Consider the following 72,089-nt stretch of genomic DNA (forward strand, 5'->3'; position numbering starts at 1 on the left):
TGTCTCTTTCGGCTTGCACAAGTAACTTGTGCAACTCTTCAAGAGATACGTCCTTGTCTTGCATGTTAAAATTCACCCGGAATTGAACATACGCTTTGACTTTGGATAAGGAGTGTAGAATCCTATCTACAATGAGCTCTTTGGGGATTTCAACTTTTTGAATCTTCAAAGTCTCGACTAGCTCCAACAATTTGAGCACGTTAGGGCTAACCTTTTAGCCCTCCTTGAAATCGAGATCAAAGAATGTCGAGGCCGCCTCATATTGAACGATCCTCGGAGTTTGTGAAAACATTGTCACAAGTTTGGAATAAATTTCATTAGCGGTGCCCATTTTAAAGGCTCTCCTTTGGAGATCCGCCTCCATCGCAAAAATCAACACATTTTTCATTGCGGCGGACTCTTTGTGGTAAGCCTCATATGCTTCCCTATTGGCGGCACTCGACCTAGCATTAGGTTCGGGTGGAGAGGCCTCGGTGAGGTAACGAAGCTTGTCGTTACCTTCGGCGGCTAATTTTAGTTGGGCATCCCAATCGGAGAAATTTGACCCATTCTTTTCAAGTTTACAACGATCCATGAAGGATCGGAGCCATTAAGCATTAGTGAGAGGTGTGGCGTTGGTGTTTGGCGCGGCCATTTGTTATGAGAAATAAAAGTGGTCTACAAAACAAAATAGAAGGAATAAAACATTTGTCGTTTTCAAAAATAATAACACTCGTAAAAATTTTAATTTAAACAAGTTTTATAACATTTATCTAGTGACCTCTACCCAACTTGATAAATGATTCCAAGACCCAAATTCATATTAACTTGGGCACGGTGTGACCGATGAATCCCTTATCAATATAACTCGGTGGATTAACGCTTTAATCGATTCTACTTTTAGAACTCTTGGTCGATAAAATTACATTAATATTTATCTTTAGCCCGGAACACATGCAACTACGGTCACGAATACTTCCGTTGAGCTCAATCCAAATTTCGAATAAATGTGTCCATGATCCAAACCCACATTAACTTGGGCACGGTGTAGCCGATAAATCCCTTATCAACATGAGTTCGGTGGATAGACATTTATCACCCACTTCCCCTACGTAACAAGGTTTGTACCCCGGTGTGGCCGAGTGCACTCCCTCACGAAATAGGTTTTCATGGTTTCTACTTTTTGGTAAGGCTAAGTCTCAATTGTTTATTTTTAGTGAGAGGTCATGTCAATTTATTATCTATCACGTTTTAAGTGAACTAAAGCGGTGAACTACGATAATTGTAATTGACACGGTCGATAAACTCGATTTAAAATGCATGTTTAGTTATGGCGATTTAGCAATGCATGCAACATATAAATAAAATGCAAAGCATAAATAAAATCCTAGTATGGCCTTCCTAGAATAGTAAATCTAATAAACTATTACAAATTCGGAAAACAACTCCTTTGGTCCCTTGAACTTCAGTCTTGGCACGCATTTCAAGGCAACACTTTTCTTTAAGGAACTCCAGAATAAATAAATTACATAACAAATTACATAATTTCCTATTATACATTTATAATTAAAATAAAAATAAATCTATTAAATTACAAAACGGTGATACGAGATCACAATAAATTATAACCGAATCGATATTCCCATACATTTCGGGTAATATCAATTAAAACTAAGGCCATACTAAGTAAAATTACATAATTCAAAATTACATAAAATTAAAATATGACAATCATAAATAAAATGCAGCATTATAATATGTATGAACATGCCCAATTTTATGCTAAATCGCCTTTAAGGAGCCAATATCGTATATTAATCGGTTTTTACGGATTTGCGTGATTTAACCTTTTATAATCACAATAATTACATAAATTCATATTTATGTACAAGTTAATTACCCTAACCAACTTAGGACTCAAAATTAGTCTCCACTAACATATTGACAATAATTAACTTATATTTCTTAATATTGTTCATAAAAGGACTCAAAAATACAAAATTATATCATAAACTTCAAATTAAATCATAAAATATTTCAAATAATTTCAAAATTCAAAATTTAAACTCATGAACATTCTGGAAAAATACCATGACACTCATAATGCTCAAAATCATAGGTTAAAAATTTCGAAAATTTATCGAGAAAAACAATGTTGCTGTTTATCGTATTTATCAATTATCACAATAAAAATATGAGAAAAATTATATTTATCAACTTTTCACTTTTAGATCTGAAATATATGATAAAATGCAACATGTGACGTTTTTCCTTAGTCATGAAGTATGTTTTAGAAATTTTTACTAATTAAAGTCACTATTTATGTGATGTTTCATCAAAAATTCATAAATCATGCATAAAGACTTCATTATAGCCAAATATTTTACACACATCTTGTAAAATTTCATGTGACAACATACTAAATTTCTATGAACAGATTCGAAATATAACTCATATTAACCTATTTTCCCATTTAAATACGATTTTAACTTGAAAAATCCATATTTCGAGCATAACAACTCATTTTATTATGAAAGTTTCCAGGCCATCAGTAGATAATATATATGAAAACATATCCAAAAACCAATGGAAAAATCGATGTTTAGCTATTTTTAGTCCAAAAATGACATTTTTATCATAAAAATCACAATTTAATGCCATTATTATATAAAATGAACAATAAAATCCATAAATAAACAAAAATATTCTAAATACATTTTAGGACCAGAAACTTTAACATGCAAATAAATTTCGTGATATTTCATAATAAACACAAATTTATAAGTTTTGTTTGTTAATCATATAACTCAGAAAAACAATAACCGATTTGCATGCAAACAACCTAAGGCTCTGATACCACTTGTTAGAAATCTTTATATAATTATTTAACATATTCATATATGTGACATTTAATTTGGTCATAAAAAAAATCTAGATCTTATGCATGCAAACATAAATAAGTATAGAGAAGAAATCGTTATTCTTACTATAGTAGTTTCGGATTTAGGGCACAAGTGAGTTCTCCTTCTCAGTTGTTCTTGAGCTTTCCTTTATATGGAAGAACAAGGATTCAAGTTTAGAATCCCTCCCAAAGATGAATACCCAAGATAATCTCTTAAAGGATTAATATTACTTGAACTACAACAATATTAACCTTACTAAAATTGACTCAAAATATTATTTTGGTCTCTTGCTTTTTCGGTCAAGAGAGGAGGGAAGAAGGAGTAATTTTTCTCTCTAAAATTTCTATAAGTTTTAGATGTTATGAATGAATAATCACCCACTAGTTAGTGTAGTGTATATTAGGAAAAATATAGAGAAAAACCCTTGGTCTTTTCTCTATGACAAAACCGGGTAGGGGGAGGGAAACAAGGCCAATGCATGGCACTTTCTTCTACCCATGAAATATAGGTATGTAAGAGTAGGTATTAGTGTGATGATTACACTTTTAAATAAAATATAAAGCACACTTGATACTCTAATCCACCCTATTTTTTCGGTACATTTTGTGTACAATGGAAAGTCCATTTTACACATTTTTTTGTCAATTTGTCACATGTAACATGTTCCAAGACATTATGTGTATAAAATGTATTTTTAACAATTAAAAATAAACATATTAATAAAATATGTCACTTATAAAATTAACCTAGTAATTCATAATTACTTGTACCAAAAAGTGTTTCCGAATTATAAACTACAACATTCTGTATTTATAATAATTTATTCATTCCGTTTTAATTGTTTCCGTAAACAATAATTTCATCTAAGTAATAAAACAATTCGATTACTTAGACCGTATCTTATTTAATCAAATTACAATGAGACACGTAAATATTACTTCCAAAATCGTCCGTCAATTTTAAGTAATTTAATTAACCCGTATCGTCATACGATCAATTAAATAATCAATTAAGAGTGTTACCCTTTAGGTATGACCTAAGGGGATCAACTGATCACCACCGTCGCACGACAGTAATGTCAAACTCTAGTCAGCCAATCATTACCGATATGTGTGGACCAGTTGACTGTAAAATATTACTTCCCACATGTATTCTTAAAATGAGACTTAAACATGTGATCATCATGATCGACAGTTGTGATCGCATTATTGTCGGAGGACACATATTCCAACAAGTAGTTCATCGACCTCTTACACGAATACAAGGACGTATTCGCATGGTCCTACAAAGACATGCCTGGGATCGACAGGGAGATTGCAGAGCACAGGATACCCATTAAACCTGGAGCTAAACCCGTGAAGCAAAAGTCGCGCCGTATGCGCCCTGAATGGGCCCTGAAAATCAAGGAAGAGGTAGACAAACAATTTAAAGCCGGATTCATCAAGGTGTCCGAATACTCTGACTGGGTAGCCAACATAGTCGTCGTACCCAAGAAAGACGGGAGAATTCGGGTTTGCGTCGACTTTAGGGACCTAAACAAAGCAAGTCCAAAAGACGACTTCCCACTGCCACATGTTGACATCCTGGTGGACAATATCGCCGAGCACGCCCTTCTATCATTCATGAACGGGTATGCTAGGTATAACCAGATCAAAATGGCTGAGGAAGACATGCACAAGACTGCATTCACTACACAGTGGGGTACATATTGCTACACTATCATCCCCTTTGGTCTAATCAACGCCGGGGCAACCTACCAAAGAACCGCCACCACTCTCCTACACGACATGATGCACAAGATAAGGAAGTGGAGGTATACATCTATGGAATGATCGCCAAATCAAAAGAGCGGGATGGCCACATCAGCGCCCTTCAGAAATTCTTCGCTCGCCTTCGAAAATACCTATTCCCATACACCACGACAACCCGTACTCACTCACCCAACACCAGCCACACCCCACGGCATCCTACCACCTGGCCATGGTGGTCGCAGCCTAGCCCAACACCCACTGCCATCCCCAAACACCAGTTCACAACCACAGCCAAACCATAATAACAGCCGAAAACAACTCCTCATAACCACAACAACAACACTGGAAACCATCCCTTCCACCATACACCTCCACCGTGAGTTCCCTCCAACCTCATAACCTCCAAACCCATGCCACCAACTCCAACCACCACCCATGGTCTCACTCATTCGCCCTAACCTCCTCACACACACGACACTACTAACAATAAGACACGCCACTACCCGCACACCCACCATAAACAACCACCCCTGTCACCATTGGCCACCACCGTGGTCCTCCTCTGACCCACGGTGGACCCACTGATCACACCATCCCCCCCACGGTCACCCCTTAAATCACCGACATCCACTACACAAACCTTCCCTGTTTTCCCTGTTTTCGCGAAACTCCATCAAATACCGCACCAAGCGCCACCCTTGATTACCCAAAACTACCCAAGACGGTCGAACCTTCACCCAGATGCCAACCCTAGTCTCGTTCAGGTCATGGTCACTCGAAACAAGGGTCAAAAACCCGTATAACCCACAACACAACACACCCAACCACCAACGAAAAACCCTAATAATAGCCCCCTTCCCGCCGGTCAACGGTGGTCAATAGTGGGTCCGGTCACACGCTTCTTGTCCACGGTCATGGTCACGGTCTTAGTTCGTCAAACGGTGGTCTAGTTTACGAGTTATAACAAGGCAAAGTGTATGCATGAGACGGTTTAAAGTATTACCTTGAGGCGATGAGACAGTTTAAAGTATTACCTTAAGGCGATAATAAAAGTTAATTCCTTTGCTTTTCTCTTCCTTAATTCTTTTCTTCTTTCTTTTAGATCTCTTTCTTCTTCTTTTATGAATTATTTTCAGATTTATTATGTATTTATAGTCTATGTTTAGGGTGTATAAGATAGCAATTAGGAAATCATTGCCTTATTACAATTATACAATTATTATTACTATTATAAATTATATTATTATTATTATTACATATTATATTAGCCTTTCCATAAATAGGATTACCACATACTTCCTTTACTAACTTTATTATAACACCAATATTATTAGGATTATTAATATTATAATTATTATTACCTTTACCTATTATTATTCTCCTTACTAATATTATTATTAAATCACGAAACAATTCCCGACTACTACTCGTACTAAGCCAATAAAATATATCCGTACAATCATAGCACACGGCCCAAGGCCTTATTATTAGCTAAGCCCAATTCCCAACTTGCTTACTTATTTTATTATTCAATTAACGTCTTATTCGCAACTATTATTAGAAATGCCATTAATTAATTATTTAAATTACATAAATTATTCCCATAAATTATTATTAAATTACGGGGTATTACAGTAACAGTTGCTGAAACTGTTTTTTCACTGTTTGTTCCACCCTGAGTTGTTGCTTGTATCAGTAGGTAACAGTCTCTCTAACTGTTGCATGGCGTCATTGTTTGGAGCTTCCTCATCCTCAAACACGAAGTCTTTTCTCTCAAGACCTATCTCAAATTCGTCATCTTTATCATCTTCATCCTAATTTTGTACCTGCCCAAGAATGCTAGATTCATCAAATATGACATGGACACTTTCTTCAATTAGCATGGTTCGTTTATTATAAACTTTATAGGCCTTGCTATGGTCGGAATAACCAATAAAAACCGCTTTATCACTACGTGGATCGAATTTTCCCAAGTTGTCTTTACCATTGTTGTGAACAAAATATTTGCTCCCAAAGCATCTAAAATATGAAATATTGGGCTTTCTTCCACATAGAATTTCATAAGGTGTTTTATTGATTATGCTCCTTATCATGACACGATTATGAATGTAGCAAGCGGTGTTTACCGCTTCGGCCCAAAAGTTCCCAGGCAATTTACTACACAACAACATGGTTCTAGCCATACTTTCAAGGGTCATATTCATTCGTTCAACCACTCCATTTTGTTGTGGTGTTCTAGGAGCCGAAAAATTATGGTCCACACCATTTTCATTACAATAAGCACTAAATAATGAGTTTTCGAATTCGGTTCCATGATCCGTTCTTATGGAAACAAGTTTGAAATCAAGTTTATTTTGAATCTTTTTCAACCAAATTAAAAACTCATCAAATGCCTCATTCTTGGAGCTTAAGAAAAGTGCCCAAATAAACCTAGAATAATCATCAACAATGACACACACATAACGACTACCACCTCTACTCCTAGTTCTCATTGGTTCACATAAGTCGATATGCAAGAGTTGTAAAGGACGAAGAGTACTAACCATTCTTTTGGGTTTAAATGAGCTTCTAATATGTTTGCATCTTGCACATTCATCACATACTTTATCAAAGTCAAATTTCATGTTAGGAAATCCTTCAACTAAGTCAAGTCTCCTAAGTTTATTAAGGGTTTTAGCACTAACATGTCTAAACCTTTTGTGCCACAACCAAGGATCGTTTTTCATTACACTCATGAATGACATGGTATGACCAGATAGCGTGTTTAAGTCGGTTAAGTACACATCTTTAACACGTCTTCCTTTGAGAATAATTTCATGAGTTGTGGCATCAATTATTCGACACAAGTTAGCACTAAATTCCACAATGTTACCTTTATCACATAGTTGAGAAATGCTAAGGAGAATATGTTTCAAAGCTTTGACAAGCCGCACATTGTCGACACCAAGCAACGATGACTTACCAACCTTCCCCATGCCTATTCTTTCACCTTTCTTGTCGTCGCCAAACGTTACCTTGCCACCATCATAAGCTTCTAGTGAGAGGAATTGGCTTCTATCTCCCGCCATGTGACGAGAACATCCACTATCCAAGTACCAATTACGGCCTCCTCTCACCAAGCCCTACACAAAATTAGACTTTGAGTTCAAGTACCCAAATAAATTTGGGTCCCTTCTTATCCCTTACATTTTTCAACATATCTTTTCTAATCCATATTTATTTTACAACTTTAATGTTCTTGTTAATGTCATTACATCTCTTCTTGCAAGCATTGAAGACATGACTGGTTTTACCACAATAGTTGCAAATGATGTACTCGGGAAGACCAACATATTTCCTTCTTCGAAAGTCGGTTTGAGTTGGATCCGTTTTTTAAAAGCAACAGTCTGACTGACTGTTCCATTTGAAACCGAGACCGGCAAATTTATCACATCTCTTGGATTGATTGGTGAGGAAATTTAAGACATTGATTGGTGAGCCTCAACAAGTTCCTTGTTTAGTTCCTCGACTTTAAAGGTGAGATACTTGTTCCTTTCTTTAGAGTTTTCTAACTCCTTCTTCATTAAGACATACTCAGATATTAACTCCATGAAAGTTTCAGATTTTTGTTGAACATTAAGCTTAAGACTCGAGATGCATCTATCTAAGTGAACAATCTTGGATCTAGACGAACTACATTCGGGAGATTCATTTTGAAATTTGACAAACTTTTCGTGAAGCATTCTAATCTCCCTTTTATAGGCATGCATCTATGTTTACTTTAAGACACTCATTCTCCTTTGATAGGTTGGTGACTAGTTTATTTGAAGCTTCTTTGTTACTGTCAGAAGCAACGGTCTGCGACACTGTAGCTTTAAGTTCTTCTACCTCATCAACTAAGTCATCAATTACACCTTTAAACATGGATTGTTCTTTTAGAAGTTCATCACGTTCCTTGGTTATCATGGACTTTTGCATAATTAGAGTAGTGTTGACATTCTCAAGATCAGAGACATCGTTGGGGTTCGACTTAAGACACTCTAGTTCATTGGACAACTCTTTGTTCAACTTGTTTCCTCTTTTAACCTCATTGTATGCCTCAGAATTAACAGTCACATTGTCTGTTGCCGTAAGTTCATTTTTAGGTGAAAGTTTTCTTGAGCAATTTCCTCTATCTCATCTTGCATGAGATCCAACTTTTCAGTTTGTGAACGACATTTATCAAAGAGTTTATCAAGAAGCTTACATACTTTTTCTTTGGAGTAAGTCCTAACCTTGGCTTTTAGAAGTTTTACCTCATTGTCGGAATCTGAGTCGGAATCATCAGGATGAGCCATAAGACATCAAAGATGTTCAGATTTAGAGGGTTTGGAGACTTTGTCCTTGAGACGATTTGTAAGATACATTTTAGCCTCTAGTTCCTCCTCGATGATTTCATCGTCCTCGTAGTCAGACATTCCCCAAATGGCGGACATGGCCTTGTTCTTGTATTCCTTTTTAGCCTTATCTCGGTTATCCTTAGACTTAATCTCATCCCACTTAGGACATTCTTTAATTTGATGTGATTTGTCATCACACTTAAAGCATCCAATGGTGGTAGTAGGTCTTTTCATTGGAAAGCGTTTTTTCGTGTAATTGTTGTTGAACCTTTTATGTCCATGGCCATTCACCATTCCTACTAAGTTCCTAGAGAATAAATCAAACTCATCTTCCTCTTTATCCTCATCATCAATTGAAGAGGATGTTAGAGCAAGACTCTTTCCCCTTGAAGATTCACTAAAAATGCTTATCGACATAAAACTCGTGAGCCATTAATTATCCCATTAGTTCATGAAGAGATAGAATGGATAGATCTTTGGCCTCCTCTATGGCGGTTACCTTAGGTTGCAATTTATTGTTAATACTACGAAGAATTTTTCGACTGGTGTCCTCGGACTCAAAATTTCTCCCTAGACTTTTTAGTTCGTTGATAATACACGAAAAACGAGATGAAAAGCTATTGATTGACTCATCCTTTGACATGTGAAACATCTCATATTTTGCAAATGAAAGAAATACTTTGAGTTCTTTCGAAAACAATTTTGCAAAACACTTTGAAATACTCAGAAAATTCTTAAGAAATGAAGGAGAGGAGTGCTCCTTTTATAGTGGAGCAAACTAGGGTTTTGAGGTCAAGCCATTTGATAGAAAACAAATATTTTTGACCTTTCCAAGTTTGCATAAAAGGGAGCATTCTTCCAAAGATTAAATAAGAAAAGAGGCTTTGTTATTATCTTTAAAAGACCTTTGAAAATCAGTAAGGCAAGGTTGAAAACCAAGTGAAGACATTTTAAGAGAAACAATTTTGGAAAGAAACAAGTTCTTCTTTCCAAAAGCCATGATAAAATGGATTGCCAATTTGAGAGGAAACCTTTTAAAAAATACCATTGGAATAATCTTTTCTTAATAAAAAAACCTTTTATAAAATTAATTTATCAGAAATTAACATTTCAAAAATAGAAGTTTGTAATTGAAGGTTTGAGTATTATTGAAACCAAAGACTTTCTTCAAGTGACACGAGCTAAAGCAACAATCTTGCTTACTGGAGCAAAACGATCCACATCAAGCAAGCTTGTACCCGGTTTTGGTCTTTTGGCCTATTTGAGGTCCACCTCAAAAACCGTCTAAGAACATGTGGTATTTTATGGCCTAGGATCCTTCTATGGAGAGTTTAGAGACTTTTTGCCTAGGACTTTTTGTCTTGGAAAGGATTAAAACATGGGGAAAAGCAGGGGACAAACCGGGTGGTCCTCTCCTTACACGGTTTGCTATGTCAAGTACAAGGGTCACTTTCAAGCTTCCCAATTTACCCAAGACAACTTCTTGAGTCCTTTTTCTTGTGCTCTATCTCTTATATCCACATTTGGCCGGCCATGTGAAGCTTCCATGGGTGATTAAATAATCATTGTCTTATTAGTTTACTTTTTTACTTTTTCATTTGAATTTCAACTTGTGTAAGAACTTTGTGTAAGGCCTTGGGGCCACTTTTGTACCGACATTTCTAGGGTCTTTTGGACCGTTACATGCTAGGTTAGATGAAGGGTGAGGATTGCTTGGCTTGGTCTATAAAAACAAAGCTCTCCTCATGTAAAATTCAGATTTGATGAATGATAAACACAAGTTAGAAGCATTGCTTTCTACTAATCTTCTTTGCTTAGTGCTAGAAAACCCTCTTTTACTTTGTGCTTAGAGTTGAGTGATTCTATTACTTGCTTAGTGCTTGGATTCCTCTTAGGTTTAATCTAGTGGCTTAGTGCTTAGATTAAGTCATATCCAAGTCACTCAATTCTAATCATACTTGCTTTTCCCAAAACAAAATTCTAATCATACTTGCAATTCAAACTCGTGCACCCTCCAAAGTAAAACCGTAGCAATTCAAATCCTTTACCAATTATTTCCGTGTCCTATTACAACCAAGGAAATTGTCATTCAAATGTTTAAGTCATAAGCATTTAAGTTGCAGCCCAAAGTAAATGTCTAGCCGACTGTTTCTTTTGTCTTTTGGTTCTTGTTTTGTGTCTTAAGTTATGCAACTCTAAGTCTTTTCTTATCATAAATTCTTAAATCAATTAGTTAGCAATTGTGCGAGTTCAACTTAGTCCACTTAATTGAGTACATTTGTGTCCCAATTAGCTTATGTTTTCGAATCCTATTTGTCCAAAATCGAGTCTTGAGAGTTTTTACTTCACTTACCGTTGCCTTAGTAAGCAGACTGTTGTTCAACAACAGTCTTGCTTACTGTTGCCTTAGTAAGTAGACTATGGCTTATAAATGTTGCTAAGTACCATACCCTTTTACCCTTACATAAGTGACTATTACAACATTAATCTTGGGTAGCTTCATCAACACTTTTCGACCTTAAGCATTTGATAATCTCTTGATTAGGAGGTTTGACTTAATCCTGAAATGGAGCACTTTGAAACATGATTAAAATGGGCATGCCATCATCAATAATTAGGTTCTAACAATGTCAATACCCAAAGTCAAAGTTATCTTCAAAATCTGAATCAAGAATCTGAGCAGAAGCCGAGATATATTTTAGACCAAGAATCTGAGTCTGAATCAAGAACGAGCCTGAAATCAAATACTGAGCAGAATAACGCTGAAGTCTATATAGAATCAAGACATCGATGAAGATGGTCAGTTAGCACCATCAATTAGCCTTTCACACATCACACACTCTAAGTCCTTCTCGAGACCGTTATAGGGAGATAGTTAGGAATTTTGAGAATCCTCTCAAGCTTGTCAAATATACCAAACCTTTAGGGCCAAGGCATGGAAACTTGATCCCACATAAATTAACCTACCTTTACATGGTCAGGCTACATCAAGCCGATACTCTATTTCCAAGCCATATTACAAGCCATAACCCCATCGAGCCTTAACTCCACAAAATCAAGCTCCAAAGATTTGTTCATCGAAGCCTCTTATTTCCTAGCTCCACATTCCAAATTCCCAATCCAGTTTCACCTTGACCCAGACATGGAGTCCTCAAATTATTTTCTACCCGGAACGGGACATACCCAATTCATCCTTAGGGTCCACTTTTAGGTGTGCTCACACGACAAGGAAATTTTTGTACAAACTTAATTATACCTCTTTGGTCTATAATCAGAGGGAGTTATCTCAAATCAATTCTTCGAGTCACCAAAAGGAAATTACCCGCGTGACCCATACACTTTAAGGCCCTAACAGGATAGCTTAGGCACACACCCAGAACTACGACCTGGTTTGATTTCACTTCACGTGAATACGTAGGCAGTCCTCAAGGACACAACCATCTAAACCATCAACTTTCAACCTCAATTATCAACCACCTCAACCATCAACTTTCAACCTCAATTATCAACCATTTCAACCTCAATTATCAACCATATCAAACATCAACCTTCAACCTTCAACCTCAATTATCAACCATCCTAACCATAACCATCCATTTCTACCTCTTTACTGGGGTCTCCTTCTCGTCACCCAGTCTCCTTTTTACCAAATTCCAGAGTCGTTTTCTCATTCCTAGGGGGCTTCTCGTCTGAGATGCCACCCTTCCTTTTTTTTCCTCCCTTTTATTCTTTGAGTTAAGCTAGTACTCGGTCCAGGCGATGGCAAGGTCTTAGATCGATTCTCCAAGTTATCGTGCCTCCAGAAGGAGTCTAGTTACGTAAGATAGTGGCGAAAGACATCCAAGTAGACAGCTGATCCATGGCTCATCCCTTGCCTTTATATGTCCCCATCATTCTCGCAGATCTTTTACCTTTAGAACTGATACGCATTATCGTCTACACTTGGCTAGGGGTTGCGCATACTTAAGCAAAGTCTGTCAAATTCATCCATGTGTTGCGTCAAATCTAAGTTAGTGTTACGTCAGTCTGTCGTCTTGCGTCCTAGTGTGTCGATGTCGTGTCAAGTCATGCGTCTAGAGCCCATTGAATATGCATAACGCATTACAAGCAACAAATTTCGTATTTCAAGTTTTAAGCAATTTTATAAAGAAAAGAGCTTTTAAAATTTGTGCGTTTCCTCATGTGTTATGTTTTATTTGCCTATTAGATTGCGTTCTGTTATGGCTACTAACCATGTAGCTGAGTATAAGAAGCATAGCTCGCTCCAACTGGGGGCTTCGCCCAAGTCTTCATTCTCCCCAGCGGCAGTCAAGATATTCCCTAGCAGTATTCGTAGTATTGCTCAAGGTTTCTTCCATGACGATCAAGATGTTCTTAATCGTCGATGGGTTCCCCAGCGAGAGTTCATTGTTGTTATATAGCCTATATATTTCTCAATCAAAATACAAACGCGCTTAAGATAATGTAAGCAGATTATCTACCAGCGGTTCTCAGAAAATCTTGCCCTTCGTCCTCAGCATTTTCTACCAACGTCCTGCCTCTGTCCCAGCGGTTTCTTCCAGCGTTCTGCTGACCCTCACATGGTTTCCCACGGAGTTCAAGAGAAACAACTCCCGAAGAGTTCTGTACCTTCAGATCTTTCAAAAACTTGCCTTAATCCTTCAGAGTTATCCCTTCAAGATAACCTTCTTATGTTATCCCTTTACATAACCTTCAGATAGCCTTCAAGATAATCCTTCATATATTCTTCTTTCAAATAACCTTCAGATAATCCTTTCAGTAACCTTTAGATAACCCCTTCAGTAATCTTCAGAAGTTCTTTTCAGTTACGTCCTCATGTTCAGTCCTTCGGAGACTTACCCTTCGGCCTTCCTTCAGAGTTAGTCTTCTTGAAGCCCTATAACCCATAATGCCTTGGACACAAGTTATGTTCGAGACAAAAGAGTTTTGCCAAGCGCCTTGATCCGTTTCACCAAGGGGTGTCTCAGGTATGATTTCTTCTTATGGCTGGCGAACCTCCATACGTAGTCTAATGAAATTTAAACGACTCTCCCCGATGGTCGACAGACTCTAAAATGTTCCCGACGATATGTCCTTGGCTCAGACCCCATGAGCCGCCTCGCGTCGCCATAGTCTTCAGGTTATAATCTTCGATTGACCTGAGGGCTATACTTTGACTTTTGCCTTGTCCAAGCCTTAGTCAAAGTGGGGACTCTGTAGACACCTCGTTTTTGCACCTCCCGCCAACCACCCAGTGATGATTGGGCCGCATGTTTGATTATGCAGAGCGATTTATGACATTTCGTAAGTTCGTCGACACGTGATAGCTCAAACAATCGAGTCAACCTCATGGTCGTCATCTAGGTGTCATTATGGTCGTTTTGACAATAATTAAATTACATTTGGAGTCCGGGTCAAAAACTGTTTCCATTTTCTAAACCGTCTAAAACCCGAGTCGGAATGTTCTGGAATTTTCCGGAGTAATATTCCTAAATTTTATCTTTTATCACGGAAATATCTACCTTGCGGAATAAGGAAGCTCAAATCTTCCCTAATTCCTAAAATCAACCACGGAAATCTTTCTTGCTGTGGAAGAAATTGCTTAAGAGAGAACGCAGCAGGTGTTGCGCCTCTTGGAAAGGTCGCAATTCCTGCTCCGCCTCTTCCTGTGCTGCTTTTTCTCCAGTTTCCGGATTTTCTCCGGATTCCTTTCCTAATTTTACCCTTTCCATAATTCCTCCGTGTGATTAGTATAAATAGAGCACTTCGCCTCACATATTTCTCACGCGAGTGTCCGCCCTTCTCTTCTCCCTTTGCATTCTAAGACCGCGCTCTTGCTTTTCGACGCCTACGTGCTTGATCAATCGACCACGTAAGCTCAGATCCTTCTCAGTACCAGTCACGTTTGCATAGACCGACCAAGTTGACTACTACACTTTAATCAACTTTTTTTAAATTCCTTTTTCATGGGCACTTTCATATTTGCATAGATCGAGTCGAGTTACCACTAAAAGCCGATTTTAGTAAAATCTCGCGACGCTAACATGTAACTCTGAGGGTGTAAAATCCCATTTAATTTTGTATTTATTTATTTTTTGTATTTTGTTTACGTTTGTACATTATATTCATGCCAAACCGTTTTTTAGTTATTTCATAAAATCAAACTTTAAAACAAATTTGACGGAACTGTCTAGATCAGACAGGCGGAGAAAACGCAGTGTCTGATACGCCTTCTGGAATATTTGCAGTGTTTCCTGCACCTCTTACAGAGGCTGCTCTCAGGTGCTCTGTTTTCTCTTCCTCTCGGGTGTGTTCCTCTTTCGTTTCTTTTCAATTCTTTTCTTTTTCTTTTCTTTTCTTCTTTTAATTAACCTACATCTCTTCACATGTTTTCATCAAATTATTTCACCTTTCAACTTATTTTAATTATTTTCTTAACCTTTTCTTCCGAGTCGGTTTAAACCGCTAATTCTTCATATTGGTTGGTTTATTCTGTCTCATACTCAAATCTGGGTTTAGTGACTCGGTAATTAATATTTGGTCTCTTAAATTCACTTTTGGTACATTAAAGTTTCTGTTTTACTTTTTAAACTCAACCTTTAAGCTTTCAAATCAGTTTAATTCGTCTTATAATCATTAGTAATCAATATTAATTGATTTGAGACGGTTTTTGTACATAAAATTCATTCTTAATATTTATCATTCGGGTTTAGTCATTAACATGTAAATAAAATCATTTTTTATAATCAATCAACCGTAACAACCAACCGAGTCTGACTTTCACAGTCAGAACCCATCCCGAAACTAACGCAGTGGGTTCTGCGCCTCTTCCAGAGGACGCACCCATTGATGCGCTTATTCTAGGCTGGTTTCTGCCTCTGAACTCCTTCTTGCTTCGACGTAGCTTTCTATTAGGCCTCTATTAATCGACTATGATCCATTATCATCATCTTCTAACCTGTTTATTTTAATTTCCTTATTTTAATTTCCTATTTATTTTATTTCCTTTTCTTTTATTTTCCAAATTTTCCTTATTTTCCAATTTTCCTTTTTTTTATTTCCTTTTCTTATTTATTTCCTTTTTCTATTTATTTCCTTTTCTTTTATTTCTTTCCTAAATCCCGTCATTGACATTTATATGATGTACATTCGTCATATTCAGTTGTAAATTATATTTTATTCTTTTGTATGCTTATTCACATGTAAATTAATGTAATTCTTCACTTCGACCCAATTGGATGCTAAATTGTTTGTTAACCGACATAGTCTATTTTCACATGCTAGGATTAATCTATTGGATGTTGCATTGCATGCATACAATTGACAACATATCAAATATGAATAACTTCCATGATCATTAGTAGAGGCCGCTATCGAGGCTGGCGGGATTAGGTGTTCAAATAAACGAGCTTCCTAATACGTACCCTCACCCCTTACTCAAGATCTCTATGAACATCCGTGTTCATTGGCATCACGAGAGTCATTCTAGACATAGAATGCTAAGGGTAACGAATTTCTTAGTGTTCATGTCACTAGTTTGTGTCTTGACATGACGCGAAGTATTCTAACGGTTCCAATTTTCCATAAAAATTGGTGGCGACTCCACAAATGCAGGCTTGTCAAACCTTTCACCGCTTTCAGTGCCTTTCAAATCGGTAACGGCCCATGACGTGCCTCGGCCTCGCGCCGGAGTTCCGTGGGAGAAGTGTCGCCGCCTCGAAACCAAAGCGCGGGTGCGCGCGGCGCGTTTAGCTTTGTCCACATCGATGCAAGGTACATAATAAAATTTCCAATCTTATCATTTATGGCGGGTCGTGTACTAATGTGGTGTCAAGAGAGTTGGTTGATGAGCTGAAATTGCAAACTAAAACTCGAGATAGACCTTATAAGCTACATTAGTTGAATGGAGATAATGGGATACAAGTAAAGAAGCAAGCATTGGTTTCTTTAAACTTGGGACCTTATAATGATGATATTTGTTGCGACGTGATCCCTATAAGTGCGTGCCATATTCTATTGGGACAACCATGGCAGTTTGTTGGAAAGGTTGTGCATGGTGGAAGAACTAATGTGTATAGCGTGACTAAGGCAAAGCAACATACAATTTAAAGCCTTTATCACCTAATAAGATCAAGGAGCTGAAATAAAAAAAAGGGGAGTTTATTTATGGAAGCTCGAGAAGTACAGGAAGTTCTAGCTCATGGAGAACAAGCCTATGTTCTTATGGTTCGAGATTTGAAGGTCGATGAAGAAGGTGGCAGCCGTGAAGTGCAGGGATTGCTAAAGGAGTTTTGCGATGTCTTTCCCGAGCAGTTGCCGGTTGGATTACCTCCTCTTAGGGGTATTGAACAACAAATCGACTTAATTCCAGGAGCTTCATTACCAAATAAACCAGCCTATCTTTGTAATCTCGAAAAAGCAAAAGAATTGCAAAGGCAAGTGCAAGAATTTATCGACAAAGGATATATTTAAGAGAGTTTGAGTCCTTGTGCTGTACCAGCTCTATTGGTGCCGAAGAAAGATGGGACTTGAAGAATGTGTATTTATAGTGGGGGCGTTAACAATATCAGAATCAAATATCGATTTCCTATGCCTAAATTGGATGATATGTTAGACGAGTTTAGTGAGTCATGAGTGTTCTCGAAACTTGATTTGCGAAGTGGATATCATCAGATGAGAATTCGTGAAGTTGACGAGTGGAAAACATCGTTCAAGACTAAGCAAGATTTGTACGAGTGGCGCGTTATGCCATTTAGGCTTTGGAATGCTCATAGTTCATTTATGAGGTTGATGAATGAGGTGCTAAGGCCATTGTTAAACAGGTAAGACTTATGAAGCAAGCACTTCAAAAATCAAGAAGGGTCCTCTTGATAAATGCCATTATTGTAATGGTGTTGAACATTGGAAAAGAAATTGTTCCAAATACCTTGGTGATATTAAGGCTGGAAAGATTACTCCAGTAGGTAAATGACTATCCTTTCTTTTATGTTTCTAATTCAACTATGGTATTGTGATACAAAGTTGTGATAATGTATCTCCCTTTTTATTGTAAATAGGGCCTCCACCAAGCAACGACAAGGGAAAAGAAAAGCAAGCTTGAGATACCATCAAGAAGCTAGGAATAGCCTTCATGGAGCTTCGCTTTTTATTGTCTTATTTTCATTATGTTTTGAATTTTAGAACCTTTTAAGTTTCCGTGTTCAACATGGAAAGGTATTTTGGATAATTGGTTGTATTTTGGATAATGGTGGCTTGGTTTGCAACCCAAGTCACCCGTTTTATCATTTTATCCTAGTTCTAAAATTCGTGTTTAAATGCTTGCTCTTAGAAACATATGATTATTCACTTAAAATGATCTAATAGACAACTATAATGATGGGATTCATTATACGTCCACATGCTTAAGGCTTGTGTATGATCATTTATAAAGTGATATTGAGTCTATGAACTCTCTTAAAGGAATGTCAATCACCAAGTACACTTCAAAATCTAAAACTATTAGTCAACCTATGAGATAGTTCTCCTTATACTTCAAAATCATTATTTGTGTCTCATATGCTATCTTTGAATCTCTAGTGTATTTATTCTAAAGATAGAGTGGGAGAAAAAATGAGGACACAACACACACCAAGATAGATTTATGTACTTGTGTAAATGAGATCTACGCAATGGAGAATGATTTGAATAAAGGTATATCTATTTATATAGTATACCCAATAGATGAGATCTATGGCGTCAACTAGTTCTACATGACTAAAGAAACCAAGTGAAGTAATCGAAAGAACATATTCTTAAGATAACTACGTGAGAACACCAAAAGAAAGTTTTTGGAAGAAGAATGACTAATGTAAAGTCTTAAGTGACTAGTTTATGATAAATTTTGACCAATAGTTTCAACTTTACTTAAGAGCCTAAATGAATCAAGTTACATCCTAGAAATAAACAAGATTTATGACTAGAGGTTGCAAGGATTGATATACCGATATCCTCAATAGCTAAGTTAGGCATTAACCATGCAAATGTAATTACTTAACCTCATTATGAAAATGAAATGGTTAAACCTCCTTCCGAAAAAGGTATTTCGAAGGACGTGTTCTAGATATTATTTATATTTAAATAATGATATTGCTACACATCATTATGACATGTGTGAGCTAGAGATTAAAATCTCTTTCCATAAGGTTAAAAATGAGACCACTTCAAAATAGGTATTTTGAAGGGATATGATGGGAACATATATGGTTTTATCTTAAATAACTTGACAGAGCTATAAATTTCAATTCTTGAAATGTCTCAATTGAGTAGTCAATTGCGAATCCAGTGGGAGTTAGAAATTATCATGTGAAGACATGGAATTTAGTGGGAGTAATCATCTTATATAAGTTTATAACTCATCACTCATTGAAGAATGACGAGCTAATACCTTCCTTCACAGAGGAAGACTTGAGTTTTCAATTCTGGATGAAAATGGACCATGATGAATCCAACTACATCATGAGATGTTGGATAAGTATTAAGAGATACACATCGAATCAACGAGAAACATAGGTTATTCATCTAAATGAAATGGAATTGCCATTAGTAGTCATGGTCGTTCCTTGAACCTAAATATAGTTGATGACATGATTAAAAGTTACTAATGTTTCCGCCATTAGAATAATCATGCACATGTCCAATTATGAATCATATGCATAAGAGCATGATGAATCATTGGTAAGCCATAGTAGAAACGTCATGAATTCTCGAAGAAGAATTCGATGAGCGATTTCGGTGTTTGACAGAATACTCTGTTATGTGTCAAGAGGTTGCACATGTTATAGAAAATCCGAACACACGTAAAGATTTATGAAAATCCTAAACTTTTCAAGCCAAAAGGAGAAATAGGAAGTTTGGAAAGATACTTAGTTGAATAAGAAGTTGCTCAAAACTAATCTTTCCTAAATATGCTAGGACTTATGAGAAGTGCTTGGCTACTCATCTTGACAAATTGTTGCAAGACTCTACAAAACATATACCTAGTGCATTGTCTGTGGATGAAGTACTTGATCAGTACAAGTTATATCATTCACCACAAATTCGTTCGTTATGTGATAATCGATAAGGAAGTTCTTTCAAGATAAAGAACCGAAACCAAGGTCGGGAACCTTGATGTGTACTTGGTAAGGTTCATGCTATGAGTGATAACATGAATGTAAAGGATAATATGATTAAGAAGTTTGATCACATGGACACGTAACATGTTAAACTTCTATTGCAATCAACAAGTGTTTACACATTTACGATATGCATCACAAGGTTGTAATATGGTATTGACTAGCCGAGTGTGATGTCGACATTTGTCGTTTGAGTTATTATTAACTCACCTTATACTTTGTTACATCCAACGGGTTGTAGAGACAATTGAACCCCGTTTAAGTGAACACGGATTAGCATTGTATTTGCCCTTAGTTACTTACATGAGGTGACGTCTCAAAGTGACTAGAGTGTGATGTGATTGATGGCAAGTTCAAGTGTAATACTCCGTATTTTTGGAATGAATAATTAGTTTAGTTAATATTTTAATAAAATTGTTAGTCGGGAATCGAATCGGGTTAAATAATGATAGGATACTATTCAGTTGTATAGCGGTGAGACGGAATAATGATAACAATACTAATAAAGGTAAAGTGTATACTAATAGTTATATTTTATTATTATTATTATTATAATACTAGCTACCCCGTATTATTTAAATATTACTATTATTATTAGTATTAGTAATAGTATTATAATATTACTACCCTAATATAAATCAATTAGTCTTGCTGAAGACGGGTCGGAGGAAGTGACGGATAATGCCACTCACAAAACGGATAGGGGGACAAGGTGGGGGCACCCCCATGTGCTTCCCTCTCTCCTCTATTTGGGTCATTTGTGAGGGAAAATGGTATCCGTCACCCCAAAGTGACGGATACGTGCCGTCACAAATAAGATTTTGTGAATATAAATACTCTTTTCCCTTTTTCTACACACATAACATACGGGCATACCAAAACAAAAGAGAGGCAGAGAGAGAGCGAACGACGTGGACAAGAGAACGACGAGAACGAGATAGTTGAGATCTCTCGCGTTGTGCGCCGCCGTCTTAGTCACCTTCACTGTCCTGAGTGTTTTCACGCTCTACTAGTTAATTACAAGGTAACAACTCGTCTTCGTTTAGTACGTTAGTTAATGGTTAGTAAATCGTTTCAATGTCGGGTTTGAGATGGGTTTTATTGAGGGTAAATAAAGATGAACTAGAGTCGTATAGGGTGTCTTAGATGGCGGATTTTAGGGCTGTTTAAGTGTCAGTAAGGCGGATGCAAAGTAGCAGTAGAGACGTATTCTGTTTCGAGTCAATCTTCGGTAAACTTTGAGGTCGTTGTACGCCTTTGTTATAGCTTCATTAATTCTGAAACTATCGGTACTTATTAATATAGTTATATTGCACGGGATATTGGTTTTCGTTTCATAATAGATCGAGTTTCGAGTCAGGTCTTTACAACCTGTTTTGGGTTGTTTAATTGGGCATCAGGATGGAGAGGTCGACCGTCTGGGTTGGCGCTTGGGGTGATTGAGGGCAGTTGTTGAGTCGAATGCTGGTCATGAGCGGGACTGGACAAAGAACACCATACTCTGTTTCGGTAACGACTTTGGACAATGTTTGCGGTCTGCACTATTCTGGACCGAGAGTGTGGTCAGTTCTGGCCGTGGTGGGTCATTTGTGGAAGAGTGTGGTCAGTGCTAGTCATAGGCGGTGAGTGGTTTCCATATGTTGCGGTGGTGTTGAGGTAAGTTGAGTGACCGGGTGTGTGGCGTGGTGGTGTTATTGGGGGAGGTAATCTGGTCATATGCGTGAGTGTTTAGTTTGTATGGGAATGAGTGAGTAGCTTGCTTGTGAGCTTAATAATTGTTATGGTGTAATTGTATGGGTAGTGTCGAGAGATATTATTGTTATTAGTTGATTAGTTATTAATTATTAGTTAAGTTATTAGTTATTAGTTATTAGTTGATTAAGTGAGGAGTAATTGATTAGCCTAGATGGTATTGATAATAAAATAGATAACTTAGTTATTAATTAATGCACTTTATAATTGTAGGATCCGACTTTGTGGAAGATCTTTACTAATTGCTTTGTTTGTGCGCGGATTGGTAAAAGGTAGGAAACTACTCAATCTTGTCTTATTTCTGTTGTTGCTAAAGATGGATTAAATGTATGAGGTGGTGGATTGGTGAAGGATGTGTTTAAGCATTTCTGACTATCTTTTATTATCTTTCTGGATTTTCGCCTTATGTCAATATTATTGATTGTTGTTGGAGTTGGGAGATGAGTTTTGTGTGTATCATTGTGTGCCTGCGAGGCGGGATTTGTGTGTCAGTATAAGAGACCGTGTGTGTCGAGGCGGATCTTGTGTGTCCATTAATTTGTGTGTCTGGAGTATGATTGTGTGTCTAGAAGAGAAGTATGACTGTGTGTCTAGAAGAGGAGTATGACTGTGTGTCTATAAGTGGAGTATGACTGTGTGTCTAGAAGTGGATGTGTGCCTTGTGGTTGTGTGCCGTGGGGTGAAATGAACGGGATTGTGGTGGTAAAATATATTTGTGTATCAGTGATATTGCAGGTTGCTTTATTTTTATTCATTGTTTAGTTTTCTACTCAACCTCGTGGTTGACAGTGTATTCGTGAACACCTGTGATGAACCATAATGGGGAGCAGATTTGACAGGTACTAAAGATTAGCTGACTTGGGAGCATTGGGACGTGAGCTTGACTTGGACCATAGTTGTTGTCTAGATCACTTAGATTAGTAATCACTTTATTTATGTAATTTCCGCTGCGTAGTATATTGTAATGATAAGGTTTAAATTTAATCGGCTGGCAATGTAATCAAACCATTATTCAGTTAAAGTTATTAAAGTACTTTGGTTTGTTTTGATTTGTATCATTTACCTCGGGCAACCGAGATGGTAACAGTCCTATTTATTTGGGAAGTCTAGCTAAAGGCTCCTAGATAAATGGGGGTGTTACATCAAGTGCCATAAAGTCATATGAGAATGACTAGTCGATCACATAGGCGGACTGTTAGGAACATTTTGTCGGGCCTTTAACCGCTTATAGAGTTCTGGCAAATTTATATAGCCTGGTCGTGGCGAGAGCTGCTATAGTATTCTAATGAGTCGATTCTTTTGACTAAAGACTATTCACCTAAGATGGCACAGTTTCAGATTAACTTTGATTTGTATTACTACGACCTTCGTAAATGGGGTCAAATGGGCATATTTTGGGTTATGATGGCTGTGGCTAGTTGAAGGGAATAAGTGCGATAGGAATTGTCCACCCCTAGTCAGGGTTATAACAATATCTCAAGGCCACTCGAGGAGTAATGAACTGGAAATGCGTGGCCACGCTCGGAATGTATCCATGGTAGATAAATCCGGTCAATCAGTTATTCTCCAGATCGAGGAAACCACTCTCGATATGATCACTTGCAAGTACGACCTGAAAGACACCTTGCATTGAGTGGGAGATAGTAATAGGACAAGAGAATTGGTGACGCACACTTGTCGAGGACAAGTGGGAGATTGTTGGAATATGTGTCCTCCGACAATAATGCGATCACGACTGTTGATCATGATGATCACATGTTTAAGTCTCATTATAAAGAATACAATTGGGAAGTAATATTTCTTGTCAATGGTCCACACATATCGGTAATGATTGGTGACTAGAGTTTGACATTCGTCGTGCGGACGGTGGTGATCGATTGATCCCCAGGTCATACCTAAAGGGCAACACTCTTAATTGATCAATTAATTGATCGTATAACGTTACGAGTCAATTAAATTATTTAAAATTGACGGACGATTTTGGAAGTAATATTTACGTGTCTCATTGAAATTTGATTAAATGAGATACGGTCTAAATGTCGAATTGTTTCATTACTCAGATGAAATTATTGTTTAAGGAAACAATTGAAATTGAATGAATTATTATAAATACAAGTTATTGTGATTTATAAATTGGTAAAACATTTTGGTACAAGTAATTATGAATTGTTAAGTCAATTTTTGTATATGACGTATTTTTATTAATACGTTGATTTTTAATATGTTAAAAATACATAACATATTTATGTTACATATGACATGTAACATAAGACAAATTGACATTTTGACAAAGATAATATGGAGTCCATATTATCTATGTAAACCGAAATTAAGGGAGTATTAGGGAGTTTTATTGTGTTGATTATGCGAGTGGTGAACATAATCATTCCCCTACAAAACTAGCCATGCAAACTAGTTGTCATTGTGAAGACAAACTCAAGCATGCATTGGCTCCCCTCCCTTCCTTTTACCCGGTTTTTGACAAGAAAAAACAAAAGGTTTTTGCCTTATATTTTTGATATACAATACATAACATAGTTGTTGTTGTGTAATATTATTCATTCATCATAAAAATATTTTAGAGAGATAAAATATTTTCTTCTTCTTCTCCTCTCTCTTAACCGGTTTTAAGAGCCCAAAACAAAATATTTTTGGGTCAATTTTATCACTAAATTAATATTGTTCTAGTATACATAATATTAATTTTATTAAGAGTGTGCCTTGGGTATTATACTTTGGGAGAGATCCTATACTTGGATCTTAGTTCTTCCATTGAGGAAAGCACAAGAACAAGAGAGAAGGAGATCTCTCTTGTGCCCAAATAAACCAAAATTCCAATGTAAGATAAAGATTTCTTCTTTATATTGTTTATTGTTTGCATGCATAAGATCACCATTTAATTTTATGACAAATTAACTTAAAACATATATGAATATGTTGAGTATATAGATCTACTTTTCCTTCACTTATATTTTCTAACACACTCAACCATTAATATTACATGCAAAAACTCTCTCTTTTGTTCATCTTTTTCTCAAAAATTAGAGAAATTATGATCAAATTGTTCAAATCAAATTACTAATATTATTAGTGTAATATATGAGTGTTAGTAATCAATTTTAAGGTAAACTACTAAACTAATATCTAGCTAATATTATTTAGTGGGGATAAGGGATAATCTTGGGTGCAATCAAGAGGAGAATCTCTATTTTGGGATTTTGGAGGATCATCCTTATATTCATTGAAAGCTCAAGAACTAACAAGAAGGAGATCTTGTTGGTGCCATTTTAATCCGAAAATCATATGGTGAGAAAACGATTTCTTCACTTATCTATTTTAGTTTGCATGCATAAGATTTGTAATTAATTTTATGACTAAATTAATTAGAACATATATGAATATGTTAAATAATGAGATATAGATTTCCAACAGATCGAGTCAAGGGGGTTGTATTTTGTCCAAGATGGTTATCTATTCAAGGGCAATCGACTATGCAATCCTAACGGGTTGATTCGTGAGTATTGATTCGTGAAGCTCATGGTGATGCTATAGCTGGACACTTCGGAATGAACAAAACTAATGACATTGTGAGTGAGCATTTCTATTAGCCTAAGATGAGCAAGGATGTGCAAGAGATTGTGTCGAAGTGTGTGGTGTGCCAAATGTCGAAGAACACGTTCAATAAGGGACTATACACGCCCCTGCTCGTGCCAACACAACCATAGAACGAGGTAAGTATTGACTTCATACTTGGCTTAACTAGAACTCAAAGAGGAAAGGATTCGATTATGGTTGTTATGGATCGATTCTCTAAGATGGCGCATTTCATCCCATGTCATAAAACCGATGATGCTACCAAAGTTGCTGAACCTTATTACAAGGAGATTATTCGATTACATGGTATTCCTCATACTATTGTGTCGGATCGAGATGTCAAGTTCTTAAGCTATTTTTGGAAGAATTTTGGAGATTGGTTAGAACGAAGTTGCTATTTAGCACATCTCATCATCCACAAACTGATGGACAAACTAAGGTGACGAATAGAACTTTAGGAAGCTTGTTACGGGGTTTGGTTAGCAAAAGTACGAAGGATTGGGATGTTAAATTAGCTCATGCTGAATTTGCTTATAATCACACGCCGTCAATGACTATGGGAAGATCACCATTCGTGATTGTTTATGGGGTGAATCTGTATCTTCTTATTGATTTGGTTCCTATACCAAAGAAGGATGTGATAAGTTTCGAAACTAAGGAGAGACAAGCTGCATTTTTTTGAGTTTGTGAGCAAATTAAAGCACAAATCGAGAAAGCTAATGCTAGATACAAGGAAAGGCGAATAAACATCGAAAATAACCTGTAGTCAAAGTTGGAGACTTAGTATGGTTACACTTGAGAAAGGAGTGATTTCCATCGACGAGGAAAAATAAGTTGATGCCAAGAGCCGATGGACCATTCAAGATACTTGGCTGCTATGGGACTAATGCCCAAGCTGGAGTTGCCAAGTGAGTATGGAGGTGAAAGTGGTAGGTTCAGTGTTGGAGATTTGTCACCTTACTTAGATGACAATAATTTGAGGTCAAATTCTCAAAAAGAATGGGAGAATGATGCGGGAGCACTAGAAGAAAATGAAAATGAAGTTTTGATTAATCGAAATGTAACTCACATTTCCGAAGGTTTCAAATGCGCTCAAATGTAGTGAATATGATAACATGGAGAAGAAATCTAAACGAGTTGGAGTCGGTTTAACCTACACGAAAACCGAGAGTTATCAAAGTCGGTTATGGAGAGTTTGACTATAATTTAGTTTCCTGATTTCAGTTTTCCCTATTCTAGTCAATAAATTTTAAGGTAGTTTATTGTTTCTTTCCTAATCTTAGCAAGGTTGTAATAAGGCAATATTTGCCATCATAGAGTCGGATTTCCCAATCTGTTTTAGGCAAGTTATTTCGGTCAGTTTAAGGAGATATGAGTGCGTCTATTTAGTATAAATAGAGGTCATTATGTTCAGTTTTATTCATTCAAGTTTGAGAGTTTAATACAAGTTTTCTTGTTATTCTAATTGCTTGCGAGTTATTAGAGTTATTATTTCGTTCTTGCGGGGGTGAGATAATACACATTCATCTTTGCGAGGTTGAGTGCTAGTTATGAGTTGTTCGAATTTCTTGCGAGTAAGGAGAGCTATTCGCTTCATATCTTTTAATTTTCGTTCTATATCATACAAAAAAACCTAAAATATACTCTCTCCCATCCACTGCAAAGGTAACATGAACCCACTTTTCCCCTCACAAAAAGTGGGTCCATGTTACCTTTGGAGTGGATGGAAGGGAGTATACTTTAATTCTGCTGCACTTTCATTAATCTAAAACTAACTTAAAAATTGTACTAGTTTTACATCAGTATATGGAAAAGCACAAAATTTGTCATATATGCTCATGTGGATGATACCCCATTTTAACATTAAGACGGATACCTTGTCCTTTCTTGTTTAACAAGTCTCTCTTAGAACACTATATCCGTTTTGAGATAAAAACAGGTTAAATATGCTTTCACTTGCATATATAAGACAACCTCTTGTTAGTCTTTAAGCATTGTCAGTTTATATCTACCATACTTGACCAGTTGATCCATTTTAATTTTAAAACTGATATTACCGTCTTAAATAAGATATTTTTTTTATTGTATTGAGTTTCTTACCACCTAAATTTTATGGAAAGTTATAATAATATATCCGTCTTAAATGAGAATTTGGGTAATAACCTTGTCATTCTATACAGTTAAACTCATGGGAAAAGACCCCGGACATCTCATTAATGGTGCTCATTCGTGTTTCTTTCAGCCCCTTTCGTCCAGTGGAAACTTCCATTGTTCTCATAATGTACAAATGCACGTCAGACTTTGAAACTTGATGATTAGATTCTCTCCGTAGAAATTATAGCGTATGCGTCGTTAATTCTACTACATTGAATCTTAACTTTCTCGGGTCCGGAACGTCTAGGAGGAACTTATTAGTATTGCTTTTCTTTTGACTTCCCAGAAGTTGACGGGCATGATGGCCTCCGAGCAAGCATGAGGGCAGCTCTAGTGTTCGACAAGAATGTAGCTTCAGTCCCACAGGCAAGCAGTGGAGTAGTCATCAAGCAAGCATGGAGCAAAGGCGATACTAAGAACAAGAGCAAAATCTCAAGTTAATCAATATATCAATATCTATCTATCTATATTAATAAAGGAAGCTTTTTTCGAGCGATTATAGAGAGTCCAACTTTTCTAAAACGCTTTCGAACGTCCAACTTTTCTAAAATTGTAACAAACTAATAGATAGAATAATACATAATGAGTTTACCTTGATGAGGAAACGATATTTGTACCGAACACAACTATCTTATATGTGGAGTTATAGAGTCATAGCAATTCCTTTGTAAATCAAACTCACGCAAGTCAATTCAATTTTCATATATAAATAGCATTCCAAAGCGCTCCTCGAGGGTTCCTAGAATATTTTTCTGCACATAATCTTCTAACTTGCTATTATTATTATATTTGCTCAAGTTTTTATTTACTTTTGATTTTTCAGTTATACGATTTTATTTCTTCATATAGCTTCTTTCTCCATCGATTAGTTTTTATTGTATTTATTTAATTACTTTTAGTTTTATGGTTTTTTTAGGGAATGTTATGTTGAAATATGAAGGCTGAAAGTGATGGAAACAACACGATAAGTCGTCACCAGGTTTGTATATACCATTGCTGATAAATTTCCACTTATATGTTATTGTCTACTTTTAAATATGTTTCAGGCTTACAATCCTCTTCAATGAGAATTTGTTAACTTTTTTATTGAATAAATGAGTACTTCTAATATTTTACTATGTGGATTTGTGTATAGTATTAGTATCTTATAGCAATTACTCCTTATTTTCTTAAGACGGTTAAAAAATCAGTTCAACAACCATTTTCTTTTGTAACAGGTGATTGTAAGCCGTAATAGGGTCAGAGACGATAATCTCTTACTTAAGGAAAGATCAGAGAGTATTTGTGCATGACAAATATAGGTGTATGTTCACTGTTCAGAGTTTAGCAACTTTCTGAGGACTTCCTGTATGGCTATATGCAGCAAGTACCCTTTCCATCCGCACGAGGCCAAAACATGTCATCCAGGTCTATTATGAATGTTATAGTGCATCGCACGGGCATTAAATCTAGTATCTATCTATATTATTAAAGGAAGCTTTTTTCGAGCGATTACAGAGAGTCCAACTTTCCTAAGATACCTAAATAAATAATAATAAATACATATATAATTAAGATATACTTCCTTTATTTTAGAAATTGCAGATAATATTAGGGAGATAAAATTTGGTTTACTTACATAAAATCTCACGCACAAAGAATCCCTCATGCAATGGAATCCTATGTACGGTTGGACCTCTTCTTTGTGTGTGTATATAAACTGATCTCTACCAAGCATAAATTTATTTTCGTTCAATTCTTTCTTTCTTACGTTCCTCATTTCCTCTTTGTTTGATCAATTTTTTTTTTGTTTCGAATTATGTGTTTTGGTTTTTTATATGATACTATTATGTTTGTGAAACTAATTAATTTTCTCCCTTGATTCTTAATGTCAGATTAGAAGAAAATCAAGCAATTACTCACGTATATAAGTGGCGCAACCATTTAAAAAATGAGGAGCACTCTAAGCTTTAGTATTTGTTTTTTCGTGTTTATTTTATGATTCATAATTCATGATTATCAAGTTCTTTGTGACTAATCTCAATATCCTAAAAAAAAAAAATTAATGTTGATTTTTCGTGCATGCCGGAATAAGTAGCTGATGGTTTAGGGGTTTGGGAGAATTTTTATCTAAAACTATCATTCTTATCTATCTTGACTCTTCGATAAATAATAAACACTTCTACGTGGTTTTTTTGGTCTCACGAAGTGCGCACTTAGTCGCCTTATAATAGAGGGAAATGGGATTCGAACTTGGGACCTATTATCCACAATACCTCTGTCTTAATCACTAGACCAAGATATCTTCGGAAATACTTTTACATGGTGAAAGTAATCCTTTCAGAATTGACTAATGAATGTATAACTGCATACCACTATTTGCAATACAAAAGCGTTAGACAAATTCAAAATTCATTAACATAGAACTTCAACTTCAACTTCAAAACTTTAGTATGGCAATTTTACTTCGTCCAAGACAATATCCTCCACTAAAATAGAAGTTCAATTATACTTTAAAAAAAAACTTTGTAGTTATAAAATAAAAAATAATACAAAGTATATAGATTAGTACTCTTCGATAATAATACAACACAGACTAGAGTACTACACAGTGACCTTGTGACCTCTATTAGCTTATATAGAATTTCAACACCTTGCCGTAACAATAAAGACAAAATCTATCACCACGAAAGGAAACTCATTGCCACCGTTTACAAACGACAACTAAAATAACAAAAAAGGTTAATTACTTTTTCCAAATTGATTGTAAAAAGGATGAATTTTAGTTTGACTCAACATTAGCTTCTTTTTTTTGCAGTATATGAATAAGATGAGACTACACTAATTGAATTCTTTACTTTATGGGAATGAAGATACTGTCTTACTCCGACTCCAACTTTCTTATTAATAATATTAGTATTAGTACAATAAAATCCTTATCCAACCCTAACAGTTTAATGGTTAAAAAATCAACTAAACTATTGACTAGGACGGAGGGAGTAACATTCATATGCTTCTTCATCAATTCAATTCATATGCAAATATTATATGTCACTGGATAACAACAATTTGGCTTCTTCATCAATTCACTTCATATGCAAATATTATTCGTCACTAAATAACAACAATTTGTCAAACCTTTTAAACGTGCAAGGTTTCAATAAATTATTTGTTGATACATGAATTGATCGCAAACATGTTTATGAAGGAAAAGAAGCCAAACTAAATGGCTAGAAGACCATTTTCTACGACCTATAATCTTTCTTTAAAAATATTAATGGTTGAATACACATCTTTGGTAGAAAGTCTAATGTAATAGAGTACGTGTTTTTCATTACTACTATCCAACTCAATTAAAGTAGTCTAATGTTTGAAACTCTCATATGCATTATTTAATAATAAAATTGATAAGATAGTCTTTCAAGTTTATTCTGAGCTTAATTGATTTGGTTGACGACATTATTTGTAGGCCCATGCATAAAGTACCAAATATTGTGTTTTGTGTTTAGTTGAGAAAAGTTAAGCTCTTATAAGTTCAGTTGAGATGAGAAAAGTTAAGTTCCTACAAATTTAGTTCAGCTCTCATAAGTACAATTAAGAAAAGTTAAGCTCAATTCATACACATTTTTCTATAAGTTAAGCTCCTGTAAGTCCAATTCAGGTATTATAAGTTGAGCTGAGAAAACTTAAGCTCCTATAAGTTTAGTTCAGCTTTTATATGTTCACTTCAGAAAAATTAAGATCCTATAAGTTCAGCAAAGTTAAATTAAGTACAAATAACAGGGTCTTAGCGTATTATTACATCATAATCATAGGATATTACAAATTGGCACGGGCATCGCCCGGGCATTAAATCTATCTAGTATATATATAAAAGAGGCTTTTTTCAGGCAATTCTAGAGACTCCAACTTTAATGAAACAAGTTAAATAGATAAATAATAGAGAAATTAAAAAAATATTAATGATAAAATTTAAATAAGATAGAGATTAAAACATTAATGATAAGCTTAATAATCATAAAAGATAAACTTTTTAATAATGGATAGATTTATAAACGTTTTTAATTGTAACTGCAATTGCTCCCGTTTCTAGCTATAAATATAGCTTTTTTAGACTACTCCAGCCAATTAGTTTTGATTTTGATCTTCACGTTTTTTTTGCTTTGATAGCTTTGTTTGTCATGCACGTCTATCGTTTCGTCAATTATATGATTAACTGAGCATCTATGTCTATTTGTTATGCTTTTGTGTAATTACTTTTCCATATACGCTCAAATTGTCTAAAGTTTGAATCATATTAATCTATTTCTCTTTATTATGGCCAGATTATTGTACATCTTTTGCAAGTCCGCAACCGGATATGGATAGAGTAAAATATAAATAGAAAAGGTATGCACTATATTTTAAGATTATAAGCAATATTTTGAAAATTACATTTGAAACTCTACATATTTCCGAGTGTTTTAAAATATACAGAACTTTTTTGGATAATATTCGAAGATCATTTTATACTACGTCAAAACTATTAACTTAAGCTTTTCCACTATAGTAGGATCCTAATCTTTCTTGGATGCAATTTAATGTCACAAATCTCTCAAACGCAGTGCACTATATATTATGGTCGTAGGTACTCGATTCTTCAATGCGTTCTTTTGGGAATGAAGTAAGTCACATACAATATGAATCTTGCATTTGACGCGTGTCCGTCGTCATTGGATTATTAACAAAAAAATATTAAACTTAACTAACTTACGTTAGCCTACTGCCTACATGTTACAGGAATAATTTTGATGGAGATAATAATTGATTTAACATTAAAATTGTGAATGTAATTTGAAACTTATGATAAATCTCGCTAACTTCAATTCATTCTAATGCGTAGGCAAGCACACATAGTGACCATAATGATTTATACTCCGTATTACTTAACTGTCTTTCCCCATGAAGTTAAGGTAGCGTTAAACCTTTTTAACCGATGGTCACTTATACAAATTACTTAGATTATGAAATCAAATATAAAAGGAAATTTTCAACTGATATTAGATAGTGGAAATTTTGATCTAAATCTAAATAGCAAGAGTGCATTATTAGTGATTTTAAAGTCTATTAGGAATTAATCAAGCGATCATCCTTCATCCCCATGTGATTTGTAGTTTATTATCATAAACTTACAGTTACATTGCATGCACTACTCCCTACCTTCATTGCTATATACTTCCACACATGCATTATTTTGGAAATAGTTCAATCAAATGGGTTTTTTAAGGGAGTTTAGCATAAGATATTCAAGTGTTTAAAGTCTTGAATTCGAGTTGTTTAGAGTCTTGATAATTCACATTGGCAACTCAGACGTACAGTAATACCAACAACAGCTAGCGAGAGCCATGTTAGGTAGCGGGCCAGACAGAAGCGAGCATAAACAGAGACGACGGCGATCGAACAGAGTCGCTGACGAGTGAACAACAACGACTACAGAGGACAACCAGGGATGACGTGAGGGAGCAACACCAATAACGATGTTGAATGGTTTATTAGGGCGAAAAAAGGTTGACGGAGGGCATTGTGTATCATTTGATCTTGTGCGGTATCACAGTACTCGGTGAGGGTTGTGATGATGAACCCAACGATGGAACCTGGACCACTTCAACATCCTTCTGCGCTATCTGCGCTATCAATGTAGGCACAGTGCTCTTTTCCAACATATTAGATAACGCAGATGATGCCAAGGGTGGGGTAGTACTCTGAGATACAGTTGGCACAGCTTGAGCAGGTGGCTTGGAAGGCATCATATTTGACGGAGCCACGGCTAATGAAGACGACTGAACTGGCTGTACAGTTGATGAGGTACTTATAGAGCTGTTGACCACATTGCGTGTCTCAAGAGCGAGATAAGGAAACAGACATACATAAACAGTACATGTGCTTTACAAACACACATTCAAGGATTAGAAAGTGTGATCAAGTCTAAGGATGCAATGATTCAGATTCTCAAGGAACAGACTGGCCTCAGTGCCTCACCATGCAGGTTCCGTCTTTTGAAACCGAGTAAAATCTTCGCCGTCAGCTGTTGTTGGATGTTTGTCAAACAGCGGCTATGGACGTCCCTCATCAGATGCTGGCTCCGCTTATAATTAATTTTTTTATTAGAATAATATTATGTATAATTATCCCAATATTTATGCAAATTCTATCTACATACAATTTTATTAATTTTTTTTATTAGAAATTTATGGGAGGGGAGTATAATAACGCAAAAATTAATTGGAATATTAAAAAAAATGGAAGAAAGAAGGGATGAACTTTACCATTATTTTGGTGACTAAATATGTCAAATTACTAACATGTATGCATGCATATATATGTATCATGTATGTATGTATGTTGAAGAAATTGATTGGAGAATATGATTGTATTTAAACCAAAAAAATATATGGAAGGAGGAAGTATAATAATGTATGAACTATGAAATGTGGAAATTAGAAGGTCCATCAATGGCGGTTGAGGGACACGGGTTTTATTCTCTAGGGTACACGAAAACATGACCTGTACTTTGTTATGACGATGTGGTATTTTTCGTGTTTAACTTGCTCTGTCATATATAGTAGATGGAGCCTATATATAAGGTGTATATATAATAACATAATGTTATAGTGTTTGGGTTGGTTTAAATTATACATTATTTATATTTATTTTGAGTTTTTTACCCACTAAAACCCATACGAAGTATTTGCATTTTTTTTTAAAGTAAAATCATTAATATTAACCAACAAGACAATCAGCTATCTCGGGCAACAACTACTATCGGTAAAATATTATATGGATGTTAATTAATATTTATAATTATGAACACCGCTTAAAATGGTAAAAAAGTTCCACAACAATTAAAGGAGAATCAAATTTGAAACCCGTGCAACGCACGGGCAGGTGATTAAAATAAGATAAATTATGAGTATTGTGGGGTATTGTTGTGGGGTGGGGTGATTAAAATAAATATAAAAGTTTTCCAAATAAGGAAATAGGGAGAGTATTGCTTGTGAATAAACGAAAAAAGAAATAGGGAGAATTATTTAGAATAGGAGGGAGTATTTCCTAATATCTCTAATTTTAGTGTTTGAAAGAGGGAAGAAGTGTATTGGGCAAGTTAGCTTAAACAAGTTAATAGCGTGAGAGGTAGGAATGGCACAACCCGAATTGAAAATACGATATAAAAGACTCGGAGTCAATGAATATGGATTGAGGTTACTGACCCATTTATATTACAAACATGACACGAGATTTAATATGACCAGGTTTTGGTTGAGCATTGTAAATACCAACCAGACAAGAATGACCAATTTACTAAATTTATCCTAAATTGGTCATTCTAGAATTGTACTCCCTCCAATCCAATCAAATCCAAACTACCCACTTGCTTTTGCATTACGTTTGGTAGAATCTTATGTAATATTTTCAATTATATAAAATGATATTCTTTAGCTTCGCTCTAGGAATGACTTATTTATATTAATAAAAGAATTATTTGCCTTTACTTGAAGTCCGTACTGATTATTGTAACCGATTTGTTAAAAATTGTTCGATAAATACTTCTCGAACAAATATAAGTATCAAATACTGACCTTGATCCAATATATGCAAATTAAAATTCTTATGTAAAGCGGCCTTATTGAAAACGTTTGTAAAAAACATCTTTTAATGAGCCTTCGTATTTTCAGGTGCATGAAATTGGACTCGGCGAAACTGGTACAGTTAGGAGGGTGTGGTCCCAACAAGCGGGAGTATTCCAGTCCCCAACATCCCAAATTCAAGTCTTAAAATGCCACTTTGGAGGTTGGAGAAACCTATTTTGGGGTTGGAGTTCGTATGAGTAAACAATATTGGAAGGAACTCAATTATTGAGTTTTGAAGGTTTAAGAACCTCTCTGGAGGGTAATTCTTTGTTATTTATACGGAGTACCTTATTTGAGTAATTGAAATACAACTTTTGCGTATCAAGGTCTAAACAATTAGAGGAAGGACAAATTTGAAACCCGTGCAACGCACGGGCACAAAATCTAGTATATATATAAAAGAGGCTTTTTTCAGGCAATTCTAGGGACTCCAAGTTTTTTAAAACACTCTAATTATAATAATAATATTCTTTTGTGATAAGATTTATATAGTATATTTATCATCACAATATAAAAGTCGTCAAATTGTTAATTATGCCAGCATATACTTCCTAGAGTTTGTATTTGAATTGGAAAAAACAATTGGTGGCTGTATAAAAAAAAAAGGTTTCAAGCGTTCTATTTCTACGTGCTTGTGCTTGCCTACTTTGATTACTTTTTTTTCTTTGCTTATTGCTAACTATTATGATTATGATATGATATGATATGATGTATGCATAGTAAGTTCTTACTTTCTTGCCTAATTTTTTTATTTCTAATATCTAATGATGATTTTTGTACAACTTTTCTAGGTATATGCTGAACCGTTTAGGTACAAGATTGTGCAGTCATCATACAAGTAGAATAACAAAGATTGTCTCTTGCCTTACGTGTAAGTAATTTCGATCTTTTTTATGATAAATTTACTTTGAACGGTGGAGATACTGTCTGAATTGGTTAAAACGTACTTTTATTTAGCTCACATAATAGGTCATGCTACATAATTTCATGCGTACAAAAACCAGTAGAGATATGAGAAAACATCATTGTCAAAACAATATCTTTTAGTAATTCATTATTCTGTCTAATACAATATTAATGAAATATATAAGAGTAGGTGTAATGGTGGGTTTTAGTCTCGAGTTTGTCTATTGCTAATGCCCTAATACTCTAGCAGTTGTAAAGTGACTAGGATACATTGGTTTGAGTAATTAGTCTACATAGGAGATTAATTTCGAGTCTTTACTTTGAAAAGTTAGACAACTATTTAGTAAAAAAAAAAAATCACCAAACAATTATCTTTTATATTTTCATGTTAGGCCTGTGCACATGCATTAATGAAATTGTAAAGGCTGAAGCTCGGGTCTTCACTTAGAAAATTGGGATAATTATGAGCATGCTAATAATCCAAATTTGTATCTTGATTCCGTATTATTACTGACGTCTAATTTATCGACCCGTTTGCTAATAGTTGAACATGCGAGCGAACCAATTGTATATTCTTGGTTAAACCTTAATAATATTATATTGACGACTTGGAGTACTTATTCCAAGAAAACTAATTAAAATATTGTATGCTCAATCGATCATAGATAACTCCGCATTATTCCTGCATACGGTGCCATGTATGTGTTAGTCTTCAAGTGTAAAGACAATAAACTAAAGAGTTTGACTCTATACAAGTCAAGTACATATACTGAATCATATAGTGAAATCAAATAGATAAGCATTTGTGATAATATGAGTTGTTAATGATTATGCTTATCACCAAAGTTCCAGAAGTTCTATCATGTTTGTTGGAGATATTGTCCTGCCTTCAAATTGATTCTCAACTTGATATATTATTTCAGTTATTTTTATCTTTATTTTTATTTTTTTATAGTTATTGTTGTTTAGCATTATTTATTTTATCGAGATGTTTTGCAAAAGTTGGAGATTTTAACATTGCTCGAAAAATCTTCCTTAAATTCCATCATAATGTAATGGTTCAATGGTGTATAAATGAAGTACGGAGTATTCTCTAATCTCTTTGGTGAAGCACATTGATACTTAGGCACTCAAGAAACGCGAGGAAAGTATCTTATTTTTGTCAATTATTCTCTACTCAGATAGATCATATGAAAATTAAAGCGACCAACTAATATAGTGTAAATGCATTGCTTAAAAATAGTAGTATAAATACTTGAGCAATAATGAGACGCCTTAGTTAAATTGAAGTTTCAGTGCAAAACAAGTTGTATGGACTAAGTTGATACTACAAGAATAATGATATTGTAAGAAGTTATCACGATAGGCCTCAAACCACGACGAAAACAACTTCAAAAAAAATAACAATAATGATATTAATATCCATAATTTGTAGTTGTAATATACGGAGTTCATAAGATGAAAAAAAATAAAAAACACAAATATTGTTAAAACGACAAAAAGAAACGAGTCTTAGAATACACATTAACAATTGAATCTCTCTATTTCATAAACTACAACGTTCTCATAGTAGTTACGATAACCAATTATGTATTAATGTATACACCTTAAAAATATATTAAAGTTTGCTCTCTCTCCCTGTTAGAGTCTCTAACTTTTATCAACTACTAATACTAATCCTAATACTAATATAATATATTTCGAACAAAACTACCGCTATCAGATAGTAATTGAAAGACTTTAGGATATTCGTTGTACATAGTATACAATTAAATACAATATGGGTCATACTTAGAATTATCTTTCCATTTTAAAAGGGAAAAAACCAAATTACTAAATGACAAGTGGAATAAATTGAGTGTGAATGATCAAATTACTCATCAAATTTATTCTTAAAATAGAAAGGACAACAAATGACTGGAACACCCCAAAATAGAAAATGACAACAATTAACCGAGACAGAGGGAGTAGCATAGAGTATAAGTGTACAACTGCGTATTGCTTTGAGATATTTGAGGTGACCTCCACCATTTGGCATTGCATATTATGTTGTGATTTTTTTTTATAAATAATAATAATTAGGGGTGAATACTTGATACATGTGGTTGGTTAGACTTGAATACTTATACATTAGGTTGGGTAATAAAAATAAGTAATTTATTTATGTTAATATACGATGATCACATCAATTAAATTCATGTTCTTTTGGACTCAAAGTCAATTACTTTAAGTTTAATTCAGCTTTTATAAACTCAATTCAGACCGTTAAACTTCTACTTCCTCAATTTCAATGAATTCTATATATTTGTTTTTTGGGCACTATTCATGTGTGAGGAGAATCTCCGATATAACTTCTAAACTGTAACATAAGTATTCAAATTTTATAAGTTAAATTTAGAAAAGTTAAGCTTCATTCATACTCATTTTCCTATAAGTCAATCAATTGATAAGTTTGATTCAGCTCTTATAAGCTAAGTTCAGCTTCTATAAATTCACTTCAGAAATGTTAAGTTCTCATAGTTTCAGTTCGGCAAAATTAAGTAAAGAAAAACAGTTCCCAAACAAGTTTAAATACTTCTACGAATATATGAGTACATGAGGATAAAATTTTAGTACAACTCCTAATAATACTCGATACAACATCCCTCCAATTTTTTATGATCTTCCCTCTTTCTCTTTTCAAACAAGTTTGATTATCTTTCGTCTTTCCTTTTTTGATAAGTTTCATTCATTTTCTATTACAATACTTTATTTTTTCTTTTTTCCTCTCTTATTTTTTGTGCCAAAAAAAAGGAGGAAGATAATAAGAAATTGGAGAAAGTACAATATTAATATTACAAAGTACATTATACATAATTTTGAAGTCATTAGTTACTTACAACAATATAATTACATTTTTCACAAATTCACTTTAAAAAAAAAAACAATTTTTAGTAACCGTGCAACGCACGGGCACTAAATCTAGTATAACAATAAATCAATCAATATCTATCTATATTATTAAATAAAACTTTTTTCGAGCGACGTTTGAGACTCCAACCTTTTGAAACTACCTAAAATAATTATAAGTAAAAATATATTTGAAGATAATACTAATCTAATAAAATTATATCATAATTTAAGTACCTAAAATAATTATAAATAAAAATATATTTGAAGATAATACTAATCTAATAAAATTCTATCATAATTATTGTAGACGTAATTGATTAGAATTAAGAGTATCAAAAGTACTTAAAATAATTATAAATAAAAATATATTTGGAGATAATACTGATCTAATAAACTTCTATCATACATTGTGTAGATGTAATTGATTATAAGTTCTAATTTACATAAAGACTATCAATTTGATTATGTATTGGAGACTTACTCCCACTTTTTACATATATAAATAGGAGATATTGGTAGCCCTAAGACGAACTTCTTTTTACGTATTTCCTATCCCCATAGTATATTACTTCGTAGATGTTTTACGCATAAAACATATTCTTGTATTTATTATTATTATTTGATTATACTCCGTAATAGGTTTACTGATTAATCTGTCTTCATCGCAGGAAATATATATGAAGACTAAAGTACGGTATTCAATTTTTGGAGTTTTGACCGTCGAGGACTCGGAAAGGACCAACATTGAATTTTTTAACCATAAGGATAATTAGTTTCGTAACGGCTGTGTGGGTGTACCTTAGATGTTGAACTGTTGATTAATTAATTTGTTTATTTTTCTATTCCACATGTTTAACATGATTATTTTGAAATTTCAATGAGTTTTACGGTAAATTATTGAGTACTACGAAGGTCAAATGAATTTATATTGCAAAGTGATTGTTCACCCATTCACCATACAAATTTTAGAAATTGGATAAAAACAAATATGATGTTTTGCGGGAAATGTGTGACTAAAAATTTGAGTCTGTACGATTGTTATATCTGTCAAAGAATAAGAGGATTTCATTTATACAGTATTTTGCATATGTATATCTGTATAAACTCATCTGCTCCGATATTGACCCGTTGCCATTGGCCACTCCGCTTAACCAGATATAACAATCGTACGGACTCAAATTTTTAGTCACACATTTCCCGCCCCTGAAAACACAACATGCATTTGGTGTCAGCTTTTAAAGCTAAGGGCTCACGGTGTGTTATCGTAAATCGGAGGTTCTATACGTAGTGCCTATAAAGAGTCTTGACACTTGAGTAATGTTTTCTAGATTTTCGCCCCGTCTATGGAATACTTTGGTATAGTCGGGAAGTAATGTAAGGTAAGTCTGGTAAATTGATAATGTTGAATTTTGATGGTAACGATTGAGTTATTGTAGCTCAAATTAGTATTTAACATTATCCATCTCAATTTCAAGATACAAAAGGCCGGGTTTAGATTATAATTATCGAGATGTATATATGCTGAGTTATAGGTTGTTTGGTTATGAAATTTTTAACACTCAAAGCACGAGTATTTATAAACACTCCAACAGTACACTGAAGCAATTCGCAAGAAGCAGAGCAGCTAATGTTTTCCATTCTTAAATTATAATGGAATAAGTTTTTCCTATACTAAAATTGGACTTTGATAAACGCAATTCACAAGACGATTCCATTAATACAACAAAGACCCAACGCCTATTAATTTTTATAATTGAAAAAATAAATATACGAATAATAATAAAAAAAAAATCAGTTAAAAAGAAAATCAAACTCAATCGTCTTATTAGTCATATGTTGATTTACTCCCTTGTTTTTTTATACGGAGCATATCATTCTCACTTTTCGAGACGCTCATTTTTCATTTCAATGTCAAAATATAAGAAAAAATATATGACGTACGGAGTATACTCATATGAAAGCTTTCATCATAAGGAATTTAATAATAATTATTGCGTAAAATTAGTTTTAACTATTCGAGTGCTTTTAGTAAATTAGAAATGTATTAGGATATGACTAACTTAGTTAGTTTGGAGTTGGAGTTTGCATCGAGTCTCTTTGTAAACAGAAGTTGACATTTGTAATGGTTATTCTGTAACTTGGCGTTCACCGGTGGTTCAAGAGACAGAATATTACAAGTGGCTCGTGCATCGCACGGGCATTAAATCTAGTCTAGCAAATATATATTTGAGGCTTTTTTCGAGCGACGTGGTAGTCTCCAACTTTTTAAAAACACCTAAATAAATTTAAAAATTAATTACTTCCAATTTTTCTATTAGAAATAGGAAATATAATCATTTACAATTTTCCTATTAGAATTAGAAAAATAAATTTTAAAATTACTTACTTAAAATTTTTATATTAGAATTAGGAAATGATTAATCATTTACAATTTTCCTATCAGAATTAGAAAATGATTTTTTAATATTAGTTTACTTACTATTTTAAAATTAACTTTTCCAACTTTTCTATTGGAATTAGAAGATTATTTCTTAATATTCGTATTTATTTATATATATGAAAACCTCAATTTACTATAGAAAAAAAACATAGATATATTCGTAATCACCACTTTTACGGATTATTCATTATGATAATTCACAATATAAAATGTCTGTCAGCTCCAACTTTTTTAAACACTTAACATAAAATTAAAAATTAACATAAAGGATAATATAGAAATAGTGTTTAATAAAAATTAACATAAGAATAATATAGAAATAGAGTTTAATACTGTAATTAGCTAAACATCATATTTTAAATATTATATTTAATAACTTAATAGTAGTCTCAAGTGAGTCAAGTCTTTGTAATCAATCTGAGTGACTTAATTTTGTTTAGTACTAATTAACTACTCTCAATAATGCAAATGAATTCCATAGCAAATCTATCAATCTAGAAATTTTGTTAAACTACCTGATTGCTTTCTATGACAAGTTGTAATTGATCATTACACGAGCCATGCATTGCGTATTTTATCATTACCAGAGCAATCATGCCTATTTTATTCCATCATAATAATTTATTTATCCTTTTAATTTCTATGAGTAATATTTTACTCAAATGTAAAAAAAATGTAAAAAAATGATTAGGACGGATATAGATCTGACAAAACGAGCCAACCGGGTCAGGTTTCGGATTGGAATCGGACAATTCAGGTTTTCAAGAATTTGATTTAAAATGAGTCGGGTCGCGTAAGTGGTGGAGCTAGGGGCTAGCGGGGGTGAGGGCGGTCAGAAATTTCAATGTTTTAGTTAAACTTTTCCAACTTTTTTCGAGTTTCCCTTAAACCATCATCCATTCGCTCCCCCGCCGAGATATTTCGTTCCCGTTAGGGTTAATTCCCGCCTCCGCCACTGGGTCAGGTTATTTCAGGTTCGGGTCATTTTCGCATAGGTTATTATCACATTATTTAAGGATAGTAGTCAGTTCCAACAATAAACAATAAACATTCGGGTTGAGTTATTTTAAACATTTTAGAAATTTGATAATTACATTACCTAAAGTATTATTCTAAAAGTTATTATAGACATTTTGATAATTACAAGGAGTATTATTCTAATTCTGCAAAAATTTGGAGTACATAAAATTCTTTAATGTTCAGTTCGTAAGTATAAGAAAAGTAAATAGATAGAGAATATAATGTTTTTGATGAGATCTCTCAAAATAATCATATAATATGAAAAAAGATAAATAGAAGTAAGACAAATATAGGTTAATCATCATCTTTAACGTCTTTTCATATACCCCACATTAATATGCTATAATTATTATTTTATTACCCAACCCAATGCAAAAACCAAATGAGGTATTTACCTCAAGTTGTATTGCCTTTTTACTACTGTGAATTGATTTCTTCTAATTTAACAAAATTTCATTAGGTTTCGATTTAAATTGGGATGCCTTCATGACCACTTGGATGGATTTTTTTCTCCCCGTTTGTTGATAAATGTTTTCTTAATTACGTTTCTTTATATGTTAACATGCGTTTATGTGTTCAAATTGTAAAGCCAATTGGATTTTTGTATTCGGTTTGATCAATTATAAAAACATCTTAAAAATATTATCAAACGACATTTTTAAGGAAATTTTAACATAAACATTTTCAAGTTTACACTACCTTTTCACAAAAATTTCAAATTTTAACAACTCACACGATTGCCCCAAAAGAAGGTCAATCTCAATGGCAAGTAGTACACTCAAAAGGGGTAAAAAACGGTACACTTGGCAATCCAACTAATACACACCAAAAGAGTAGTAGCACAAAAAAGGCAGCTACATTCATTTTGTGCCATGGGGAATCAGGAGGACCCTAATAGACTGAGTGGTCTTAAGAGTGTTGGCAACATATCAAGAAGAGCAATGAAAATGAATAGAAGAAAGTCACTGCGAGTCCAAAGGGTTTAACACTGAGTTGACCAAAACCACCAAATGATTAAGGGGAAAAGATCAGAATAAATCAAGACATTGATAATAATAAACACATGAAACACATGGTTGAGCTGGGGAGGAGAAGTTCAAAAAGAAGGGATTTAAGAGGCTTAAGGATGTGTTGCATCTATATTAGTCGTTTATTATACTTTAGATACAAAGATCAAAAGAGAGAGGACATGTACATGTTGTACGTAAGACATGCAATATTAAACGAATTAAAATAGAAATGTATTGTCATTTTTTGTTTTGTTTTATGAATTAAACCTCTCAAAACTTCTATCTAAGGTAAAAATATGTTATCTAATAAGTGTCGATTAGTTTAGCAATAACTACTATCTAAGTAATTATAATTGTTAATCAAATATGTTAGCATTAAAATTGATCTGTAGTCTCATTTACACAATAAAGAATAAAACGTCCTTGCGCATTTTACATTTAGTCAATAATTTTAGAATCCGTGCAACGCACGGGCATCACACTAGTATACTCTATATGTAATACTCTGTATTCCATAGTCCTTAGCTAAGAAGTCGCGGCTGCTAATGTTCAAATGTTAGAATAGCTTGTTAGCTACCAGTCTGTAGTAAATGATTTTGTAGTCTTTAGCTATGTTATCAGAGTCTGAGCAATTGAGCACAAAATTCTTAATCTGAAGCAAATATGGCTCGATCTAAGAAATTCAATAATAATCCTTCAATTAATTTGGGACAAAATTCACAAAAAAATGATACTAATAAAGGTAAGGGTAAATCGGTTGCGAGGCATATCAAATTCTCTTCGCTTGACTCTGAATCAGACTTAGATTCAATTGTTGAGGATGAGGAGCTTGAGGAGGAGATTCCAGTGGAAGAGACGCAGACGGAGGAACCTACTTTGCCATTGCTCCGTATTCTACAGGAGGATGTTGCGGGTGAGATTTCTTTATGGTCAACTTCTATTTTTGCTACATCTTAGGTGCAAATCCTCCTAGTAACGTAATTAGTGGGTTTGTCAAGAGAGTGTGGCCTTCAAATGGGGTTGATAAGGTTTCCTTTCTTCTAAATGAAATTTTTTTTGTTCGGTTTAAAACAAAGGAACAACGGCAAAATATTTTGAGTAATGGACACTTGATTTTTGATAATAAGCTAGTTATCATTACGGAGTGGAAACCTGAGTCTGAATTGCTGAAACATGATGTTAAAAGGATTGCACTGTGGATGAAACTTTATGGCTTGGATATCAAATTTTGCGGAGTTAACTGTTTGAAGAAGATATGTGGACATGTGGGTCAATACATTAAATGTGATGAGGCCACAACTAATAGGGATTTCATGGGCTATGCGAGGATTATGGTGGAGGTGTAAATTGGTCAACAATTTCCCACTGAAATCCGTTTCATTGATGAGAATGGTAAACCACAAAGGGTGAGGGTTGTTTATAACTGGTTGCCCACGACATGTACTTCTTGTAAGGGTATGGGACACAGAACTGAGGTTTGCAGGAAGGGGGAAACTGTGGGAGTCAGGAAAGTATGGAGGCCAAAAGTTCGAGCTCCTGCCACATCATCCCAAAAGAGGTCAGAATCATAATGTGCAAAAGCAGCAAGTGCAGCAGAAGCAGTAGACTACAGTGGTTGGGATATCTTCTAGGGCAATACCTATGACACCTGTGGTGCAAAGGAGTGTTGGCCTTCCACGTGCTGGTAGAGGACCTGAGGTGGAGCAATCTATGCCCAGAAGATTTCTAACTAGGTTGATGCAGGGAGGTACAGGGGATAGAAAAATGTTTATTCCTGGAGGACTGTCATTTATGGAATCCCTAAGAGCATCCGCAAAGGTGGGAAGCTAACCTCCCCATATGCCCTCTGTCTCCTCAAATGGGGAACCCCATTATTGCACACACCCTCCCAACAAATGGGGCTCCTCTATTTGTAGGGAAGGTCCCCAAAGAAAAAGTAAGGTGTTTTGAGTTGCTTTTGGGGAGGCTCCCAAATTTTTGGGTGTAAATTAATATTGTTGGGGGACCCCATTATTGCATAGATGTAAATATAAATTAGGGAGGGTAAATGCAAAAGTTAGTGGAAAATGAGGTGGACGAATAAGAGAAGGAAATAGAACATATGGGGAGCCTCACCTTTGCGGATGCTCTAACCTTCTCCCTTCAGAAATCTAAAGCAAATTTGATTGAAAAAGTGGTGTATGAGAAAGGGGAATTTAGTACTATTCACTCTGATAATGGGTAGTTGTGGTTTTTGGAACATCAGGGGAATGAATAGTAGTAGTAAGCAGAATGAAATAAAATGGTTTCTGAAACAAAATAAAGTAGGGCTTTATGGATTATTGGAAACTAAAATTAGGAGTAGGAATTGGAATAAGGTGAGCAGCTATCTCTATGAAGATTGGGCTATTTGCACTAATAATGGTTGTCATGAAGGTGGTAGGATATGCTTATTATGGGATCCTAGCATGTTTTCTGTAAATGTTTTGGATATTAATGCTGAGTGCATTCATACCGAGGTGGTTGATAAAATCAAAAGGAAGCAATTTTGGTACACACTGGTATATGGGTTTAATGAGTATTCTGCTAGGGAATCTCTTTGGCAAAGTCTGAGAATGTATCATAGTGGAATGAAAGGTCCTTGGCTGGTTGGGGGTGACTTCAATTCTATCATGGTTGTTGATGAGAGAATTGGAGGGGGCACCTGTTACTAGAGCAGAGATGAGAGCAATGACTATGGCTATACTAGAGTGTGAGTTGTATGATCTAAAAAGTGTTGGATCCTTTTATACTTGGAATAACAAGCATGAGCATGAGGGGAAGGTTTATAGCAGAATTGACAGCGCATTTATTAATGATGAATGGCTAAATGAGTGTAATACCCCGTATTTTTATATAATCGAGTAAACGGATATTATTATATATTAATTATTATGTATTTTATATTACTAATTGAATTACGAAATAATAGTTGAGTCGAGTTATTTGTTTAGTCGTGTTGATATCGTAAGACCGAGTTACTCGTAAACTTGTTGGGACGGGTTTAACTGAACGATAGCTTACCCATTTACCAATCACGTTACCCATGACCCATTTACCATCTAACTTGATCTTTACCCTAATTTTTAACCTAGTCTTACCCTAACCATACACACGCCTCCCTCCTTCACCAACACCAAAACTTCAGATTTCACGCATAGAGAGGGAGAGAGAGTGGCCGTGAGTAGTGACCACGCAGCAAGGAAGAGCTAGGGAAGCTTGTCGACGTTCATAGGCGGCTATAGGTGGCCGTTATGGTGGCGGAAAGGTAAGCAGTTAACTCCCTTCCTCTGTTTCGTTTTTCTGTCAGGTTTTGTTGAGGGTTGTGCGTGTCTTGGTGAGGTTGCTGGTGGTTGTTGATGGGGTATTTGGGTAGTGGGGTATGTGACGAGTATAGTGGTGGTGGTTAGGGTGGTTTTGGGTTGTGGAAATGGCGGCAGGAGGGGTTGTCGACAGGGGTAGACACAGGGGGGTTTGGTTACGGTTTTCAGGCGATTTTTAGAGGGGTAAGGTTTGGGTGGCACCACCGTGGACTAGGGGGAGGTCGAAACGGTGGTGCTGTGGTGTCTGTGTGCGTGGGTTGGCAGCGAGTTGACTGGTGGTTGTTTGGGCAGTGGTTAATTAATGGTTACGGTGGTGGCAGGTGGAGAACGAGGGGTGTTGGTGATGCGTGGTGGTGAACCAGGCCAAATGGCGGCCTTGGTTTGAACCGCCCCGGCAAATCGACCCTAGTGGGGGTGGCCGTTGGTGGTTGGGTTGAAGTGGGGACCACGGCTGGTGGTTGACACGGCCTCGTGGTGGCCTGTGGTGGCGGGTGAGCGCGTGGGAAGGGGGTTGTGTGGATGACGGGCTGTTTTGGTTTTTGAAGCGGGTTTTCGTAATTCAATCGTTATTTTTCGTAATGGGTCATATTCTTAATTAATTAATTAATCCCCGAGTCTTCTAAATAATTTATTTGAGTTAATTCCCGAGTACATTAAAATAAGTAGAGGCGGGTTTGAGTCGGGATTGTTGAGTTGTTCAATGTTTGATTCAGATTCTTTTAATCTTATAATTCATTTAATTATCATATTAATTATCCAATTTAATTTCCGAGTCAGTTAAATAATTCAAGTCGGGTTTTGAATCGGGTTTGTTGAAATAGAAAAATTACTATATCGGGAAAGTTTCCATTTTTAGGGAGTTCTATCATTAATAACCCTCTATCTTGGGAACGGGAATAGTGAAGTAATTGTTATCATTATTTATCTTTCAGAGAGCGATTTCGTGGTGAAATATTATTGGGCATCTGTCCATTGGACTGCTTAACTGCTTAATTGGATTTGCTGGCACTTGAGGTAGGGAAATACACTTGTCTTATTATCGTCATTGTTGAATTGTGTTGACTTGATTCCTGGTTGTTGACTTACGTTATGATTTATATACGGGAAGTGATTGACTGAATTTATCGTATTGAGTATGATATCACAACATCGGGTAACTGGCATGACTTTATGATTTAACAGTTCAGTGATTTATATACATATTGCATTGCATTAATTACTGTTGAGCATTACATATGCATTGGAGTTGGAGGAGGATGTGGTGGTGACGATGTTGGGATACGATGTGATGTTGTGATAAGGCCCAGGCGGGTTCTGCAGGACTTGCCCTGGTGTCCTCAGCTGCGAGCTGGCAGATCGGCTACGGTCGATATATATATAGTCTACCGGGGATCGGTATGGCTGGGTTGTCCGGGGTATGAGATATGAGATATGAGATATGAGTTGAGATGGAGATGGAGGTGACGGAGGAGCATGCATATCATATTTATTGTTTCATTGTTTTCCCTACTCAACCTCGTGGTTGACCCTGTGTATTCGTGAACACCTGTGATGAACCATAATGGGGAGCAGATTTGACAGGTACTAAAGATTAGCTGACTTGGGAGCTATGGGACGCGTGAGGACTTGGCCAATCTACCTAGAAGTCTAGACCACATAGAAGTTTTTATCACTTAATTTATTTTCCGCTGCGGGTTGTATTTATCTTATATTAATTATTAGTTGGATAATTTGTAATAAACACGTAATCGTTAAGTTTTAATTTAAAGTACTTTGGTATTGTTGTACTTTGTTATTCACTACCTCGGGAAACCGAGATGGTAACAGTCTGGTTTATTAGGGAATGTCTTGCTAAAGGCTCCTTCATAAACCGGGGTGTTACAATGAGTTCCTTGGTAGTGTGGCCCATTTTCTACCAGAGGGCTTATTTGACCATTGTTCCTGCTTGGTAAGTTTTGATGATACTCTTATTAGCAGAAATTCACCTTTTAAGTACTACAATATGTGGTCCAAAGCCCAGGAGTTTGATGAACTCATTCTTAATGGGTGGGGGCAGGCTATTCAGGGTACTGAAATGTTCAAAGTAGTCATTAAATTAAAGAGATTGAAAAAGGATTTGAGGAAACTGAATAGTGAACAGTTCAGTGATATTGAAAATCTAGCTAGGGTTGCTGAATTATCTCTAGCTCATTTTCAAACTAAGCTCAGAGAGGATCCATTGAATGAAGAGCTTTGTAATGCAGAGAAAGCTTGTTCTAAAGAGGTAGAGTTTTTAAGCAAGGTCAAAACTGAGTACCTGAAACAAAAAGCTAAAGTGAAGTGGATGAATGAGGGAGATGACAACTCTGCTTTCTTCCATTCCAGTATTAAAAGAAGGAGGGCTATGAATAAAGTGTACCAAGTGAAGGATATGAGGGGGAATTTGTGCACTCAACCTAATACTATTAAAGTTGCCTTCGAGGAATTCTATATATCTTTGTCGGGTACATCTAAGCTTGTGACCCCAGTTAAGGCTGAAATTGTGAAGCAGGGAAAGTGTTTGACTAAGCAGCACATTAAGACTATGTTGGCTCCTGTTACCTATGAGGAGGTTTAAGAGTCTATGTTTTCTATTCCAGGGAACAAAGCAGCTCCTGGGCCTAATGGTTATAGTAGCCAATTTTTTAAGGATTGTTGGCATATTGTGGGGCAAGAGGTGTATGGGGCTATTCACAGAGTTTTCCAAAATGGTAAGTTATTGAAACAATGCAACAACATAGTTCTTACCCTTGTCCCAAAAGTTGAGGTTCCTGATAATGTGATGCAGTTCAGGCCCCCCATTGCATGCTGCGACACAATTTACAAGTGCCTGTCTAAAGTGATTTGCAAGAGAATGAGTAAAATCCTCCCTGATATTGTATCCACTTCTCAGGGTGTCTTTATTAAAGGGAGGGATATTGTAGGGAATATCTTAATCTGCCAAGATCTAATTAGGCTCTATAACAGAAAAGCTTGCTCCCCAAGAATGATGATGAAATTGGATTTACAAAAGGCATATGACTCAATTGAATGGCCCTTTGTAGAGGATATGCTAACAGCTTTAGGGTTCCCTGAGAGAATGGTGACAATTCTTATGCAATGTGTCTCCACTCCTTACTCCATAGCCTTAAATGGAGACGTTTTTGGTTTCTTTATGGGGGAAAAGGGGACTTAGACAGGGAGACCCTTTATCTCCCCTCTTATTTACTCTTTGTTTAGAGTATTTGAGTAGAGTTCTGATGGTTACTCAGAAACATAGTAGATTTAGGTTTCATCCATTATGCAAAAGGGTGGGCCTATCTCATCTTTGTTTTGCTGATGACCTGATTCTGTTCTGTAAAGGAGAAAGGGGTTCTGTTGAATTGTTGTTGAATGCTTTCTCTTTCTTTTCTAAAGCCTCTGGCCTTTAGATGAATAGGGATAAATCCAGCTTTTATTGTAATGGCATGGCTGATGGGCTTATAAAAGAGATAGAGGAGGCTACTGGAATGAAGAAGGGACACACTCCCTTTAAATACCTTGGAGTGAGTGTCACCAAAAAGATTATCAGTTTTGGATTGTAAGTGCTTGGTTGATAAGGTGGTTTGCAGAATCAGAGTCATGGGTACAAGACATCTTTCATATGCTGGTAGAGCTGTCCTGATCTCATCTGTTTTCAGTACACTACACAATTATTGGGCTCGCATTTTTATTTTACCAAAAACTTTCATTAGGAAGATTGAAGCAATATGTAGAGATTACCTTTCGTATGGGAAAGAAACCAGAGACAGTCCTGCTGGTGGCCTGGGAGAAGTTGTGTAGGCCAAAGAAGCAAGGTGGGTTAGGGTTTAAGAACCTAATGCTCTCGAATATGGCTGGTATTGCAAAGTATGTTTGGTGGATTGAAAACAAAGAGGATCACCTATGGGTTAAGTGGGTTCATGCTATATATATTAAAGATAAATCCTGGTGTGACTATAAACCTTCTTCAAACTCTAGTTGGGCATGGAGGAAGATATGCCAAACTAAAAACTTGATGAAGGCTCTATTTTTTTATGATTCCTGGAGAGCTTTAAATACTCATTACACTTTAAATACTCATTACATTGTCAGGATGGGTTATTCATGGCTACTCCCAGATTCTGCTACTGTTACTTGGTATCCTTGGTGGCTTAACAGATGGGTGGTGCCTAAACATGGCTTTATTGGCTGGCTTATGGCTCATCAAAGGCTGTTTACTCAAGATAGATTGCAACACATGAATATCATTCTGAACAATCAGTGTTATTTGTGTGGAGCGGCTACTGAAGATCATACTCACTTGTTTTTTCAGTGTGAGTACAGCAAACAGTGTAGCAAAGCATTGTTGGAGCAATCAGAGGTTTAGCTCCCAATGTAAAAAACGAGTCATAGGAGTTATTTTGGCTACTTTGATTTATCATTTATGGATGAGTAGAAATAGGAGTCGTGTGGACTATCTATTGTTTAGACCTGAAATGTTGGCATTGCAGGTCAGGAGAGATGTTAGTCTAAGGTTGCGGTCTTGCAATCTTAAGAGTAAGAGGGTAGATGTAATCAATTGGGTGAATGAGATTTGTAGTTGATAAGGAAAGTTAGTTTATAACTATGCCTTAATATTGCAGTAGGTGGATTATACATCTGATGTCTTACCACCAATTCATAGTTTCTGAGCATTATAATAAATGTTTTGAGTTTTGTTTTAAAAATGTTGAGTTTTAATATAAATTTTTTGAGTTTATTTACTTAAACATTAAGCTCTAAAAAATTGCAATAATACTCAAAAACATTACATATAAGTTCAGTAAAATTTAAGTTTTGACCAAAAAAAAATTAAAATCTAACTTATAAATTTTAATAAGCTCAAAAAAACATACATATACTCAAAAACAAATAAAGTTTGTGAAAATATGCTCAAAAAATATAGATATATGCTCAAAAACAAAAAAGTTGGAGGTAATACCTCCAATGTATGTTCCTTTTTCTCTTAATATTGTAATGTTTTGAGTTTTGAGCTTTAATAAAAAAGTGTACATTTTCCCAAAAAAAAAAAAAGCAATTGAGCACAACAAATAAAAGTTCAAGAGCTAACTACATAAAATACAAATTTACATACCTAAGGTTCAAGAAATGGCACATCCTTCCATACTCTTTGATATGTTCTAAGATTATTGTGTGATAGAACATACTCCCTCTTATTCATTTTAACTCTCCCCTTTCAAAAGGGCACGCAAATTAAGGGTAGGATTATTTTATTGTAAAGTATTGTGGTGGTGTAATGTAATTGGAGAGAGGGGAGGTATTATTGTAGGGTAAGATGATTAAAATAAGTATTGTTGTGGGGTAAGGTGATCAAAATAAGATAAAGTATGAGTATTGTGGGGTAAGGTGATTAAAATAAGTATAAAACTTTACTAAACAAGGAAAGGGGGAGAGTTACTACATAATTGATAATTTTATTGTGCCTGTATTTATTGTGATTAAAGTTGAATTTGCACTACAACCACATAATCTCACCTCTTCGCTACACCCTTGGATTGGCGAAATCTACACACGTGGTTGTTAATCAATTTTTATCCTCTGTCCCATTTTCGTGTCCCATCTTGTGTCCCATTGCCTCTCTATTTGACACATAAGCAATAAATATTAAAAATAAGTATATAGATATTATCTAAGGATGATGTGTCAAAATATTAAGGCAATGGGACACAAGATGGGACACGGTAATGGGACAGAGGATCTGGACTGGTTGTTAATGGATCGTTCCTCTTCTGAGAATCAAGAATCTCTTGAGTGGCTTAGCCATGAATTGTTAGTACTTAGCAGACAAAGCAGAGAGCATTTTTTCTTAACACACCGAGTTCTCTTTAATTCCATGCCTAGACTCTCTCCACCTGAAGAGCCAGGCGACGAGACTTGTAAATTTCCATTTCAAAACAAGAACATTACCCCAATGTTTCAAGGGTTCCCACAAATTGCGGGATAAGGTGAGTCGGACCTACGCAACCTTAACCTTGTGCTAGCAACACAAAAAAGTTATTTTCGAATGACCTAAAATGAAAATTGCGTTCAAAATGCATCGAATGACTGATACTTCATTTTAAACAGAAGTGCAACCAATTAAACGAATTATTTTGCTTTACTCTATCATAATCCGGAACTAAAGAATAACAGGTTATGGTCCCATTGGAATTTGGATTGTAATTTTTTATTTCAATAAACGTCACAAAATTGCAATGTTGTGACATCACATAGAGGAGAATGGATAAGGATCCTTTCCATTTCGTTGGAAGAAATGGATGGTCCATTTTACCTACTGAACAGTTCAAAATGAATTATGGAATGTAAAGAGGTAATGAAGAGAGAACAAATTTGCCTAACATAAAATCCAGACCGTTGATTAGATAATGGAGAGGGGAAATAGAGGGAAAAAATGGCGAGAATCTTGACACGTAATTTTGAGCCTTTGAAAAGGCCGGATGTCCTAGAATAAATCTCCAAGGGCCAAAGAGCTGAAGTAGCTAAGCAGCGGTCTTTGTGTAAGACCAGCCTAAAAATTTATGTTTTCCTCATTTGCGTATATACTAGTTACGAGATTTCTCGTGCATGTGAGGCTGTCTCATATAAGTTTTGGGGACAAAGATGTAATCTAGTTAGCACTTAGCATAGATGTTGCACACAATTGGAAATTAGGAGACGCAAAGGGGTCAAAGGTACCTGAAAGGCAAATGTCTAGATATCAACAAATTTGCACATCTTAAGGCAACGATCCAACCGCATCAACTGAAGTAACACAAGGAATGCCACAGTTAATTCCACCTCGGTCCACTTCCTTGTTAAACGAGGCTTCAAGACGTCGCTCAATTGACTTATTACTCGTGTGTTTCCTGTCAGAACTGCTCACTTTCCACGAGCTTCTCTTTCTTATAATAGACGGTGTGTTAAAGCTCATTGCCGAATTCCTTAACATCGATTCTGGACTTCCATCACCAGTAGAGCTGCTTCTAACTGATCTGATTGGTGTAGTAAAACACAAACGGTTACCCATTCGATCATCACTGTTATATCTTGTCTCCCACAACCTGAACTCAGGGGAATCATAACTAGCAGTTGCAGAGAAACTATGTACTTTATTTTTCTTATTACCCTGTCCAATGTCCTCATAGGATGTAGACATTGCTAAACTCAAGAATGACTTGTCCAAGTTTCTGAACACCTGATCATCAGTGAAACTACAGCTCCTTGGCCTTTTGGGAGATTCCAGAGACGACGTTCTAGTTAGAGAAGTAGGGACGTAGTTCGCCTTCGTAGACATATTCCATGACGTATCCACTTTAGCTGCAGTAGACAGTTCCAGATTGAGTCCACTAAGAACACTATAGTTATCAAACAACTTGTTGGACGGCTTTGATTCATGTATTAAAGTATCTGAAGTTTCCGTCTTTGTTTGACCATCAATTCTAGGTTGTGACTGAAGACTTCTTGTAGGAGTGGTTCCAAGAGACAACTCTGTAAGGCAAGTACCAGAGCGGCAATCTGTGTAATCCACATCGATTTCTTTCAATCTGGATTTATCCAATTTTCTCTCATCAAAATAGTAGCTTTCACGTATCGCTTCGCAAATAGGATAATCGAGTGCATATGAATCCAACTTCTTCTTTACAGAGCAGTTCCAGTGATTTTTTATTGCATTGTCTGTCCTGCATGTGTAAATAGCGACAGTTACGAGATTTGAGTTTTAATTGTTTTCACAAGAACAATAAATGTCAATTTTCTTTTCATATTTTTATAAGGAAATGGCAGAATGCATATACCTTCCTGGAAGAAATTTTGCGATCTCTGCCCATTTGTTACCGTATACATGGTGGTAGAAAGTAAGAAGAGATTCTTCCTCTTTTGTCCAAGCATCTCTCCTAATCGAAGGATCTAGATGGTTGTACCACCTATAAGAAAACCGCAAAGACCAACATAATGCTTAAAATTCTCTTACACTAAACAAAGATACATCATCAGTAATTGATATCTTCTGGCGAGCCTTGCAATTCCGACCATATTACGGCGATAGAGCTCCCATTTACAGAGGAAAGTATACCCAGCTACTTTTCGATAGTTTACAGATGCAATTGAAGAAAGACATTTGATACAACATTCATTCAATTGTCACAAAGCAGGGAGCTTTGCAACAGTATTTACTAACTACCAGCAATAGTCTCTCCCGCTTTTATCGTTCTTGTTTTACTTTGATGTCAGGCAATGACAACTTTGCCCATAACTTTCGCTAAATAGATGTAAACATCCGAAGTAAAAAAAATCACGAGGGAAAATAATGGTCAAAGTTGACATCAGTTGACCATGAAAGTCATGTGAACACATAAACAGGATAGACTATAGAGTAATACCTTTCTCGGCATTGCTTGCCTATCCGACCAGGAAGAGACTTTGCTATGACGGACCATTTCCTGCAACCATGCTTCTGAACTAGCTCAATAATACAGTCATCCTCCTGAAAAGTTTAAAGTAGCAAATCAGCACACCATGATTCCACATATGGTCACCGCATGGACCATCAACTCCAAGTCTCCCAACCACCAAATTCTTCTTGCTGCGAACACGTAATTTTGATACAATAAAGAGGCATGAATTTTTGAGCTACCTCCTTACTCCAGGGTCCTTTGTTCAGTTCAGGGTTGACAACTTTTTGCCACCGATGCAAGCACTGAACATCTGTCCTTCCCGGAAAATGAGCAGCTGTCAGAAAATTGAACAAAACATATAATCAAATAAGTGCAATCTCACCAAGGCATACCGAATTTCAGCAATAGAAAACGCAATGCAGAGAATTGAACCTAAAATGCATAACAAATTCAGAATGACATAACAAAATACATGCGTAAAAGCTTGGTTTTTTAATAGCATTAGTGATTCAAGATATCAATAAAATGAGAATGTGCGAATTTGTACGCACCAATTTGCTTCCAATTCTTTGCATTGAATTTCCTCACGACAGTAGTGAGAAGACTATCCTGTTACAAGAATCATGAAATCAATTCAAGTAACACCATTTGTACATCTAATATCATTGAATTTTACTCATATCTAATTGCTGTAAATTCTACAACAACTCTCCAATTCCCAAACAACACAGTATACGGAAATAAGTACCAACCTCTTCATCCGTCCACCCTGCTCTTGAAGAACGCCTTATTCGACCAGTTACACGCCTAATAGATGAAAACCAATCAATACTAAGATCGTCATCAAAATCAACAAAAACGACATAACTACAACACTACGCTTCAACAAATCGGATAGTTTTACTTTCCACAGCTAATAGATCATAGATAGACTTCAACACGACACGATTGAAGGATAAAATCTCCATTCTTGTATCTTTTGAAGGTACAAAACTAAGCCACTCACTCGAACATTGCACACTTCACAATTTTACAAGCATAGTATGAACTTACCTCACAATAACACAAATATAAAATACTCAAATTTCACGCATAAAGATAACATTGTACTCCGTAGAACATAAAAACAAAACTTTACTGATCAAAGCCGAAAACAACAGAAAGTGAAGTAATTACCCTAGCACCGGTGCAGATTTCGGAGTGACATAATCGCAATAATCACTCGACAAGGCTAACATCGCAGTGTTAGGCGATCCTAAATTCCACAAATTCTCCTCCTCCTCCTCCACCTCGATCATCTTCATCTTCACATACAAAATCATCAACTAATCACAATCAACAAATATACATTTTACACCAAAAATAATCATTACTAACAATTAATACTACGCCAAATTGTAAACAACAACGACAACAACGTTGAAAATTACAAATATTTATGAACTGATATACTCTTCACATACATTAAATAATTAATTCCGTTACCTAGAAAACCGACAGGAATAAAATTACAGCAGTTACAAAGACAGAATCTTTGGATTTGATAATTAAATGATGATTTAAATTCACAAACTTTGATTAAATTTGATGAATTTCAGTAGAATTATGAGCAAACCTCAAAAAATGCGCAAAATCGATAGTTTTTTTTTTTGTCGGAGTATAATTGATTAATTCTTTCCCGAGAATGTGACGGAAGTTCGGAAATTGTAACGGTTAAAGAGAAGATGAAAACAAAATAGGGAAGAAATTTAGGGGAAAACGGAGAATTAATTTGCGAGAATTAGGGTTTTTGATTGGGAATCAAAAGTAGCGGGAAAATATGAGAAGATTGAGAGAGAGAGTGTGTGTGAAAGTCGGGAATAGTAACGGGAAGTGATGGTTTTAAATGCGTGTTTTAGATGTTTCCTCTGCTTAGCAAAGCGTATGTTATAAGTTATACCTTTTGTCTAGTCAACAACGCAAACTCGGGTTTCAGATCCGCTTTGAATTTTGAGCTCAAGCCCGGGTTTCCTCATACTCTCTCTCATCCAGACCAAAGGTTACATTGACTCTTTGGCATTATTCATGACTGTAGATAATATTTGATATTATTTGTAATATATCGGAGAAAATATAGTCATGTAAGATCTTGTTTGATTTATCGTAATGAATGCTATAAGAATATCAAATTTTTATAATTTTTAATAATGTTTGATAAACTTCATATGAGATCATTGTAAGTAGAAGAGAGAACTTTGTATTGAGTATTGAATTATGAATTATGTGTTACAAGTGTTTGATACATCTGCCTTATATAGATAAAAGCACCGACTTAGTATTTAGGTTTAACAGACTAACCAACTCTTGTAACTAACTTCTAACTGACCCCACCCCCCCACCCCTCAAGCTGGAGGGTGTGTTGTACAGCCCCAGCTTGGACTGCAATTGTTGATGCAATGGCCTGTAAGAGCCTTTGTACATAAGTTTGTTGGTTGTTGTAAGGTAGGTATGTAGGATAAACTTATCAATCCTTCAAGCAATTTCTCGCGAACAAAATGGCAGTCGAGATCAATGTGCTTTGTTCGTTCGTGAAATACTAGATTCTTGGCTATATGGATGGCTGCTTGACTGTCACACTTGATGGGTATAGCTGCAATGTTTGGCACATTTAGTTCAGATAAAAGTCTACTCAACCATGCCAATTCTGCTGTAATGCGCCTCAAAGACCTATATTTTGCCTCTGCGGAAGATAATGAAACTGTCTGTTGTTTCTTAGACTTCCAAGAAATTAAATTGCCTCCCATAAAAACCAGGAAGCCACTGACAGACCTTCTGATTTGGGGGCATGCTGCCCAACCAGCATCATAGAAACCTTCTAGGTTAAACTCTGGTTTATTATTCAGCAGAATTCCTTAGGCAACATCCTTAGATAAGTACTTGAGGACATGAACAACAGCCTGCCAATGTGTATCCCTGGGGAAAACCATGAACTGACTTAAGAGTTGTACAGCAAAAGCAATATCTGGTCTTGTGTGGGTCAAAAAATCCAGTTTCCCAACTAACTTCCTGTACTCAGCAGGGTTATCTAACAAATTTCCCGACTCTGCATTTAATTTGAAAGATGCATCCAGAGGTGAAGTGACTGGTCTGGTGTTTAAGCAACCAAATTCTTGCAACAGCTCATTTGCAAACTTCTTCTGAGTCACTGATATGCCACTGGAAAGATGCTTGAATTCCAACCCCAGAAAGTAATTTATATTGCCCAAATCTTTAATTTTGAAAGTAGAATCCAAGAATTGTTTGAGAGATGCAATTTCTGATGCATTATCCCCTACAACCAAGATATCATCAACATAGATGGCTAAGAAAACAACTTTCCCATTTGTCTTCTTAGTAAACAAAGAGTAATTATTTAAGGACTGTTTATAACCCTTGGACCTAAGAGCATTGCACAGCTTAGCATTTCATTGCCTAGAGGCTTGCTTGAGCCCATAGAGTGATTTCTATAGTTTGCACACCATATTCTTCCCCTTAACAGTGAGACCTTGAGGAATCTTCATGTAAACCTCCTCATCCAGATCACCATGCAAGAAAGCATTATTGACATCTAGTTGTGTCATTGACCATCCTCTCTTAACAACCACTGCAACCAAAGTCCTGATGGTGGTCATCTTGACAACAGAAGAAAAAGTTTCTGTGTAATCAATTCCTTCTCTTTGTGTATAACCTTTGACTACAAGCCTGACTTTATATCTCTCTATGCTACCATCAGCTTTGTGTTTTACTTTGAAAACCCACTTACTAGCTATTGAATTCTTCCCTTCAGGTAAATGAACAATAGACCAAGTATTATTGCTTTCCAAAGCTTTAAATTCAGCAGCAATAACATCTTTCCATTCTGGAAAAACTGATGCTTCTGCATAAGACTTTGGCTCTTGTATTGGACTATCTTTGTGTGTACCTGGTGCTGAGACAAGTGAAGTAGACAAGCAAGCAGGAGTAGGAAAAGAGTAATCCTCACACGGAGATGTTAGTGTATGACAACAAAGTTCATTATGGGCAGCATTAGAGGATTTTGAAGGCAATTTACACACAAATTGTTGTAATCTAGCAGACTGTTGAGGCCTTTCATGAACTGGTGCATTACTTGTATTAACATTTGGTGTAATCTGTCCATTTATGGTAGTAGTGTTTGTGTTTAAGGTAACAGCAGGAGTATTATTGTTGTGTGCAACACTGTTATCATGTATATGAGTAGTAGTATTCACATTGTTTTCAGTATGGACAATATTATTATCAGCATTATGTAAATTAGCAGCTGTAGCTGGTGAATGACTAAAGACATCGAGAATGACACAGGTAGAAAAGTTGTAGATTTATCTGGAATATATGGAAAAATGTTCTCATGAAAGACTACATCTCTTGACTCAATGATGGAATGATTTTCAAGGTTAAGCAATTTGTAAGCTTTCTTTCCAAAAGGATACCCCAAGAATGCACATGAAACTGCTCTAGGAGAGAACTTGTCCCTGCCAGGTTTAGGAGTGGAAGCATATACAAGACAACCAAATGACCTCATATGACTTAAATCAGGGACAGTACCAAACAATATTTGATATGGTGACATATTTTGTAAAACCTTGGTAGGCAACCTATTGACAATGTAAATAGCAGTCAAAATGCAATCTCCCCAATATTTTGTTGGAAGATTAGATTGGAATTTTAAAGCACGAGCAGTCTCTAAAAGATGCTTGTGTTTTCTTTCAACAACACCATTTTGTTGTGGTGTATGAAAACGTGATGTCTGATGTAATATGCCATGATCAGCAAGAAATTGAGCATTAGTATTGCTTGTTTCAAGTTCAAAAGCATTGTCAGATCTAATGACTTTTACTGTCTTGTTGAACTGTGTTTGAACCATTTGGAGAAAAGACTTTAAGAAAGTAAAAGCATTGCTCTTGTGAGTTAATAAATGTGTCCAAGTACATCGGGGAAAATCATCCACTATTGTTAAAAAATACTTATTGCCATTATAAGTTGGGGTATGATAAGGTCCCCAAAGATCAATGTGAATCAGTTCAAAAGCAGAAAAAGATACTGAATTGCTAACAGGAAAAGAGAGCATGTGTTGCCTGGCTTTAGCACAAATGAAACAAGACAACAAACTAGTATTATTATTAGACTGATCAGTACACAGCTGCAATTGTTTGAGCTTATACAAGGGTAAATGACCTAGTCTTTGATGCCAAACATCAGATGAAACAGAATTATTTAAACTAAGACTACTATTACATGATATGGCAGGTTTCTCAACAACTTTATTATTTTTATCCTGATTAGTGGAATGCTCCTTGTCAGATTTGGTGTGTAGCAAGTATAGGTCATTGATGTTACTACCAAGGATCAAAGGCTTCTTTAGAAAGTCCTGCAAATATCAAATAGCAGGAGTAAAGGCCACTACTGCATTTAACTGCCTAGCTAATTTACCTCTGGAGAGTAAATTGAATTTAAAACAAGGCACAAACAACACATCATGTAAATATATTTCAGGAAAGACATGAACAGTTCCTATATGAGCAATTTTAATAATGTTGCCATTAGGTAAAGAAATGGTGTGAGGTCTGTCAATCAGCTTAAGATCAGAAAACAAATCTTGATTAGAAAACATATGATCACTTGCCCCTGAATCTAAGATCCAAGTGGTAGATAGCATAGGAGAATGTAAAACGTAGTGAGATTGAGAGAGACTGTTACCAGCAAAATTAGCAGAAGAGATATGATGCTCAGGTGCACCAGAAGTAGAAGTTTGGCCTTGTGTACAATTTCCTTGATACTAAGTGGCCTGACCAGAAGAGGAACCCTGTTGATAGTTTATTTGACCCAAGAAAGTGCCATTGGAGACTGAATTGTTGTTTTCATATGAACCTAGAATACGGGTTTATCCTTGGTATGCATTACTAGCAAACTTTCTGTTTCTATTCATGACATGATAACACTTCTCTATAGAATGCCCAAATTTCTGGCAATAATTGCAGAACAGTCTTGACATATCCTCATAATTCTGAACTTTGCCTTTGTAATTGTTGGATTGCTGAGATGAATTGTTTGGTCTGAAACCATTTTCCTGAGAAGAAGATGAAGCACCATTGAAATTTTTGTTGTAATTCTGAGAGTTAGACTTCTGTGCATTCCAGTTGTTGTTCTTGGCATAAGATATGTTGGTGTTTCTTGCATACAATGCAGCCGAGTCAATCTGTATAGGCACGGAAGTATGGATCTCCCTTTGTCATTCTTCCTGTAACAGATTGTTGTAGACAACAACCATTTTTGGTAAAGGATTCTGCATCAAGATTGTTCCCCTGATCACCTTGTAAGAATCATTCAAACCCATGAGGAATTGTATAACACGCTGATCTTCTTGAAACTTAGCCTGTTTCACCTTTGCACCACAATTACATGTGCAAGAACACTTGGGATTCATACCCATACCAGCAAGTTCATTCCATGTAGATTTGATCTTTGTAAAATAAGTACCAATGCTATCATTGCCTTGTGAGAAATCAACTAACTTCTTTTGAACATCGTAAAATTGTGCTCCATTAGATTGACCAAAACGATCTTCCAATTCCTGCCAAGCTTCCTGAGCAGAGTTGCTGTAAAGAATTGAATCTGCAATCTCTGGAGATAAGGAATTAAGAATCCAGGAAAAAACAATGTTGTTGCAACGATGCCAGTTCTTGGCAGTAGAAGCATCATCAGCAGGTTGAGGGATGCTACCATCGATAAATCCGACCTTGTTCTTGGCTAACAAAGCAATGAGCATACCCCGTTTCCAATTACCAAACCCAGTTCCTACAAAAAGATTGTTCACAAGTTTAGTACCAGTGATTTCTGAGTTGTGGATGCAAAGAGGATCATCGACATTAATGACGGAATTAACTTCGTTTTCAGGCATATTGGAATGATGTTAGTAGTTTATTTGTTGATAAAGAAGCGAGAGAAGAAAGAAGATTTGAAGATTGAAGAGAAAAGAGTGAAGATTTGAAGGTGAGTATGAAGATGAGTAAGAAGATATGAAGATGAGTATGAAGATGAGTATGAAGATATGAAGATGAGTATGAAGATGAGTATGAAGGTATGAAGATGAGTATGAATATTGCTTAAAGAAATATGCGAAAGCTTAGATGAATACCAGAAGAACAGGATCAGGATGATCCTGGCCTGATACCATGATAAACTTCATTTGAGATCATTGTGAGTAGAAGAGAGAACTTTGTATTGAGTATTGAATTATGAATTATGTGTTACAAGTGTTTGATACATCTGCCTTATATAGATAAAAGCACCGACTTAGTATTTAGGTTTAACAGACTAACCAACTCTTGTAACTAACTTCTAACTGACTACCTTAACTAACTTAGTGTGTATATATTCCAACAATGTGTAACTAAAGATAAGCACGTTGCAAAACGCGTCTCGACAAGTGTGATAAAGTCAATGTAACCTTTGGTGTGGATGGGAGGGAGTAGCTCATAGTCAAATAAATCACTCCAGATTATTTCCCCTTCATTTCCATTCATCCTAATCCTCTTATACTAAAAGAATAAGAGATTACTAAAATTTTCCCGCCTAAATGATTCATTCTATAATTAGATCTCACTATATCATATCTACAAATGTGTTATACTTTCCAAAAAATAAATATCTCTATTCTGTTTTAAAAGGATATAATATATTTTTCAATTTGTATAGACATGTTAATAAGATATTTTGAGTTTGTTATAAATGAAATTGCACTAATTATACGTATTATAGGATAAAATATTTTACTGTTATTATTTTCAAAACTAAACATGAATAGTTATTTAGCAAACATTTTCATCCTAAATAATTCTACTATTCCGTCTTTTGATACAAATTTATGTAGTATTCATTGATATTTTTTACTTCTAAAATGAAAAAACTTACGAATTATATTTGTTTTCTTCCACTTTAACTTATTATATCTATCCCTTCTCCATACTATGCGAACATTTAAATTTTGGTTAATTTTGTTATTTAACAAACACGGAGTACATAAATATAATTATTACAACTCATATCTTATCTGATTGTATTACTAATGTTCTTACTTCATGCTTATATTACACCTTTAGTGGATATAATTAGAGGCGGCAAACAATGACACGACACGAAAACACGACACGAACCCGACACGAAGTTAATGGGTTTGGGTTGATCCTTCATGAGCCATTTATGTAAGTGGGTCAACACGAACACGACACGAGATTTAATTGGGTCGGGTTTGGGTTGAACTCTCTAAACACGAACCCGACACGAATGACCTATTTACTAAATTAATCATAATTTTTCTTGATTTTCCACCGCATAAATATACTTACACTTTCCAAATATAGACAAAACACGAAAACACGACACGAACCCAACACGAAATTAACAGGTTAGGGTTGAGGCTTGATGACCCATTTATGTAAGTAGGTCGACACAAACACGACACGAAATTTAATTGGGTCAGGTTTGGGTTGAAGGGTTCGTGACCCGTTTACATGTGACACGAACACGAACTCGACACGACTCGATCTGTTTGCCAGATCTAGATATAATGACATAACTACAATTTTTTTTTGAAATAAAGTGAACAAAATAGTTTCAGTAAAACCGACAATTTTATTAGGAGTAAAAGTGTTGAACCTTCTATATTCCACCTCTTAATATATTTTCTTCAAGTTATAATGTTACCTACCTATTTTTATTAGGTTTCTAATTCTAAATACTCTGTATAAAACATTCTAACAATAAATTTTATACTTAAATTTCAAATGAAGTTGAACCAATGGTGTAATTTTTAAATTCTCTAATATTTCTGTCTAAAAAACCGCGCATTTGCGCGGGATCTATACTAGTTTGCTAGTCGGATAAAGAGAAAAAAGATTGTACATCAGATGTACTACCTCACACTTAATAAGTTTTTGGGTTTTTTGTGTATTTTTTTTAGTTCTATAGAGTTTATAAATTACGTTCTAGTTTTATGACGTCAAAAATCAAATTTTCTGAGCTTATATGTAATTTTTTTGAGTTATAATATAACTTTTTGAGATTAATGTTTAAGTAAATGAACTCAAAAACTTTATAATAAAACTCAAAATTTTTAAATCAAAACTCAAAAACTTTATTTTAATGCTCAAAATTTTTACCATCTGATGATGTACTACATCAGATGTATAATCCACTTACTGTCAAATAAATCACGTAATCCAAGCACATTCTAAAAAACTGAAGTTTGAGCTCGAATTGATTGATACTTTATTTTCATGTACTCGCTTCTTAAATATCTAAAAAATATATTTTCTTTTTTACAAAAATAAATAATTTGAAAATGTTTGTGTAACAACCCGGATTAATAAACAAAGGAAAAACATATGCTATAAAGATATTATCAGAGTATGTGATAACAAATGGGTCTAGGTAGCGGAAACACCTGACCAATCCGGTTCGCTACTAAATCCAAAACCAAACTATTATATTATTCAAAGGGTTCTTAAAACTTAAAAGCAAACTCCTACTTTAATATTAAACTCGCTTCGCACATTCCCCAAGCAAGTATCCACCAGTCAGCAACAAACTGAACAACCTGAGAAAGAAGGGGGAAGGGGGGGGGGGGGGGTTGAGAATCAGTCGGGAGTAACTAGACGCTCTCCCAGTCATGTTTACAACAATCAAATATAACCAACAATCAATAACAATTGAAATGCATAAACAGTAAACATGTGAGATCATCTATAATCATGAAAATCAAACTCAGACTTACTACTCATGACATTTATAACACTAAACGAATGAGACTATATGAACTTAGACCATATGCAACCACTAGACCATGGACACCTACAAACCAAAGTAGACACGATCCACAGCACATAAGGCACAAAGCTAGCAACAAGCATATCGAATAGAGCGAACGCCGCTAGAACATTTAACTGACGAACCATCGGTTGTGAAGTATTTAACTGATACTCCACGGTACTATGTATAGTGTATCACCACTGCCTATATGCCTAAGACCTGGCCAGACCTCTCGATGCATTAACTGTACATCGAACGACACTCGGGACCCGAACGTTTAATGACGAATGCCGGCCACCCCGAACATAGACCAATAAACCTCCGAAGAGCAGCTCTTGATTCATTCCGATAGTATTTAACTGATACTACCGTCATCTATTCGACCAGACAACAAATAAATGCACAGTTTAACTGACTGCACACGACATGCATGAACCACATCACGACTCAACTCGTAAGAAAACGGTTTTAATCGATCGTCAACTCATGCAAATGCACAGTTTAACTAACTGTACAACTCATGCGTTAATAACATCACGACTCAACATAGTAGAACAGTTTAAGTGACTGTCCTACCAACATATGAACAAGAGTAACCAACGACACATGCACACATTGTCATATAATAACTTAACACAACACAACATGTGAAACAAGCATAAACAACCAAGGTTATACTAACCTTAGTCATAACATGAACTATGGATGCGAGGTTATAGTAACCTCTACTATAACTTCAACATATATAACTTGAAGTTATACTTACCTCACCTATAACCTTGACACGAAACTCAAAGTTATACTAGTTCCAACCATAACCTTGAGCCATAAATCTCAGGGTACGTTAGTTCCAGCTATAACCTTAACTCGCACTTCAATGTTATAGCAGATTCAGCTATAACCTTGAATTCATATTTCTAAGGTTATAACTCAAATAGCCATAACTAGAGCAACAACCCAAAGTTGTACTAACTTTAGCTATAACACTCGAATCATCATCAAGGTTATACTAGCTTTAGCTATAACTTTGGAGAGCACTCTTGGCCGCCTATCATGTCACCACTAGGGTTTATTCGTAAACACTAATTGCGCTCATGACACCCATATTTAATGCATAAGCAACATATGATATATAATTAAGACATTAAAATATATACAAACATGCGAAATACATAATTAACATGATAATAAACAATCAAACATGTACCAATCATACAAATCAATCATTAAATCACATTAATTAAATAAATTGGCATAAACACAATTAAAAGAAAATACCTAGTTACCTTATTAGCAATTAATGATCCAAATTAATAATGAAAGCCTCCATGAAAGACACGACCATCAAATCCTTGTCTCAATCCAACACGTGTCAACGTCCCCAAAAATCGTCACTAAAGAAAGGCATAAATCGAAACCCTTAAACATGCCATGAAAGACTCTTCTTCTTCTTTACCCATTAAAATAAGAGACCTTAAAGGTAGGTCTAAAGGTCCATACAAATAATCCCCATAAAATTATTTGGAGATAAATATGATGTAGAGGTAAGAGCAAGGATTGTGAAAATATAATTTGTGTATGAGTTTGAAGGAAGGGAAGATATTCAACAATGGAGTCAAAGGGAGAAAAGAAGAACAAAAGCGAGAAAGAGAGGAGGAGAGGCGTGCGGCATGGTTCACGTGAAATAAGGATTGACCTAGTTGCTTGCTAGGTTAAATTCTATTTATAAGGGGATTAAATAATGGGTTTTGGATCCATTAGCTCATACAATGGATTATCTGATTACAAATCAGATTGGATATTATTAAAACGCAAGGAGAGCTTATAATAAAAAGATAATCATTAAATTAAAATAGTAAAATCATGCACGAACATTTTAACCTTTCCAAAAGTAGATTAAAATGAGAAATAATTAAATAGAGAACGGAAGCGATAAATATTTATATTCAAAATATATTATTAAACTCCGAAATAATTATTTTAATAAAATACTTTTATAATAAAATATTATTATAAGATACGGGGTGTTACAATCCAACCCCCAAAAGAAGGTAAGAATTATAAGTGATCATCAACAAAGGTCATCTCGGAATCCTAACCGTTGCGCACTCTGATCCTTATCCAAGCTTAAACCAAAGAAAGTATCCCAAATCCTCAATGTTATTATCTTCTCCATTCACTTTACAATCTCAAAAGTCACATCAAACTCATACCATCACAACCCAAAATGATCGTTAAGTTAATTCCATCCCGAATAGTCTCTCTTATCTCAGTATGACCTAGTCGTCGTACGACCACAACGTTTTCACACACGCATCACTTTAAACATGCGGTTGACGCTCATAAAGACCACCACATCTCATATGCCATAATATCGATGATTGCTTCACTTTCACCAAGTACACTCAACGCCTTTAAGGGATATTCCTCAAGGTACAACATTTCATCTCATGAACTTCTAACCACTAGTCTTCATGTACTTCAAATACTTCTCTAGTATCATTAACCATCATACAAATCATATGTGACCCCTCATAATCTTACTACTATCACTCCGAGCCCAAATAACATCCAACAAAAACTCCAAATCCATTTTACATGTACTTTTAACCACAAGGTATCTCGCATCGACTAAAGTCCCAAACAGACAATCTCTAAACCAAAGTATCTTTCGAATGAGAAAACTCTTTAACTCACGAGTGCCATTAGAATCACTCCTACTCTAATATCCCCAAAGCGAGTAGTGCTTACTACCTTTCACAACTCTTAAGCTCAAAAGGCTTTAATAAACCTCGATGATCCTCGATATATATCTAGTATCCAAAGTCATCAATCTCAAATCTCAAACTCTGACTAAACTGTCAAAATTCCATGCAACCTCAATCTCATGACAAAATCATTTATCGCACTCGCTAGACCCAATCATTTCCTTTGAACACCTATAGTCACAACGTTCCTAAGCACCCAAGGAACCATACACCTTTAGTTAAGCAAAAACCTATTGTACCACAACACACTTGTCATCGACAACGCAATCCCATCAATGTATACTAATAACACCATACAACTCTCATCACCTGTGCTCATATAATCACCCAACTTATAACCTCGATTTGTAATAACAGTTTACTATCCATGAATATCATCTCAACATCACAATTCCACCATAAGACTATAAGAATCTATGTCCGTCAATTAATCACTCATACTCTTAAATGAAACATCTTTATCCTCAGATAGAACAAACAAACATCTATATACCTTCAATGTAAAAACACCCTCAAACTTTCTTAGCTCAGTATAAAACCTTTAATACTCCTTCTCCAAAACTCTATATGTTATCCCAATTAACACTCGCATACAACTATGTTACTATCACTAGTAGAATTAAGGCGATTGGCATCAGTTGTAAACAAGGATTGGCATCGGTTCCCAACCGATGCCAATCAAGGCGATGTAAATGTCACTTTTTCAATTGGCATCGGTTTAAAACCGATGCCACTTTGGACATGTTGGCATCACTTGCAACATAGGAAACGATGCCAATGTTCCTATATTTGGCATTGGTTATTCATTAGGAACCGATGCCAATATTGTCAAATTGAAATGGTTTGCACCTTAGCAACCGATGTAACTTTTTGCTTATTTTTTCCTGTGCACATGTTATACTGCTACATGTTCTCTATGGTTTAAAAATTCCAAACAAAATAATGACCTCAAAATTCCATTTCATAACAAAAGAATCCAATTCAATACAACAATCCAGCAAAATATCATCCAACTATTCAATTACATTACATCAAAACCCTTCACCATATTAATCTCTACATAAAAATTCTCCTCCAACAACTCAATCAATCGTCCATGATGGCTAAGACACATATGTCAAATACAAACGTACTAATTATAATTCCCAGGAGCTTAAAAACACACTTAAACAGAAATTAAAATGAGATGCTTGCATCATACGAAGCAGTATTTTTGTGTTCCTTGTATTTGAGTTTCTTCTAAGTACCTTGTAGCTATTATGTTGATACCCTTGACATTTCGAGCTATCCTTCAATCTGCTTTCATAATTTCATGAAACACCAGTTTTGAATAATGTGTATTGTCAAAAGCGGATATATAAATTAATGCTTTACCTAATCAAAATAATCAATACAAACTAAAATGTTTCACCCTACGTCTCAATTATTTGTTTTCCTTTGATTATAATATCTTTCGTAAAGTATAAAAGGAAAATAAACAAATGACTAAGGCAGATCTGAGGGAGTACCTTATATTACCTTGATATAAGAATGAAACATAAGATGAATATGAACGTATAAGATAGATGAACTGTCCTGGAGGCATCAACAACAAAGAAGATATAAACAACCATGTAGACATATCTCAACATTACAATTTGTGTTTCAAGAAAGCCAAAAAGTAAAGAAAGATGAACTAGTTTAACAAGGCTACTTACTAAAGCAATTTGCACCTTCTGTAGGACAATTGATACCAGGATAAAATCAATCATAATACCTATCTAGTTAAAAGGCCAACTACAGCGAACCTCGTACAATTATAACACACTTATAACACACTGAACTACTACAATAATAAATACATAAACAATGAGCATTTCTTACCCTAATGTAGTCTCCTAGTTAAAATGCTTCGCACATGCGCAAGATCACATACACTTCTCCCATCCTCTTGTTTGAGATTTAGGTTCATGCCAAACAATCACAATCACTGCTAAGACACACAAGGGACATTAATAGTCGAACATAAAAGAAACAAATAGAAAGGGTAGGTCTTTTGTATAAATGAGGAAAGATCAAACCTCTTTAAAAGGTGTATCTCTCAACAACCATGATAAAGAGGTATGTCTATAACCAAGAACGCATATTCATTATAAGCTACATTAATTACATCTACATCTTTATCAAGAAAGAGTTTATGCTCAAACAATAATAATTAGTATTAGAGAAAATGATCTTAGAGATAGAAAGAGAAGCTGATTTCGTTCTCTGAACCTTTAACCTAGATTTTAGCGCCGCACCAATGGCGATCATGACTTTTTCTGAAAATCCTTTTACTCCTCTCTCAAATTCTGCGTCGTCATCTAAACTAACTACAACCAAAAATACAAAAACTGTCCCAAAAAAACAATCACAACTAAATAATGAGAAAAGGAGTAAGGGTGCTGCTGAAACTGGGTCTGTTGGTACCAAAACAGGCGCGATGGGGCCCACGTCAGCGTCTGCAAGGCATACTAAGACTATGGGGGAGATGATTGGGATACCGGTTTTGGAATTACCTGAAGAAACTATGGTGACAAAGGAACCTGGATGGTCTGTTCGTAAAGGAGGCAAGAGTATACCAATCATGGAAACAATCCAGGAGGATGAAGAACTCTGTGGTTTATTGCAGTTCACTTCTGAGGATGTTAAAAAAGAGGTAGATTTTTGGCACAATTCTGTTTTCTGTTACATCTTGGGTGCTAATCCTCCATGGGAGGTCATTGAGGATTATGTGCATAATGCTTGGGGCTGCTATGATATTGATAGAGTCTCGTTCATGGATAATGGTATTTTTCTGGTTCGGTTTAAACACAGTGAAAGTAGAGATGCGTTGTTAAAATCTGGGTTTTATATGTTTGATAATAAGCCTATTGTTATTAAACCATGGAATCCGGATGTTGATTTGATTAAGGAGGTAGTAGATGAGGTCCCTGTTTGGGTGAGACTTTCTGGTATTCCTGTTAAATTTTGGGGTGATTGTTTGCCTCGAATAGCAGGATTAGTGGGAGAGTTTGTTATGAAGGATGGAGCTACTGCTGATAAGGTACGTTTGAGTTATGCTCGAGTAATGGTGAAGCTCAAAATGAACCAAAATTTACCTGCTAAGGTGAGGTTTTTGGATGAGAATGGGAGAATTATTGAAGTTGGAGTAGTGTATGAATGGAAACCAATTACTTGTGATGGTTGTAAAGGGTTGGGCCATGACAAAAATCAGTGTAGGAAGGTGGCTAAACTGAAGACTGTGCCAAAATCAAAACAGCATGCTAAACCTAAGCAAGTCTGGGTTGCTAAACCGTCTGTCACTGAACCAGTGGTCCAATCCAATGTACTCTTCACACCTGAGGGATTCCCTCCGCTATCAGCAGTCAAATCTACACCTGCTAGGCAGATTATGAGGATGAATATGCAGGGTGGAAGGACTGGCATAGGTGTTACTGGAAGTTCAAAACCTTTTACTTTTATAGATGCTCTGAATAAGCTAGCTACTCCAAAGGGGGGAGTAGAAACTAGTGGGAAGGATCCCCCTCCAGACCCTATTAATGCATAATATTGGGTTTTGGAACGTGAGGGGTCTCAATGATATAAGTAAGCAGAAAATGGTAAAATGGTTTATGCAAAATAATAGTGTAGGACTGTTTGGTTGTTTAGAAACTAAAATAAAACCTACTCAACTGTTGAAGAAGAACACCTCTATATGTGATGGCTGGAGCATTTCTACAAATTGTAGTTGGCATAGAGGGGGAAGGATATGGATTCTTTGGAAACCTAATTTATTTACTATTCAGTTTTTGTCTTATGGAGCTCAGTATATACATATGTGGGTGGAGTCTAGGACTGATAATAAGAAGTTTATGTTAACTATGGTTTATGCATTTAATGATGTGAATGAGAGACAAGAGCTGTGGAGATTTCCTAAGACTGAGGCTTTGAATTGTAATGTTCCTTGGCTATGGGCAGGGGACTTTAATACTGTGTTGTCTCCTATTGAGAGAATTGGGAGGAACTCTACAGAAGTGGAAATGGAACAATTTCAGGAATGTGTTTCACTTTGTAGCATGGAGGATATTCAGGCAACAGGGGCATTGTTTACTTGGACTAACAAACAAGAGCCTGAGGCTAGGGTCTACAG

At 35.5% G+C, this 72,089-nt stretch overlaps 2 protein-coding genes across 2 annotated transcripts; one reads left to right on the forward strand and one right to left on the reverse strand.

Annotated features, from left to right (window-relative positions):
- Positions 1 to 27,649: 27,649 nt before the first annotated feature.
- On the reverse strand, positions 27,650 to 57,163 carry LOC141652278 (uncharacterized). The gene is made up of 9 exons (XM_074459808.1): positions 56,944 to 57,163; positions 56,505 to 56,632; positions 56,081 to 56,135; positions 55,880 to 55,937; positions 55,568 to 55,662; positions 55,314 to 55,417; positions 54,729 to 54,857; positions 53,632 to 54,614; positions 27,650 to 28,056 (listed from the first exon to the last, which is right to left on the reverse strand). The coding sequence occupies exons 2-8, from the start codon at positions 56,630 to 56,632 to the stop codon at positions 53,672 to 53,674; spliced, it is 1,512 nt and encodes a 503-aa protein (XP_074315909.1). The 5' UTR covers positions 56,944 to 57,163; the 3' UTR covers positions 27,650 to 28,056; positions 53,632 to 53,671.
- LOC141651606 (uncharacterized) lies at positions 46,259 to 49,495 on the forward strand. The gene is made up of 4 exons (XM_074459310.1): positions 46,259 to 46,360; positions 46,887 to 46,940; positions 47,164 to 47,219; positions 48,877 to 49,495. The coding sequence occupies exons 1-4, from the start codon at positions 46,259 to 46,261 to the stop codon at positions 49,493 to 49,495; spliced, it is 831 nt and encodes a 276-aa protein (XP_074315411.1).
- Positions 57,164 to 72,089: the final 14,926 nt, after the last annotated feature.

The sequence above is a fragment of the Silene latifolia genome, chromosome 4, assembly GCF_048544455.1.
Source record: "Silene latifolia isolate original U9 population chromosome 4, ASM4854445v1, whole genome shotgun sequence".
NCBI lineage: Eukaryota > Viridiplantae > Streptophyta > Magnoliopsida > Caryophyllales > Caryophyllaceae > Silene > Silene latifolia.

Bases quoted from the DNA above. Each gene is read 5' to 3' on its own strand.
- LOC141651606 (XM_074459310.1), top strand. From the start codon at position 46,259: ATGAGAGCAATGACTATGGCTATACTAGAGTGTGAGTTGTATGATCTA. The intron at 46,361-46,886 runs GTTTATAGCAGA...TTTTTCTGTCAG, and splicing joins AGCATGAGCATGAGGGGAAG to GTTTTGTTGAGGGTTGTGCG. The intron at 47,220-48,876 runs GTGGAGAACGAG...TCTTATTAGCAG, and splicing joins AATGGTTACGGTGGTGGCAG to AAATTCACCTTTTAAGTACT.
- LOC141652278 (XM_074459808.1), bottom strand. From the start codon at position 56,632: ATGAAGATGATCGAGGTGGAGGAGGAGGAGGAGAATTTGTGGAATTTA. The intron at 55,938-56,080 runs GTTGGTACTTAT...TTCTTGTAACAG, and splicing joins CAGGGTGGACGGATGAAGAG to GATAGTCTTCTCACTACTGT. The intron at 54,615-54,728 runs GTATATGCATTC...TTACACATGCAG, and splicing joins GCAAAATTTCTTCCAGGAAG to GACAGACAATGCAATAAAAA.